Here is a 72089-nt window from a genome sequence, read left to right on the forward strand (position 1 = left end):
GCGGTGACTCGTTGATGCGATCGGGTTTCTGGACATGGAGGAGGAGGCGTCACGGGAGAGAGATGACGCGGACGAGGATGAGGATACGGGAACTCAATTTGCACTCCATCAACCCTGCATTACGCTAACACGCTTCGTTTTCATTTTCTGTCAGTGGAATAGAAATCACGAAAATTAGCAACGGTGCATGGGCACCTTGGTGCCCATTTCCAAAAGTCAATTTTCTATTACGCAATTTCTTTTTTGTAAAAGCGCGCGCGCTCACACACAGACACGCACATGTATTATGTATCTACAAAATTTCATATCATTTTACTTTCACACGTGGCGTATAGAAAAAAGACAAACATGCATTTTCAAATGGACTTTTTTTTGTTATTGGACGGTAATTTTGTTTTTTTGCACATCTTACAAATTACATTTTTTCAAAACAAAATTTCGTGGATTGGTAATGAATACATACGAGTTTTCACAGAATTATTTTTTATTTTTTTAAACTTTGAAATATTCGTTTTGATTTTTTCACCAAAAAAAAAAAGACGGGCACAAAGGTACCCGAGCACCAAAACTTCACAATCTAGAAACCATATCTTCTTGTCCCACACTATTGTGGCATGTAGGTAGCAATGAAGCCCTTGATAAAACTATACTCATGCTCCATGGCCACAACTATCCCCTAAAAATACACAACTAGAAACCCAGGCTACCTGTTCCGAATAGATTGGAACCTCATAATAGATGTAACAATTCGTTTAAAAGATGTGGAGGTGGGAGACTGGATGTTAAGAGAAACAAAGTTATTGTGGATCACATATTTACTTATGTATAATTATTCGAGCATAGCATATCAAATTGAGTACACGGGAATAATAAACAAGAACAGAAAAAATTCCTTGAAACCGAAAGTTACATCAATAATTCCCGCAAAACAATACACCTCCGAATTACATTTCAGGCTTGTTTGGAAAGAGTTCCTTATTTGAGATTTGTTTGTTCAATTCTTGTCGAGATGTTTTGGTATTTAGCAACACAAGCAGACCTTATAGCATTGGAACGATTGAGCTGTCCATGAAATGGGTTTAAGCAACACTCGATTCTCCTATAGTCCTTTAACAAAAGATAGGCCATAAATTGGCGCCAGGACTATATCTCGCCCGTAGAGATTCCTATTAGGAATCGCCTACAGCTGGACTAGTATCCGGCCGGCCCATTTAGTTGCGTTGTTTCGTTTGGTCGATGGATTCGGTCGCTTTGGTGTGGTTTCTTTGTTTCTTTTCCTTACCCTTTTTTTCTTTGTTTTTTCACAGTTTTTTCTTTTCTTTCCTTCTTGTTTTGTGCCTTTCTTTTCTTGTTTTTTTCAATGTTTTTATCGACTTTTATTTCTCTTCTTTTATACTATGGTTTTATTTCTTTCTTTCTTGCTTTTATTCGGGGGCTTTCTGGTTTCTTCGCTTTTCTCTTTCTTTCTTTTGTCGGCTTTCTATGGGCCGTTTTATTTAATAAATGTCTATTTTTTTCATACATGTCTGTACGTCATTTTTTATATTTAAAACATTGGTTCATACCCATTTAACATCGCCCAAATAGATGTTTAATATTTTTCTACAAACACATGTAATGAATATCTTTTCAAATATGTGTTTTTTTCAAATACATGTTGAAACATTTTTCAAATGATAAAAAAACTTTTTGTACAATACAATTTTTTTACATTGTATGAATATTCTTTGGAAATGACACAAACACAGTTTTGGAACTTGTGAAGATTTGTTTCACAAACTTGTTTTTACATTGTATGAACATTTTCAATAACATGTATATTTCTTTGAAATATGCAACAGTTTTAAATTGTCACAAACATTTTTTATACTGATGATTAACATTTTTTGTCTATATGATTAATGTTTTCTAAGTTTTACATTCACATTTATACACTTTTGGTATACAATAGAAATATATTTCTATACACATTTAATATTTCTTAAATACAAAATTTACGTTTTTCAAAATTTTATGTAAAGTTTCTTTCTAATATACATATTTTAATTATTCTGAAATGCAAAAAAATGATGTCAATAATTATTTTTGAGAAAACACACATGACATCATCATAACATGAGCCCGATGCGGCAGCTGGTTCTAGGCGAGTTCTTCCTAGGCGTCGCAGCGGGTGGCATATACCGCTCACTGCGGTTCCTGGGATTTACTTTTTTTTAGGTGAGTCTGGGATTTACTAGTCTGCGAGTGTAGCGCTCACAGCGGTTTCTGGGCCATGTCCAGCGCTCGCTCGCCTAGTTTTTTTCTAGCTACCATGTTGTTTAACTGTTTTTTAAAAGTCAAAAATGGTTATAGTATATTTTAGAAAGTTCATGAATCCGGATTAAATTCTTAATTTCTAAAAATATTCACGTAAAGGAAAAAAATATCGGTTTGTTAAAGAGTATATTTGTGAATTTGAGAGAAGTCATGATATTTTTTAAATATTCGTAAATTGTAAATGTTCATGAAAAGCAAAATAATTTTGATTTGAAAAGTGGATGAATTTGAAAAAATGTTTGCGATTTTTAATAAAATTATGAATTGTAAAATAGAAAATAAGTAAAAATAAAAATGAGAACGAAAAAGGAAAGAAAAAGGGAAAAAAATCTAGGGAAAGCCAAAAATAGAAAAAACTGGTTGGAAGTTTCACAAAATCAGTTGGTTGTTTCATTTGGAGAAATAACTGTAACTTCATTCATACCCAAAACTATTATAGATACATTTGCTTTGGATCTAAGATCAAATAAATTGGAAAGCAACTCACACAACTAAGAATTAAAATGAAATTTCTTGGAGATATCTTCTTCGTGGTATTAATATTTGTCTCTAATATTTTAGTAAGAGACTGCAATTGGACAGGAATATCGCCACTGCTGCTCAGCCACATGCACGGATTTGATTATCAATAAAGGTTTTTGAAAGCCTCTTGAGTTGGCCATACAATAAAAATGAGAAGCTATGAGCGATGAACGTGCTTGGGCCGAAGATGATCGTCTAAAAAACGCTGTACGACCAGATGAGCCGGCCCTGTAGGAACGAAAATGCGCGGCGTGTACCAGTAAGCTAGTATTTGGCGCTTTAAGTGCCACATAGGCTTTTCCGCTATTATGGGCTGTTAATGGGCAAATTCTTCTACGAAGCTGCGTCGTTGGGCTAACCCTCAACTAGCCCTAGAAGCAGGACTTTTTCGGCCATCTTCCCGTGCTGCGCACTGCTCGACCGCCGCCGCCGTCTGCACCCAAAGCAATACGCCGCCGCGCCGCCTCCCTCCCAGCCACCATCTCTTTTCGACGCCGCGGAAGAGAAGGCCGTCCGAGAACAAGCCAAGCACCAACAACCCTTTCCCCTTCCGATGGGCGAGCGGCTCGCCGGCGCCGAGAAAGAGGTAACAAACAGAAGAGTCGGCGAGCGAGAACCTGCCGGAGAGGTCTGTCTCTTATTCCGCGTACCTTCGTACTTTCCAGGTGCTCGTGGAGATTGTGAGGTTCACCCAGAAGAACGGCCTGAAGGGGGCCGAGGGGGGATGGAAGGATTTCCTGGCTCTGAACGACAAGAAGTTCGGCGCCTCCGTCAGCGACCCCAAGAAGCGGACCAAGGACGTGCTGCTCGCGTTCCTCGTAACCTTCTCCAAAGATTTTCAGAAGGTAATACTTTGATTCAGAAGGTAAATGTTGCTCTGTTTTATGCATCCGGACCATGGCACTGACAGTTTTAGAGCCTCTGCTTTTGGTTCCAGTACTTTCGCAAATTGGTGAGGCGTCACGCTGAACGGAGAGCTATCGAGCAGTATATGAATGAGTTTTCCGGCAAGATTTCTCCGGAGCAGGTAATGTTCGCCTTCCTGAAGGGTTAATGTGAGCAATTGGGTTGCTGTATTCATGTACTAGTTTTCAAGCATATCAAACATTGTTTGGTGAACCAGTGTATTGATGTATATATTGTGCAAATGCAGAAGCTTGTTCAGTTGACGACAGAGCACCTTGACTACAGGAAAAACTACTACTTCCCATCTTATCAAGAGGTAGGTACAAGCTAACAAACGATGATCCAACATTTTGTGTTTCTTGCACGTTTTTCTGTCGAAATTAGGTTTTAGGCCAGAATAACTTTCATGATTGTTTTGCTTGGATCACATTTTCACATTGGTACTTGTACATCGCGTAGGATTCTTTATACAAAATCCAAAACATATTTATCCCTTGTCTAAGTTGCAAAGCTCAAGACCAATTTACAGTCTCATCTCCTTATTGTACTTTAGTAATTTTAGTGATGTAGTATTAGTATCTTGGACTCTTCATGTACTTGTCTGATAATTAAGGAATATTTCAGCTTCTCCACTACCAAAAATTATTGGCACTATTTATTTGCAGGGGTGGAAAGTAATGCGGATAGGAAAAGTTTCTAGTAGTATGAACTCTGGAGCCATGTTGGCAATTGACTGTGAGATGGTCCTTTGCCACGATGGTACAGAAGCTGTCGTCCGAGTATGTGTTGTAGACAACAAACTGGAGGTAACATATTATTTTGCTAAATAAAGTGTATTTAGATTTGTTTATCCAGTCCCGCTAACATTCATTTTTTCTCAGGTGAAGTTGGATACACTTGTAAATCCCCTGAAAGCTGTTGCAGACTACAGGACACACATCACTGGTGTATCTAAGAAGGATTTAGAAGGAGTCACATGCTCATTAGTTGATATTCAGGTATGTTGTCTGTACAATTATCTTGCATTTTTTTTTATTTCCTTCGTGTGAGTTATATTTGTGTCTCTTTCTTCTGTAGAAATCATTGAAGAAAATCTTGGCCAAAGGAAAGATTTTGGTTGGCCATAGCTTATATAGAGATCTATATGGTAAGGTGTGATTGGATCATGTCTGATCTTCTTGAAGTAGTTATATTCAGTGCTTGTATTGTGTTTGTTAGACATGTTTTTTTCTTCGATAACATTTAACTCAAGGTCCTATTGTTCCTCTCTCTGATTTCAGCTCTGAAGTTTGATTACAGTCGAGTCATTGATACGGCATACATCTTTAAGTATGCGAATTTACCTACCACTTCATCAGCTTCTTTGAACAGCCTTTGCAAGGTATGGTCAGAGGGCACCATATAGCAGTGTTTTCGCTTCTGCTAAATGAGCAACATTTTGCACGCAAGACAAATATAATGACATAAAAGGACTGACTCCTTTGGGATCTCATGCCCCCCTAAACTATCTAGAGTAATGTTTGATTTCAGGATTGCGAGATACTTCCATTCTTTTTTTGGTTTAATTTTTTCTCCCTATTGGTGCCGCAAGCCAGTCCTCTTAGATCTTCAGATAGAAAACCCATGGTATGTATCTATGAATGCTAAATTGTTTACTTATGTTTTGTGCCTGTAGTCTGTTTGTGGGTATTCCGTTCGGGAAGACGGAGAACCACATAACTGCTTGAAGGATGCAGAAGCTGCGATGAATCTAGTTACCGCAAAGCTCAAGCATGGATTTAATGATCCCATCGAAATTGCGGAGAATAGTGTAAGAGTTGAAAGGAAGTTCTTAGTCCTTCCCGTTGTTATTCAAGTTGCTACCTGACTTATGAGTTTTTATTTCTTAGGTACCTGAACCTGACCAGATGAAGTTGCTTGCTCATAGAATTCCAGTCTACCTTCCTTGTCAAGAGTTGCTTAAAATTTTCTCTGGGAATCCCAGCATCGATGAGAAGGTTTTCTCAGAGCTTTTGTTGCTTGTTCGACAAACTTGTATGCATAAATTAGTGATTTATTCCCTTTCCTTTTCAACAGATTGATTCAAGGATTCGAGGCGAGTTTTACTCTACGTGTATTTCTTTTAATGACATAGATGAGGCAGATAAAGCCTTTGATGAATTAGATGGCCAAGAGACTAAGGTGCGTGTGACTTCATAGTTTGGTTCCTTACCGTAGTTTGCTTATTCAACTGAATTTCTGGATTGCACCAGTCTGAATTACTGAAACATGCAGCGGCACACGATTAACCTTTGTACTTTATACTTTTGCTGAAACATTCAGGACTCCAGTGGGCGACTCCAAAAACCGGTACTCCTGAAGCGTGACAATGGAGATGTCGCGGGCTTCTTTGTCCGGAAGATGGTATATGGTTCCCGACTCAGCAATTCTGAAGTTTTGAAGAAGAGGCCACAGCCTATTGAGAACACGGAGCAAAGGAAAGAAGATGTCAATGGGGATAAGCGAAAAAGGCAAAGAACTAGCAAGAAGCATGCGAAGAAAGCAAAGGCACCGGTTATCGAGTGAAGAGCTTCAGGGGAGGGCTGATGCTGAGCTCATCTTGTTACAAATGGATGCTGATCAATTGTATGAGGTGTTGTCAGTGAAGGATTTTGAGATCAGACACGCTGGAAGCACTGGATGTCGAGAGGAACAGTTTTTTCATGACTCAGCAAGCATTTTTGGTGATCTCTAACCTCTAGGTCTTGCCCATCTAGGCGGTTGATAGTTAACCAAGGATCATGAAATGTTGTTCGCATGGAAGGGTTTGCTAACTGACTTAAACTTGAGCATACTTTCAGCTGAATTGATATTGCTGTTTACTGGTAGCATGTGGAGATCCACTAAATTGGAGGTTGGTAACATTTAAAAAAACACTAGCAGGCTATCAGAACTTGGAGGTTGGTGGATTAACTCCTAGGTAATATTGTGGTTGTGTTCAAGGTTCATTAGCAGAATTTTGCATAAGTAGTAAGATTTTCATTATATCGCAAGTGTTCGGTGTTTAGAATATCCTATAAATGAGATTCTTTTTCTTCTCACTGCTCATGAAATGTGGTAAACAACAACCTTTTTTTAAAACAAAACTAGCTAAAACTCGCATTTCTAGAGAAGTTAAATGTTGGTGCATAGCTATAGAGGATTATTTTGTTGCATGTTTTTTTGCAGGTAATGTTGCATGTTGTTTAATGCTTGTGGCATGATACAAAAATATCTCAAAAGATCGAACATACCACTGCCAACTCAAACCTCTATAAGAATATTAACAAAATGAGATAGTGTCTTTCTACGTTTATCCAAGAGAGCAGAAACGAATGCATTGCACATTTCATCTCTGCATTATCTCTCTTAGGTTGAAAACACATCTCTCCCCCGCCACCTTTTTCATAAGAGGTAATATCACCGGGAGTCATAAAACTTGCGCTCAATGTTCAGTTTGGTGCTAAAACTTTAAAAATACGGATTTATGGTCACATAACTTGTCCCCGCGTGCATATACGGTGCTTCCTCTCGTATCCAGCCACATGGCCTGTCCACATGGCGTGCCAGCCCGGTGGAGGCCCACTTGTCAGTGGTTGGGAATGCACAAGGCACTAGGTGACCATAGCACGCTGGATTTTTTACAGAGAACTCCCTCACAATTTATTTAATGCACACAAAGCCCTCAAATATAATGAAAAAAGATGGCACACATGGGGTTCAAACACGGGACCTGTCAATAAAATAGTCCGCCATACATCATTCCATCAGTGCCGATTGACGTTCAACATGATCAACTAAAATTCGTTTATAATCACAAACAGAAGCCCAATGCGAATTGAGTGACAAAAAAGGGTGGCCCAACAGATTCGATCTCTCAACCTCAAGCGTGGACACACTGCAACTAAACGCTACACTAAGTACCAACCAGTGCCTGTAAAGAGAGAAGCCCGATTTTATATATTGTCCACGACCACTACTCGTATTCAGGTTCTTTTTCTCTCAGACCGAATTTTCGATAACCGATCAGTCCCCAGTAAATTTGGCGGTCCCCGGAAAAAATGTTGTCGCCCAAAATTTTGAATTTAAACGACAAAAACTATGTCAAATATAATAACTTTTGTGTGCATACAATATCATAATGACATAGTTAGCTTAGTGGCAGGGGCCGCGATTCTATTCCTTGTATTGTGAAATATATTTTTCTTTATTCATGCTCATTTATAAAAATGGTCTCGAAATGTAACAATGAATTGAACATGCAAACTTCTATATAAGAGAGGAGTTGAGCTGACCACTGTAACATGCGTCACTTTTTTTTTGCTAAATTAAATACATTTAGATGATAAAAAGATTTGAATTCAAAATTCATTTCAAAATTTTGGTAGATAAAAACTGGAATTGCCAAGATATTTTGAAACCCGGATTTTTCCAACCCTCTCGAAAAAAATGGAATAAAAAATTCTCGCTCATGACAAAGTTTTGTACGGTATGGATTAAACATTATACATTTTGAAACAGTTTTCTTAATTGCTTTTTGGTGAAAAAAGGCGAGATTTTCCGGTATCCAGTTTTTACTAGCCGAACCTGGGAAAAACGGAATCTAGGAAGAACTGCGTCTAATATAAAATCAGGTTTACCTCTTTACAGTAAGGAATATGTAGTTGGTGTAGTGGTTTGCTTGTGCATGGATGTACCCGAGGTGTATGGAGTTCAAATCCCTGCGTGTGTACTTATTTTCATTTTTCACACCACCTCATGCTGACAAGTGGGACACACAAAGAGGATTATGCTCAATTAAATTAATTAAATACAGAGCAAGGGTGCTTCTGCAAAGAAAAAAAATGTAGCGAGCTGTTTCGGTCACTAACAATGGGCCGTAGCCGCGCTGGGGTGCCACGTAAGTGCGGGATACGTCTGAATATGACCAAAGTGACCGTATTTGCACAAGAACGCAAGTTGGATGACCATAAATTCGTATTTTTAAAGTTTTAGCATCAAAGTGAACATCGAACACAAGTTCTATGACTCCCAATGATATTACCTCTTTTCATAACAACGTGTTTGGCTACAATGGGGAAATGAATTGGAGTTAACATGTGGGAGTTTGTTAGGGAATTAGGCCTAGGAAGTTGATTTTTAGTCCCAATTCCAAGTTTGGTGTGCGGTGGGAACTACTCCCTCTGTCCCATAATGTAAGACGCTTTTTGATACTACACTAGTGTAAAAAAAAACGTCTTACATTATGGGACGAAGGGAGTAGTAAAGAGAATTTGAGAGTACCCTAAAAAACAGAGAATTTGAGAGGAAGTAGTATTCCTATTTATCTAATGTCCCTTATCAAGTTTCCTAAATAGGCCGTGAATGCTATTTCCTCTCAAATGGCTCACTTATTGTGGCGTACCTGGGAGATGTTTATATAAATATCATTTGGCCCATTGGGGCCTTGTGGCCAGGATTTTTTTTGGTGGCCTAGGTGTTCCTAATTTGAGAGATTTTAACCTTTGCTGGCTTCATGGGGGAAGAGACAATAGCTTACAAATTTGCCAAATCTGCCCACATAACATAGCCACTGATGTCCATGTATTATCCCTAGCAATTACTTCCTCACTTTCGTCCTTGCACTTCAACTTCAAAACCTCCCTCACTTTTCTCCCAAAAATTCTTAAGAGTGTGTATGCTATTTGCCAACATAGTTGATATGTCAAAGTTTGAAGCGTTTTGGATCAAAGCGGAGGGATTTATGGACGCGGTGCAGTTGGCTTTGAACTCAACATCGGAGGCTTAGAATGACTATCTCACACTTCACAACAAGCTGCGAGCCACAGCGGTTAGTCTCCAAAGATGGAGTGCTCGTTGGATTGGGAATGTGAAACTACAAATCTCCATCGCGTTGGAGGTGATAAAACAACTAGATATTGCTATGGATTCTAGGGAACTCTCGGCCACGGAGAGGGACTTGAGGAGATGTTTGAAAAAGAAACTTCTAGGGATGTGTTCTCTCGAGAGAACCATTTCGAGGCAGCGATTGCGCCTGTTGTAGCTGCGCGAGGGAGACGAAAACACGAGGCTCTTCCATCAGCAAGCGAGTCATACACAGAGGAAGAACGCCCTTAGATCGGTGAAACATAATGGCAACATCTATTCTGGTCAGGATGAGGTGGCGTCCGCGGTTGATGCTTACTACGGTGTGGCCTTTGGCATCATGGAGTCACGGAGTTACGCCCTCAATCTTGAGGAGCTTGACCTACCGCAGTTAGACCTATCGCAGCTTGAGGAGCCCTTCACCATGGAGGAAGTGGAAAGCGTGATCAAAGCTATGCCTTCGGATAAGGCACCAGGACCGGATGGGTTTATGGGCTGGTTCTATGCCACTTGCTGGAACATCATAAAACAGGATTTCATGAATGCTATGAACTGCTTCTACAAGGGTGATGTGAGGGAAATGGCCGTAATGTGTTGTAATATGTTCATAATTCGCTTACAGTGGGTTGCGGGAGTGATAGAAACCTAAGCCCGAGTAAGTGGGTTGTTTCGTATGGGATTAAAGGGGACTTTACACTTCATGCTATGGTTGGTTTTACTTAATGATCTTTAATACTCGCAGATATTGGCTAGAGTTTCAACCATAAGTACACGTAATCCAACAACGAAAAGTATGTTACCTTAAGCCACCCCCTCATATAAAACTATAATAATGATTATCAATCTAGTTATCAATTACTTAGGGACAAACCTTTTTCTCATTGTTCTCCAAAAGCTCTACTAAAGCAATTAGCTTTTTTCTTGTAAAACTATCTTTTTATTGATGTATTGTACTCCCTCTGTCCCATAATGTAAGACGTTTAGTGTCAAAAAACATCTTACCTTATGAGACGGAGGGAGTAGTTTCACTTTTAGTTCTAGGAAAAGCAAACATTGGTGTGTGCAGAGTTATATCGGTGGTCGATAGAACTTCGGAAAATATTAATTCTACCTTTATCTCATTATGAGGCTATGAATTATGTAATTGATTACAGTTTGACAAAAGAAGGCTATTCATTAATCAATGTGGATCATAGTCAAGTTTGCACATGGCGGATCTGTTGTGATGCCCTGTCTTACCTAAGGGTAGCGGGGTCTGCTTCCGAGGGAAGCAAATGTCTGATTTAGCATCCATAATTAATCAAGAACACCATGGCGCATGTGTTCCTCATCGCCTCTCGATGAAGAGAGGAAGGCATGTGGCCAAATATTTAATAAGGTTTCGCGCATCCGTGGACGCACAGGCGAGGTTTTCACCCCTCCTTTTTAAAACAATTTCTTTTGAAAAATACTGCAAGATGATGTACAATCTTGGCTTAATAAGATCATGCACGTCATGCACTGATAATGTTTACCTAATGTAGGATGAGGGAAGCATATCCGTAGTTTGAATTGTTTACTGGCGGTACGGCACCGTACGTTGCGTCACACTGCGGTGGGGTCGCTGTGGTCGGTGTACGAAAATAACGGTCAAATCCTCTCGTACCTTTTCATGACTGTATAATGGTTCATTATCTTGGCTGTAAGCCCACAGAATTAGCGTATTAGGTGGGTAAGTAGACAGACTATATGGAGCATATAATGGTGGCTTGCGTAAGCTTCTTGTTTCAAAGAGAGGGGGTGGCGACGGACGACGGATAAGCCACATGAGAGAAAAATCAGACACGACTGATAATGAGCAAAGTCAAATATGAGGACGGGCGATCAGCCGCACTAATCCGCTTCAGTTTTGTGGCCAAAGTTAACTGCAGCTGCCAGTCAATTTGGTTCACTGACTACAAGTGGCAGTCAATTTGGTTCACTCAGTGCATAAAGAGCATAGTTTTAAATAGCGGATTATGTCAAATAGAGCCGGCCCCTTAAACCAGCATAATTTTACTGTATAATTGTACATAAATAATATTTAGCAGACACCCTGCTCAAACAGTTATAGCGAAATTATAGCCAGCTATTAAAAGCTTTTTTTTGAGGGAGCCAATAGACAATTATTCATGTGTTATTTGGTCGCAATGTTTCCTAGGCTCATCTCATTTGTCTTTTAAGTTTGTCATTGGAAAGGAGCAGCGAGAAACCCTTCGTTCGCCCCGCGCCTCTCCCGCAAGAGGTCGGACGAACCCTAGCCGACACCCACCCAGTCCCCCTCCCTCGGCCCATCCACCTCGTCGTCACTAGGAGGCACCGTCGGGAAAAGCCTGGTCAACGTCGGCGGTGGCAGGGATCTCTCTTTCTCCTCTCATGGAGGATCGCGGCACGGGGCGCAGACGCCCAACGAGGACTTTGTGCATGGTGCAGCGCATGGCGGTGGCGACCGACATGCAGTGGTGTGGCGGGCCAGGGGTGCAGCGCCTACGTGGCGGCGAGGCAGACACGCAACGGGGACGGGAGATGATATGGTCATAACTAATAGGTATGCTAATTATTGCATCGGCAGAGATCTTGTTGGGATGAAAGAAAGAAAAGAAAAGGACGTGGCGCATGCAAATTCTGGAAGAGACTTGCTAGATGCAAATCAGCATGAGGACGTGGCCTCACATGCGGTATGGAAAAATAATACTCCTCATTTATGTGCTAATGCAGCATGGAGATCAGTCAAGCATTCTTTTTGTTTCAAAGGAATGCACGCACATATTTTTTGGGATGAAAGGAAGGAGAATTGGTTTGAACGGAAGGAGATCAAGATGTTATCTATCTTTCTATTTTTACCAAGGAAAGAGAAGGATCAGTCTTACACGTGTTCTGTATGGGATCTGTTGTGTTTAAAGGCTGTTGGGTGGGGTCCACCTACACGCATATTACACGAGAAAGAGACGCCACGACCAAAATAAGGAGTCTAGTTTGTTATCTGGTTGGCGAATATTTAATTAGTTAATTCTTTGTTAGTTAGGATAAAAGTAAGAGTCCACATGAGTTTAGCTTTGTTTCTAGGCCGGCTACTACTATAAAGCCAAGTTATGCGTCCCATGTAATGCAGGTTATATTTTGATATGAAATAGACAGATGTGTTTTCAGGGGTAGACACCCGTATCAAGTTTTTGAGGTAGCTTTAGAAAACCTCTTTGTTGCGATTTCTGTGTGGAAATTGTTTTGCGCGTGAGGTGCTGTCGTCCAGATTGTTTCTCTCGTGCTGAGCCGCAAGGTTCAAACCCTCTACTTCGTGTACATCACGTGCGCGGGCGAGAGATTACTGCTACTGAAGGTGGAGTACCGTGAAAGATCGGGCCGCAATAACAGATCGGATCTCGCCATCGAGGTTCGGTGAATATCAGTTGGTATTCAGAGCAAAGGTTGTTCACGGTACAATATTTTTCTTCGAGTTCTATTGAATTTTTTATCATGAGGAAAGATTGTAGCTCGCAAATGATGATGTCGGTGGAAAAGGATCCATTGCGTGCCTTGCCGTGGTACCAATGCTTTATGCGCGTGCATGTCGGGCCGGCGAGTTGTGCAACTTTGATGAATTGTTATTCGAGTATGAATTTAGTAAGTAAGACTATGGTTGATGCTTTGAACCTGTTGTTGATTGAACATCCAGAACCTTACGAGCTTTGGTGGAAGGACAGGTTTGTCAATATCATGCATCGAATCGAGGTACGGTTTACTCTATGCGGATATGGTGATCGGGTCATGTGTGATGTGCTTCCTGTGCACATGCATACATGTTCGATACTGCTAGGAAAACCATGGACAGATAAAAGGCAGTTGACATATCATTCGGTTGGTGAATTTTCTTTTGTTCATGGCGGACAGTACGTACCACTTGAGTCGTACACATCAGAGAACTATATGGCTGATCGTCGAAAGCGAGATATTGCTCAAGCTGCATCAGAAGTGAACACAAAGAAGGTTGAAGCCGCTGAAATTTTTATGGACATTGTTCCGTCTGTAAATAAAAGTACTACAGAAGAGAACGAACCGAAACCGAGGACGGTTTTGCTTCAAGGGGGAGAGGATGATATGGTCATAACTAATAGGTGAGAGGTGTAGCGACGGGTGGCTCAGGCGGCTCTCTTTATTTGGTAGCTGTGATGCCCCGATTCGGACCTAGGGATCGGGTCTCGTCGCGCTTGTCCTGGAGACCTCGTGATGGCATGGGGGAGCTGCAGAGCGAAAGCTCCGCGCTTTGTCGCCGACAACGGTGACGCCCCAATCCGGATCTGGGGATCTGGTCTCATCGCGCTTGTCCTGGAAACCCTGTGGTTGCATGGGGGAGTGGCGGAGCAAATGCTTCGCACTTTACGCCGATGACAACGACGCTCGTAGACGATGCTCTCTTCCCACTGATGTTGTCGTGGTGCTCCTTTCCGTGCCAAGGCTTCGAGCGAAGACCCTTGTCCGTCCTGGACTTGGCAGCGGTGACGCTTATAGCCGTTCTCTGTCCTGAGGGTGTTGTCATGGAGGTTAGGTGTTATCGGACGTAGCGTGACGTTGTACACCGTCTTCCTTTGTACTCTTTCGGTAATGTCGCTTGAGTTCTGCGTTATCATGCGATTGGTGTTGTACGAGAGCTACGTGACCATTTTGTATCTGTCTAGACGTGTACTTTTTTCAATTGTTGCTTTATATAAAACGGGGCAAAAGCCAATTTTAAGAGAGTCCATAAAGTCATTCTATACGACCGAAACAACTTAATTATATATAGCCTGTACTTGTAGGCACGGAGACATTCACACATGCATATACAGGTGAGCTAATGACAACTCATACAATTTGACCAAACATTGATCCCAGTTTGCAAATGTCAATTTTCTTAAAAAGCAAAGTACTACCTTCGTCCATGATTATTTGTCACAGAAATAGATAAAAATAGATGCATGTAGAATTAAAATACATCTGCATATATTCATTTCTCTAACAAATATTTTCGGACAAAGGGACTAGAAACATCCATTTTTCAACAAATATTTTCGGACGGAGGAACTTGTGTATATAATTGTTGATACAATCCCTTTTTTTAATCATTTTTTGGGTTGTGCAAACCAAAAGGAAAGTAAAGAGGAAAGGTTTCACAACACTCTGCTTGGGAAACAGGTCAATTACTCGGGGCGTTCTGTCATTGTTATGGGTCATTCGCTTTCATTACATCAACGTGAATTACATTTAAAGATAGCAATAAAGCTTTTTCAGCTATTTGTTATTCGTGTTTTTTTCTTTGCGGGTGGAAGGGATATTTATTTCATCAGTCAGGACCTAGGTCCTTCTTACACAGTTCAGAGACTGTAATTCGTGATTTAATCACAAAACGCGTCGCTTCTAATGTCAGGATTGCTAAGTGGCAAGTTCACGGGTGAGACAGATAGTACTGCATGTGTGGTTACAGGTGGTAACAGAGAGCTTCCCGCTGTATGCGGTTGCTTTCCTGAGGTTTCTTTACATTCGCTACGCAACGGTACGTACTGTACTGTCTAAAGCTCACATGTTAGGACAGGACACAGCTCTTCCTTCTGAAGAACGCCGGCAGCTAGAAGGCGAGGAAGAAGCGCTTGTTCCTGCTCCTGCGGCCTATGGAGTCGGCGGCGACGAGGTTCTTGGCGATGAGCTTCTGCGCCTGCCGGCTCTTGATCTCCACCCTCATGCTCTCCGTCTTCCCCATCTGCTCGTACGCCGCCGCCGCCGCCGCCTTCTTCCCCGCCCCCTTCTTCCCGCCGCCGGCCCTCATCTTGGACCTCAGCCCGTCCACCAGCCTCCCCAGCTGCCCCATCATCACCATCGACGGATCCTCCTTCGCACAGGTATGATTCCCTACAAGAAAAACGAAAAATAAACAAGTTGCCAGTTGCTGAACTAGCTGAATTCTACCGGCAACGGCGGGACAAGCTGGTACTAGACATGGATAACAGAAACAAGATGGTACCTATCTGAGCAGGAAGAGGCAGCAGATCAAATCAAAGTAGCTGGCGCAAAGGGATATAGAACTGGAGAGGAGAACATAGGTGGGCACCCGTGGTGGTTACATATATAGAACCATGCAACGGGAAAGCCGGCGAGGCGACGTAGTCACAGAAAACGACCTGAAATGGCTCTAGCTCTTGATTGGAGGGAAAAGACGGGCAGACAGACACAAACACACACCGGCCGTTGAGTTGACGAGATGAATAATGACCACTGATCAATGGGAAATGAAACCGGCGCGAGGAATAATATCCTGGATTGCGTAGGGAATATGGATGGTGCAGCTAGCCGCTTCACCAGCCCTACAAAGCGCTATAACCACGTCGTACCGTCGCAACCACGCACTGTGCCGGCCGGTGTGAGGCGTATGCAGCGTTCAGACTTGGGAGAGATCAGCCGATGAACGGCAGCTCGATGGCTTCTTTGGTATCCAGGCAAATCTGCGAGGATCGGTTGATCTCTCTCTGCACGAGACAGTGACGCGCGGCCATTATTTTCTCTTCGGTTTGAAAATGGGAGGGGTTGATTGGATGGGAGCGAGGATGCCGTGTGGCGGGTCAAAACAGGAGGATGCAGACGCCTGTGACTGTGGATGATGTTGGCCGTCCTTGGACAAGTGTGCTCGGGCCCTTGTATGTGGCGCCTACTCGCAAGGGTATGGTACGTGCGCGCCATTTGTCAACTTCCTGCTGTTTCTTTCTCCGATCTGAAGTTTGATTACAATCGACAATCGAGTCGTTGATACGTGTACATTTTAAGTATGCAAAAAAAAAAAATTACCTACGTCTGCATCAGCTTCTATGAACAAATTTCAGTGGGAGAAGACGTTCCCGTCGACGACGAGACGCCTACAGTGACTTCGTAAATCTTAAGATGATATGCCGGCTCAGTCTCTCGGAGGTGCTCATAGGGATAGGGTGTGCGTGTGTGCGTTCATGGGGTAAGTGTATGCGTGTGTATATGAGCGCTTGTGTCTGTACTGATGCTAAAAAAACAAATTTTGCCTTCCGCCCCGCCTCTACTCTTTCCCTAATACATGTATGTGGAGCATATACACATTTCCAACTTTTACAGAAATGATTGTAGCATTTTTTTTAGGGAAGGCCATTATGGCTTGCTTTATTAATTGTTTAGAGGCAGTACATCGTCCACAAGTACCTGGACTAGGTAGCTCGGTGGCTCCTCAGTCCATCTAACAGAAGTCTTATTACAATAAGAAAATTGAGCAAGCACATGCGCTGCTTTATTAAGCGTACGAGAACAATGCTTAAAGATGACCTTCCCGATCGAAGTAGATACATCCAGGCATTCCGCAAAGATTGCAGCTGCCGCATCCCCCCATATGGGTTGTCCGTCACAATAATTTATCACCACTTGTGAGTCTGATTCTGCTTCCACCCGAGGGAATCCCAAAGAGTTAGCAAATGTGAGCCCGTCCCTCATTGCCATAGCTTCAGCCATCGTTGCATCAGCAGCATAGTCTAAGTAGATGCAATGTGCAACAAGGAAGTTACCTTTCCCGTCCCTAATCACAGCCGCGGTTGCCCCTCTTCCTTCATCTGGATAGAAGGCCGCATCAACATTTAGTTTCACATACCCAATATCTGGCTTCATCCACCCCAGTTGCTTGGTCCCTGATCTAGGTAGAGAAGCTTCATAAAAATTATTTGCAATTGCCAACACCGAAGTATGCCATCACGTCGTATCCACCACAAGTATCAGCATGCCACCAAAAGGACTTGCTTTACCGATAGGTTCGTTTTGATCGCAAGCATCATCTCTGGCTGAAGGAGTAAGTGCTCCAGGACTACCGATCCCGATCGATCGATCCGCAAAGCATCCTGAATAATGCTAGTCATACCGAGTCGCTCCCAGAGTTCTCTTGCATTGACACATTCAAACAAGAGATGGCAGATATCTTCTGCTGCTTGATGGCAAACAGGACAAGCTCCATTCCCTCCCACATGCCTGTTAACGAGAATCGACTTTAAAGGGATTATTCCATGTAATGCCCTCCATCCAAAAATCTGAATTTTACGAGGAACTTTTTGCTTCCATAGCATTCTCCATGCTGCCGGTGCTGCAGACCCTCCTGGACGACCCGAGTACATTTAGGCCTTGTTTCTATTAAAGCCAAATTACCGAGTACATTTAGGCCTTGTTTGGATACGCTGGTTTAGCCGAACTGGTTTTCAGTAAACCCGTCTAAGAGTCTAACAAACTAAAACCATGTTCGGGCCTTCCAACAAAGAGGGACGACGAGCCGCCAGGAAGTGCTCGTCGTGGCAGCAGGCAAATGGCTGCAACGAATCAGAGATCCGGAAGCTGCCGTCCGGCCAAATTTTGGGAAAATGGCCACCAGCTTTGGAAGGCCACGAGCCCACGGGAGAGAAAAGAAAACCATTTTTTCCTTGGTCAACCGGTCTCCAAACAAGGAAGTAGATAAACCGGTTTCACGCTTTCCTAAGCCGAACAAAGTTTTCCTTAAACTGATTGTGTGGAGAAAAAGTAGTAATACCGATTTAGCAAAAAAATCAGCTTAACATTTGTTTTTCCTAAAACCCGATGCTAATACTCTTGTCAGAACCCGAGCGAGGTAGGAGAGAGAGGTTTTGTGCAACACTAATTACATTGATACAACGAGTTACACGTATATATAGATACAACGCTCAACTAACTCACACAAGGATTAGCCGTAAGGATAGGTCAGCACTAACACCACTAACAACACTTCCTATACAAGCATAGCTAACAAATCTCAATCCAAACAATCACTTAACTTTGGCGGGTTTCCTAATTAGAAGGCATACAAGACTGGACGACTATCAGGGTTGAACGTGGCCCTGTGGAGAGTTAAAAATGGGAAATACTTTATATCACACGTCTGATCCACACAATTCGTCAGACCGATCCATTGCCGTTGATGATTATTTGATCGCATGGCCAGAGATCCCTCAAAATCTCCTTCCAAAAACCGTTTTTCACGCACCATAATGCCACGACTCCCCTAATCTCGCTAATTCCCCCTCTCCACAAAAAAAATCCCCTAATCTCGCTAGCCCAATGGAATCAGGTGTTCCATTTAAAAAAAAAGCAGTTCTTGCAACGAACTCTCATTCTGCTCGTCGTGGATGCGCCCACTCGCCGTACTCTCCTACACCCCGCCGGCCGGCCTCACTTTCGTTTTGCTCCCCGTCATTGCGGCTGCTGCCTATCTCCCGTGCGCTTCGTTCCGCCCCAATCGCGGAACCTCCCAGATCCACTGTGCCCCTCTGCGCCCCCCACCCCCTTGCCCCCACTCCTGATCCAAAGCACGGCATGGCTTCTCTACTCTATCTCTATGATGCGACATCCATCTCCAAGGAAGCAGCACTCTCTTGCCGCGGTTCCCACGGTGGGGTCGATGGGAAGTCCGTCTATGTTCTTAGCCCCGCACGATCCGCGTATCACATCCTCAACTGGCTAGGCGACCATGCATCTACATTCTGATCTGTTTCAAAACTGAAACCCTTGTAATGAAATTATATGATCTAGTAATTTCCTAATTCAATTGTGCTACTGATTGATTGTATTTTGTTCTAATTGATTTAGATCTATATTATATGTCATGTCTCAGGTTTAGTGTGAGAAAACTAGATGCATTATAATGCAATTTATTTGCACATCACATAATTATGCATCCAAATGTTGGTGGCAATAATTGATGTTCACTAATCTGAGAAACATACGCTTCCACATGGTATTAGTTATGTTGTGGTAGCAATAAATCGATGCTTCTAATATACATGCTTCTATTCTCATAATAAAAATAACATCGATTATTCCTAATCATCATATATTTGTTTCTTCAGTCTACACATTTTTGCTTCAACTGACTCATGCTTCTACTTTTATTAGCATGGCATTTTTAGTTGTCGAAAGCATTGATGCACCTAAATCTTGTTGGCAAGAACGAATTTTGGATTTCAACTTTGAATGCTTCTATGACGACTCATATACGCTGTGAAAGCATCAATTCCATTCGACTAGAAAATTGCTTCTACTCATCAACCAAAAATCAGCTCATTTTGTTTGTCGACAGGCATATTTTGAATGGTCTATGCTTCATAAGAAGATTAGTTATGTCGAGTTTGTATTGTTTGTTAACTTTTCTCATCAATTACCAAGCATAACTTCAACCATTACCAAGAATGCTTCATTCTTCCTCACATTTTTATTTCCAACGGGTCGTGCTTCTATTGCTTCATACATATATAAGCTTTTATTGTAAAGCCGTTTTGCTGCATATTGTGATATAAGTACATTCTTCCTTTACCTGGCATGTTTTAGGTTATTTATCTTTCTATATATGGTTAATTAATTTGTGTTGCTAGCACTACCAATGTAACTATGCTTCACTTTTATTTCACATGTGCACCAATAGTTGTGAAATTTTGCATCACCATTGTTATTGTGTGTTCCTTATTGTCCATACATTTTCCATGAACCATGTGCGCTTCAACCACTGCGAGCATACCGTCCTCTGGTAAACTTTCAATGTACTAATATTCTTCTTATCATGATAAATTTTCCATTGCAAGTGTGTGTCTCCTTGTTTCTTAATAGTTTTCAACATGCAGACATTGTGCTACAGGTGACTGCAACCATGCTTTGTTTCTGCAATATGCCAACAAGGCCACATTGACGTAGAGTGTGATGTGAATAAGAGGAAATCGTCATCCGCCGATGTTTGCTATGTTGGCAACATGGATCTTGCATTGTGTGGAATGCTTACCATTCAGCAGGCATTGTAATGTCGGCTGGGTGAAAGTGAAAATAGTATATGTAGTAATGTTTCTTTTTTTATTAAACAAGAGATTTGTAGTTTTTTTATTCATACTGAGTGGATTTGTTCCAATTCTTCTTATTTCTTGTTGGGCTTCCACACCTGCTTTTTTGCTATTAAGATGTTCCATCTCGCTACAAAGTGATGCTTCTAAAGCACTAACGAATGTATTCATCGAACAAAAAGTTTCCTGCCATGCAAACAGTTTGTTCACATCACACTAGAAAATGATGCTTATGTGTATCAAGAAGAATTCTTCCGTGGTACAAAATCATGTTGCCATAAGTGAAAAAACTGAACAGAAAGTTTTCGGCCATGTGAACAGTTTTGTGCATCAAGAAGACTGCTTCCGTGGTACAAAAATCATGTTGCCATAAGTGAAGAAACACATATTTAAAAAGAACTTAATTAATTGCTAAATTTAATCATACACAAAAAAGGAATTTGAAGACATTCCAGGAAGCAATTTTAGGATTTGAAGCAGTTTTAGGAAGCAAATTATTTGAAGCAGTTTCAGAAAGCACAAGGATATGATGAAGTAGTTTTAGGAAGCAAATTGTGGTTGTGAGGTTACGATTAGGAGGCAGCTAGATTTACGGGAGCAATTAACAGGAAATAAGAATTTAATAAGGAAACTAATCAGACGGCTATGAGGGATTCTAATCCTACGGCTTCGGACTAGTCTGATAGGAAGGGGGGATTTAATTATTTGCCACCACTTTCTTTGCTCTTTGATAATTTGCCATCCCTTACTTTGTAATTGATCTAGTGACACTCTTTTGTTTGGACTTTAATCTTTTGCCACTTTTCAACACAAAAACAAACTTTGTAAATAATAGACAGCATAAGTGAACAAAATAGAGGACTATTATGCCCTTGTACCTGTTTGACCCAAACATAAGGATGAACTCGTGCTCCACTGATCCTCTCTACTGCTCCTCACCGGCCCTTGCCTTGCTGCTCCTCGCTGGCTCTTGCCGCTCCTCGTCGGCCTTGCTGCCCTGCTGCTGCCGCCACCTCCTGCACCTTATACCCCGCCATCACTGACCCAGCTACTACGGTCTCTCCTTCCCCTGCTGCCGTGCTGCTCCTTTTCAAATTTTGGTCAAAAATTTCTCAAACTAGTTGAAATGAATTGAACCGTTGATCCGAATTGGATGAAACTTACCCAGATTAGTCACGCATATATGAACAATTTTCTGTGATTTTTTGAAATTATTCTGACAACTTTCAAATTTCGGTCAAACTAGTTAAACTGCAATAGAAATGCGTGGAACCGTTGATCCAAATTCGATGAAACTTTCTCAGATTAGGCGCACTTATATGTTTGTTTTTATGGAAATTTTTCAATTTTTTCTGGGTACTTTGAAAAAAAGTCAAAATTTTGACAACAATCTGGCTCAATTTGGACATCATTTTGACTGTTTTTTGGCTTTTCAACAATTTTGTGCACATAATATCGAAATTCAAACAGATATTTCCAGATGCATATATTCATATACCATGACACAATATGAAGAGAACATAGCAAAATAAAGCATTTAACATGTCCATACATCATATCTCGCCGCCTAGGCCCTGCACAAGCAACCGCAGCTCGACCTCCCCTGTGTGCTGGCGGAGCTCGCCGCGCGACATGCTAGAGAGGTGCGCCGGTGACTTCGTGTCCTTAACACCAGTGAACATGCAGTAGCGAGGGCGGTAATGAACAACATCAGCAGTGGAGTCATGGCGGCATCGACCCGAGGCCCTTTTGGTGGCCGTGAGGAGATGGACGCGTGCGCAGGTGCTGAAAATGGAGAATGCAAGTAACCTATAAGTTATGTTTGATGTAATTATTTACTTGTTCTTGGATTCAAATTTGGAAATTACGTTAAGAATAGGATGCCACGTTTAGTTTCACGGCTTGGGTCAACTGAGCAACAATACAAGAAAGGAATACCACAAATTTCAGTCTACCCGTTCCGCTGCACTTGTTGTAGGAGCCATCATCATGATAGTTATTTGTTTCCCTATCTAACACAAATTGTTTATCACCAAGATAGTTTAGATATTTCTATAGAACAAGATGAGACATATATAAGCTTCATGCATCTAATTCTTGACTTCCAGAAAAGAAAACCAAACATCTAACGTGGTGACTAGTTAAATGCATGTTAACCACCATACTGAACTAGTACTGTAGCATCTAGATTTTAAGAGATTCAGAAAATTCGCTAGTACATTTTTCCTTAATCTAATGTGGTTCCAATGGCATGTGGGATAACATGACATCATGCTAACTGAACTATGCAGAATAGAATTTACATACCCTCAATTTTCCCTAGTATACTTTGACTAACTGTAAGTTGTCTCTGATGTGCAGGTTAACACAAGTAATGACAGATCAATGCGCAGGGAATCGGCGGCGCACTTGCAAGCAATCGGCAAGCAAAATCAGCCCCACAATGCACAGGTAGAAGAGCCGGTGGATCTTGGGGAGGAGGGGGCTTGAAGAACTCGTGAGCAAAATCAGCCCCATAATGCCAAAAACCCGTCACCCATCTCCGGTTCAGCCATTATTACCTAGTTCATCTTAAATCTGTGGTCTACCATCAACAATCAATCGAACCACAATAAGATCTCTAGCAGCAAGCAACACTAAAATAGCAGTAAAAAGCAATAGTAGCAAGCAACACTAAAATAGCAGTAAAAAAGCAACAACAGCAAGCATCACCACGCAGCAGGGCAGCGGTGCACAAGCAACAACAACTTGGGCAGCAGCAACGGTTCAGAATTGGGAGCAGCAGCAAAAGCAACGCTAGCGGCCGGCGGCGACCGGCAGGCGGCGGCCGAGACTGAGCCCGACGCGCCTAACCCTAGGGACGGGACAGAGGGGGCGGGAGAGAGGGCCTCACCTTCCTAGCCGGGATCCAGCCGCCGTTGAGGACCACCAGGTCCGCCGTCGTTGAGGCCCCCCGCGCAAGTCGTCGTCGTCGCCGTCCCCTTGTTCTTGTGGGCGAGAGGAAAGGGAACAAGGGCGAGCGAACCATAACGATATCTCCAGTTCGTTCGTGGTCAATCCTCGGAGAGGGGTATTTTCGACTTTTCTTGTGGGACCCAGTCGACAGAGGGCAAAATAACAAAGTTTCATGTAACTGGTGTCATTAGATCAATTACAAGGTAAGGGATGACAAATTATCAAAGAGCAAAAAAAGTGGTGGCAAATAATCAAATTCCCCGATAGGAAGCTAGGGGTCAGTAGTCTGAACCCTAGCGGCTCGCACCTATTTATATTGAACTTTTATACTTCATCGTAACTCATAAGGTCCAAGCGTTCTATTGATATACATCATTTGATAACCTTCAATGCTATTTTTAGGTATAATAAGAAAAAAACAACGTGAACATGCTCATGTATATTTGGCACATATTTCTTATACCGTTCCAATATTTATCTTTAGCAATATATTATCACAAAAAAGTATTTCTCATTGATTTTGGAATTTTAAGAAACCCTTGTTGTTACAACAAATTTCATTCTAAATCAGAACAAAACCATAGCACAAGATGCGTCTGTATGTCCTGGTCGTTAGATACCTCAAAACTTGGTAGAATGTTTCAAATTTATGCATATTGCTAACAAAATTACCAAGCTTTGGTGTGAATAAATAGATACTTTTAGATTGCATGAGATGTCAACTACTAGTCTGTTTTTTAATCCCATGTTCTTCTTTTGCTTGGTCTGTGTGGTTGAGGGGGGGGGGGTACGCACTCTATAACTTTGCATCAAAATAATACAGTTCGTAGTACACACTCTTACATATAATTAAAGATGTTGCTGTTGTGCTATAGAACATATTGTTGTGCTATATTTTTTGCACCAACTTAGATGGACTAATCCTACGAAAACTAACTCAACCTAGTAAGATTAGTGAATTCATTAACCAATGTAAAAATGACATATTCCACAAAATAAATTATTTTTTGAGCAAAACGATCTGACTCCATGGATTAAGCAAGCAAAGTGCATGTATGTAATAAACTAGCACAAAAATGAACAACTAAGATTCATGACAAAACTAAGAGTTACATAAATGTCAGTTGAAGCATTTATCTTGAACTTCAACTTTTGCCTCTCGAGCTTCTACCATGATGCTGGTGAGTGTACTACAGAAATCCAAATTTGCACAAAATTGATAATGTCAATGATTTTTTAAAGCAACATGAGCAACCCACCCCAATAGATGAAAACCTAGTACTGTTGAACATGCCATGGCCGAGGGCACATGCCATAGTTTCCTGACTAAAGCAATTTTGAAGTTTCAAAGAAGAGGCGATAACCTACTGAGAATAGGGAGTGAAAGAAAGAAGATGTGAATGGGGATCAGAGAAAAGGCAAAGAATTAGCATGAAGCATGTGAAGAAAGCAAATGCACCAGCTTCAAGTAAAGAATTTCAGGGTGGCTGATGTTTTTTCCATCCTGCTACAAATGGATGCCAAGTGATTGTATGAAGTGTTTTTGGTGAAGGACTTTGAGACCAAATGTGCCAGAAACACCAGATATGTCGTCATGCTGAAAGGAGCATTTTTTTCATGAGTCAAAGACATTTTTGTTGATATCTAACCTCTAGGTCTTACCCATCTAGGTGTATTATAGCTAAACAAGGATCATGAATTTCTTTTTGGGTGGAGGCATTTGCTACTAACTTAGACTTGAGTGTACTTTCATCTGAAAGTGGTAACGGTTAGGAAGTCTACATCATTAAAATTTCATTAACCTATGTGAAATTGCTATTTTTTAGTATCATTGCCCTGAGGGTCGTACTATTGTTGGATATGGCTTTTAGCGATATGTCATCATGCTATATGCAATGCTCCAGTTACTTAATATTGGAGGTGTATATGAGGATTTCAACCCCCTTTGGTGTAGTGTTAGCCGTCAGATTTGGCGTGTGTCGATCTAGTGGATTGTGGATATTCTGCTTACATAAAATAATCCCAACCTATATCCTATTTTATGATTATTTTTTATAGAACAATCACATATGCCAATGCTTATATTTATGTGTCACCGCTTTCATGAGAGGTGCTACTAGTGAATCTATGAACCCCGATCCAATTTCCTTCATAAGAAGCCTCCAAATAAATATCATTAACTGCACTTTATTTTCAGTTATTACCTATTATGAAAATAAAATAAGTACCTAGTACCACATTATCTATTATCTAATATATGCACATAATATATGTAATGTGCAGATGTTATATACGCAATACATCCATACATTTATAGACCGAGACCCTCTCTTCATCTACAGCTAATAGTCCACTGTTTGATCAAGATTCTCTCTGCATCATCCAAGTATTAAGTATAAAATGGATAATCACCTTAAGTAGGATGACATACGGTTGATTGCATAATTTCATTAAAGGCATTATGCAACCATTTACCCTTAGTGGAAATCATAAAATGCAAGCCTTTTCCATTTACTGTCACCCTGGTAGATTACCTGGATTAAACCGTGAAGGAAATATGCCCTAGAGGCAATAATAAAGTTATTATTTATTTCCTCATATCATGATAAATGTTTATTATTCATGCTAGAATTGTATTAACCGGAAACATGATACATGTGTGAATACATAGAGAAACAGATTGTCACTAGTATGCCTCTACTTGACTAGATCGTTGATCAAAGATGGTTATGTTTCCTAACCATAGACATGAGTTGTCATTTGATAAACGGGATCACATTATTAGGAGAATTATGTGATTGACTTGACCCATTTCGTCAGCTTAGCACTTGATCGTTTTAGTTTACTGCTATTGCTTTCTTCATGACTTATACATGTTCCTATGACTATGAGATTATGTAACTCCCGATTACCGGAAGAACACTTTGTGTGCTACCAAACGTCACAACGTAACTGGGTGATTATAAAGGTGCTCTACAGGTGTCTCCGATGGTACTTGTTGAGTTGACATAGATCAAGATTAGGATTTGTCACTCTGATTGTCGGAGAGGTATCTCTGGGCCCACTCGGTAATGCACATCACTATAAGCCTTGCAAGCATTGTAACTAATGAGTTAGTTGCGGAATGATGCATTACAGAACGAGTAAAGAGACTTTCCAGTAACGAGATTGAACTAGGTATTAAGATACCGACGATCGAATCTCGGGCAAGTAACATACCGATGACAAAGGAAACAACGTATGTTGTTATGCGGTTTGACCGATAAAGATCTTCATAGAATATGTGGGAGCCAATATGAACATCCAGGTTCCGCTATTGGTTATTGACCGGAGACGTGTCTCGGTCATGTCTACATAGTTCTCGAACCCGTAGGGTCCACACGCTTAAAGTTTAGCGACGACCGGTATTATGAGCTTTTGTGTTTTGATGTACCGAAGGTAGTTCGGAGTCTCGGATATGATCACGGACATGACGAGGAGTCTCGAAATGGTCGAGACGTAAAGATCGATATATTGGACGACTATATTCGGACACTGGAAGTGTTCCGGGTGATTTCGGAGAAAACCGGAGTGCCTGAGGGTTAGCGGACCCTCCCCCAGAGAATAATGGGCCTTATGGGCCTTAGTGGAGAGAGAGTGTGCTGGCCTAGGGCAGGCCATGCGCCCCTCCGCCTCTGGTCCGAATTGGACTAGGAGAGGGGGGCGGCGCCCCCCTTTCCTTCTCCCTCCCCCCTTCCTTTCCCCCTCCTAGTAGGAGTAGGAAAGAGGGGAGTCCTACTCCTACTAGGAGGAGGACTCCTCCTCCTGGCGCTCCATAGAGGGCCGGCCGGCCTCCCCCCTTGCTCCTTTATATACGAGGGCAGGGGGACACCTCTAGACACAAGTTCACAATTGATCCCTTAGCCGTGTGCGGTGCCCCCCTCCACCATAATCCACCTCGATCATATCGTAGCGGTGCTTAGGCAAAGCCCTACGTCGGTAGCAACATCATCACCGTCAACATGCCGTCGTGCTGACGGAAGTCTCCCGTGAAGCTCTGCTGGATCGGAGTTCGTGGGACGTCATCGAGTTGAACGTGTGCTGAACTCGGAGGTGTCGTGCGTTCGATACTTGGATCGGTCGGATCGTGAAGACGTTCGACTACATCAATCGCGTTCTCATAACGCTTCCGCTTACGGTCTACGAGGGTACGTGGACGATACTCTTCCCTCTCGTTGCTATGCATCACCATGATCTTGCGTGTGCGTAGGATTTTTTTTGAAATTACTATGTTTCCCAACAGTGGCATCCGAGCCTGGTTTATGCGTAGATGTTATATGCACGAGTAGAACACAAGTGAGTTGTGGGCGATACAAGTCATACTGCTTACCAGCATGTCATACTTTGGTTCGGCGGTATTGTTGGATGAAGTGGCCCAGACTGACATTACACGTACACTTACGCGAGACTGGTTCTACCGACGTGCTTTGCACACAGGTGGCTGGTGGGTGTCAGTTTCTCCAACTTTAGTTGAACCGAGTGTGGCTACGCCCGGTCCTTGAGAAGGTTAAAACGGCACTAACTTGACAAACTATCATTGTGGTTTTGATGCGTAGGTAAGAACGGTTCTTGCTCAGCCCATAGCAGCCACGTAAAACTTGCAACAACAAAGTAGAGGACGTCTAACTTGTTTTGCAGGGCATGTTGTGATGTGATATGGTCAAGACATGATGCTATATTTTGTTGTATGAGATGATCATGTTTTGTAACCGAGTCATCGGCAACTGGCAGGAGCCATATGGTTGTCGCTTTATTGTATGCAATGCAATCACCCTGTAATTGCTTTACTTTATCACTAAGCAGTAGCGATAGTCAAAGAAGCAATAGTTGGCGAGACGACAACGATGCTAGGATGGAGATCAAGGTGTCGCGTCGGTGACAATGGTGGTCATGACGGTGCTTTGGAGATGGAGATCACAAGCACAAGATGATGATGGCCATATCATATCACTTATATTGATTGCATGTGATGTTTATCTTTTATGCATCTTATTTTGCTTAGATCGACGGTAGCATTATAAGATGATCTCTCACTAAATTTCAAGGCACAAGTGTTCTCCCTGAGTATGCACCGTTGCGAAAGTTCGTCGTGTCGAGACACCACGTGATGATCGGGTGTGATAAGCTCTACATTCACATACAACGGGTGCAATCCAGTTTTGCACTTGCAGAATACCCGGGTTAAACTTGACGAGCCTAGCATATGCAGATATGGCCTTGGAACACTGGAGACCGAAAGGTCGAGCGTGAATCATATAGAAGATATGATCAACATATTGATGTTCACCATTGAAAACTACTCCATCTCACGTGATGATCGGACATGGTTTAGTTGATATGGATCACGTGATCACTTAGATGATTAGAGGGATGTCTATCTAAGTGGGAGTTCTTTAATAATTTGATTAACTAAACCTTAATTTATCATGAACTTAGTACCTGATAGTATTTTGCAAGTCTATGTTGTTGTAGATAGATGGCCCTGTGCTGTTGTTCCATTGAATTTTAATGTGTTCCTTGAGAAAGCAAAGTTGAAAGATGATGGTAGCAATTACACGGACTGGTTCCGTAACTTGAGGATTATCCTCATTGCTGCACAGAAGAATTACTTCCTGGAAGCACCGCTAAGTGCCAAACCTGCTGCAGGAGCAACACCAGATGTTATGAACGTCTGGCAGAGCAAAGCTGACGACTACTCGATAGTTCAGTGTGCCATGCTTTACGGCTTAGAACCGGGACTTCAACGACATTTTGAACATCATGGAGAATATGAGATGTTCCAGGAGTTGAAGTTGATATTCCAAGCAAATAGCCGGATTGAGAGATATGAAGTCTCCAATAAGTTCGACAGCTGCAAGATGGAGGAGAATAGTTATGTCAGTGAACATATACTCAGAATGTCTGGGTACCATAACCACTTGACTCAAATGGGAGTTAATCTTCCTGTTGATAGTGTCATTGACAGAGTTCTTCAATCACTACCACCAAGCTACAAGAGCTTCGTGATGAACTATAACATGCAAGGGATGAATAAAACAATTCCCGAGATCTTTGCAATGCTAAAGGCTGCGGAGGTAGAAATCAAGAAGGAGCATGAAGTGTTGATGGTTAACAAGACCACCAGTTTCAACAAAAAGGATAAAGGGAAGAAGAAAGGGAACTTCAAGAAGAACGACAAACAAGTTGTTGCTCAAGAGAAAACCCCAAGTCTGGACCTAAGCCTGAAACTGAGTGCTTCTACTGCAAACAGACTGGTCACTAGAAGCGGAATTGCCCCAAGTATTTGGCGGATGAGAAGGATGGCAAGGTGAACAAAGGTATATGTGATATACATGTTATTGATGTGTACCTTACTAATTCTCGCAGTAGTGCCTGGGTATTTGATACTAGTTCTGTTGCTAATATTTGCAACTTGAAACAGGGACTACAGATTAAGCAAAGATTGGCAAAGGACGAGGTGACGATGCGCGTGGGAAATGATTCCAAAGTCGATGTCATCGCAGTTGGCATGCTATCTCTACATCTACCTTCGGGATTAGTATTAGACCTGAATAATTGTTATTTGGTGCCAGCGTTAAGCATGAATATTATATCTGGATCTTGTTTGATGCGAGACGGTTATTCATTTAAATCAGAGAATAATGGTTGTTCTATTTATATGAGTAATATCTTTTATGGTCATGCACCCTTAAAGAGTGGTCTATTCTTTTTGAACCTCGATAGTGGAGATACACATATTCATAGTATTGAAGCTAAAAGATGCAGAGTTGATAATGATAGTGCAACTTATTTGTGGCACTGTTGTTTAGGTCATATTGGTATAAAGCGCATGAAGAAACTCCATTCTGATGGACTTTTGGAATCACTTGATTATGAATCACTTGGTACTTGTGAACCATGCCTCATGGGCAAGATGACTAAAACGCCGTTCTCCGGAACTATGGAGCAAGCAACAGATTTGTTGGAAATCATACATACTGATGTATGTGGTTCGATGGATATTGAAGCTCGCGGCGGGTATCGTTATTTTCTCACCTTCACAGATGATTTGAGCAGATATGGGTATATCTACTTGATGAAACATAAGTCTGAAACATTTGAAAAGTTCAAAGAATTTCAAAGTGAAGTGGAAAATCATCGTAACAAGAAAATAAAGTTTCTACAATCTGATCGTGGAGGAGAATATTTGAGTTACGAGTTTGGTCTTCATTTGAAAAAATGCGGAACTATTTCGCAACTCACGCCACCCGGAACACCACAGCGTAATGGTGTGTCTGAACATCGTAATCGTACTTTACTAGATATGGTGTGATCTATGATGTCTCTTACTGATTTACCGCTATCGTTTTGGGGTTATGCTTTAGGGACGGCTGCATTCACGTTAAATAGGGCACCATCTAAATCCATTGAGACGACTCCTTATAAACTGTGGTTTGGGGCTACGATGCTTATGTGAAAAATCTTCAACCTAATAAGCTCGAACCCAAATCGGAGAAATGTGTATTCATAGGATACCCAAAAGAGACAGTTGGGTACACCTTCTATCACAGATCCGAAGGCAAGACTTTTGTTGCTAAGAATTGATCCTTTCTAGAGAAGGAGTTTCTCTCAAAAGAAGTGAGTGGGAGGAAAGTAGAACTTGATGAGGTAACTGCACCTGCTCCCTTATTGGAAAGTAGTTCATCACAGAAACCAGTTTCTGTGACACCTACACCAATTAGCAAGGAAGCTAATGATGATGATCATGAAACTTCAGATCAAGTTACTACTGAACCTCGTAGGTCAACCAGAGCAAGATCCGCACCAGAGTGGTACGGTAATCCCGTTCTGGAAGTCATGTTACTAGACCATGACGAACCTATGAACTATGAGGAAACGATGATGAGCCCAGATTCCGCAAAATGGCTTGAGGCCATGAAATCTGAGATGGGATCCATGTATGAGAACAAAGTGTGGACTTTGGTTGACTTGCCCGATGATCGGCAAGCCATCGAGAATAAATGGATCTTCAAGAAGAAGACAGCCGCTGATGGTAATGTTACTGTCTACAAAGCTCGACTTGTTGCGAAAGGTTTTTGACAAGTTCAAGGAGTTGACTACGATGAGACCTTCTCACCCATAGCGATGGTTAAGTCCGTCTGAATCATGTTAGCTATTGCCGCATTTTATGATTATGAAATCTGGCAAATGGATGTAAAGACTGCATTCCTGAATGGATTTTTGGAAGAAGAGTTGTATATGATGCAACCTGAAGGTTTTATCGATCCAAAGGGTGCTAACAAAGTGTGCAAGCTCCAGCGATCCATTTATGGACTGGTGCAAGCCTTTCGGAGTTGGAATAAACGTTTTGATAGTGTGTTCAAAGCATATGGTTTTATACATACTTTTGGAGAAGCCTGTATTTACAAGAAAGTGAGTGGGAGCTGTGTAGCATTTCTAATATTATATGTGGATGACATATTGTTAATTGGAAAATTTCTAGATAGCATAAAAGGATACTTGAATAAGAGTTTTTCAATGAAAGACCTCGGTGAAGCTTGCTACCTCTTGAGCACTATGTTGGTTTTTCCCCGAAGAGGAAGGGATGGTGCAGCAGAGTAGCGTAAGTATTCCCCTCAGTTTTTGAGAACCAAGGTATCAATCCAGTAGGAGGCTACGTGCGAGTCCCTCGTACCTGCACAAAACAAATAAATCCTCGCAACCAACGCTATAAGGGGTTGTCAATCCCTACACGGCCACTTACGAGAGTGAATCTGATAGATATGATAAGATAATATTTTTGGTATTTTTATGATAAATATGCAAAGTAAAATAAAAGCAAAGTAAATAGTAAAGTATTGGAAGATTAATATGATGAAGATAGACCCGAGGGCCATAGGTTTCACTAGTGGCTTCTCTCAAGAGCATAAGTATTCTACGGTGGGTAAACGAATTACTGTTGAGCAATTGACAGAATTGAGCATAGTTATGAGAATATCTAGGCATGATCATGTATATAGGAATCACGTCCAAGACAAGTAGACCGACTCCTGCCTGCATCTACTACTACTACTCCACTCATCGACCGCTATCCAGCATGCATCTAGAGTATTAAGTTAATGAAAACAGAGTAACGCCTTAAGCAAGATGACATGATGTAGAGGGATAAACTCATGCAATATGATGAAAACCCCATCTTGTTATCCTCGATGGCAACAATACAATACGTGCCTTGCTGCCCCTACTGTCACTGGGAAAGGACACCGCAAGATTGAACCCAAAGCTAAGCACTTCTCCCATTGCAAAGAAAGATCAATCTAGTAGGCCAAACCAAACTGATAATTCGAAGAGACTTGCAAAGATAACCAATCATGCATAAAAGAATTCAGAGAAGATTCAAATATTGTTCATAGATAGACTTGATCATAAACCCACAATTCATCAGTCTCAACAAACACACCGCAAAAAGAAGATTACATCGAATAGTTCTCCACAAGAGAGGGGGAGAACATTGTATTGAGATCCAAAAAGAGAGAAGAAGCCATCTAGCTAATAACTATGGACCCGTAGGTCTGAGGTAAACTAGTCACACTTCATCGGAGCGGCTATGGTGATGATGTAGAAGCCCTCCGTGATCGATGCCCCCTCCGGCGGAGCTCCGGAATAGGCCCCAAGTTGGGATCTCGTGGATACAGAAAGTTGCGGCGGTGGAATTAGGGTTTGGGCTCCGTATCTGATTGTTTGGGGGTACGTAGGTATATATAGGAGGAAGGAATACGTCAGTGGAGCAATAGGGGGCCCATGAGGGTGGAGGGCGCGCCTGGGGGCGGTAGGCGCGCCCCCTACCTCGTGGCCTCCTCTTTTGTTTCTTGACGTAGGGTCCAAGTCCTCTGGATCATGTTCGATGAGAAAATCACGTTCCCAAAGGTTTCATTCCATTTGGACTCCGTTTGATATTCCTTTTCTTCGAAACCTAAAATAGGCAAAAAAATAACAATTCTGGGTTGGGCCTCCGGTTAATAGGTTAGTCCCAAAAATAATATAAAAGTGGATAATAAAGCCCAATAATGTCCAAAATAGTAGATAATATAGCATGGAGCAATAAAAATTATAGATACGTTGGAGACGTATCAAAGCTGCTTACATATTGGGCATCAAGATCTATAGAGATAGATCAAGACGCTTAATTGGACTTTCACAAAGCACATACCTTGACAAAGTTTTGAAGAAGTTCAAAAATCAAAATGGATCAGGCAAAGAAAGGATTCTTGCCTTTGTTACAAGGTGTGAAGTTGAGTAAGACTCAATGCCTGACCAATGCAGAAGATAGAGAGAAAATGAAAGATGTTCCCTATGCTTCAGCCATAGGCTCTATCATGTATGCAATGCTGTGTACCAGACCTAATGTGTGCCTTGCTATTAGTTTAGCAGGGAGATACCAAAGTAATCCAGGAGTGGATCACTGGACAGCAGTCAAGAACATCCTGAAATACCTGAAAATGACTAAGGATATGTTTCTCATTTATGGAGGTGACAAACAGCTCTTCGTAAATGGTTACGTTGATGCAAACTTTGACACTGATCCGGATGATTCTAAATCGCAAACCGGATACGTGTTTATATTGAACGGTGGAGCTGTCAGTTGGAGCAGTTCTAAACAAAGCGTTGTGGCGGGATCTACGTGTGAAGCGGAGTACGTTGCTGCTTCGAAAGCAGCAAATGAAGGAATCTGGATGAAGGAGTTCATATCCGATCTAGGTGTCATACCTAGTGCATCGGGTCCAATGAAAATCTTTTGTGACAATACTGCTGCAATTCCCTTGGCAAAGAATCCAGATTTCACAAGAAAACCAAGCACATCAAGAGGCGCTTCAATTCCATCTGCGATCAAGTCCAGGTGGGAGACATAGAGATTTGCAAGATACATATGGATCTGAATGTTGCAGACCCATTGACTAAGCCTCTCTCACGAGCAAAACATGATCAGCACCAAGACTCCATGGATGTTAGAATCATTACTGTGTAATCTAGATTATTGACTCTAGTGCAAGTGGGAGACTGAAGCAAATATGCCCTAGAGGCAATAAAAATTTATTATTTATTTCCTCATATCATGATAAATGTTTATTATTCATGCTAGAATTGTATTAACCAGAAACATGGTACATGTGTGAATACATAGACAAACAGATTGTCACTAGTATGCCTCTACTTGACTAGATCATTGATCAAACATGGTTATGTTTCCTAACCATAGATATGAGTTGTCATTTGATAAATGGGATCACATCATTAGGAGAATGATGTGATTGACTTGACCCATTTCGTCAGCTTAGCACTTGATCGTTTTAGTTTACTGCTATTGCTTTCTTCATGACTTATACATGTTCCTATGACTATGAGATTATGTAACTCCCGATTACCGGAGGAACACTTTGTGTGCTACCAAACGTCACAACGTAACTGGGTGATTATAAAGGTACCCTACAGGTGTCTCCGATGGTACTAGTTGAGTTGACATAGATCAAGATTAGGATTTGTCACTCCGATTGTCGGAGAGGTATCTCTGGGCCCACTCGGCAATGCACATCACTATAAGCCTTGCAAGCATTGTAGCTAATGAGTTAGTTGCGGAATGATGCATTACAGAACGAGTAAAGAGACTTGCCGGTAACGAGATTGAACTAGGTATTAAGATACCGACGATCGAATCTCGGGCAAGTAACATACCGATGACAAAGGGAACAACGTATGCTGTTATGCGGTTTGACCGATAAAGATCTTTGTAGAATATGTGGGAGCCAATATGAACATCCAGGTTCCGCTATTGGTTATTGACCGGAGACGTGTCTCGGTCATGTCTATATAGTTCTCGAACCCGTAGGGTCCGCACGCTTAAAGTTCGGTGACGATCGGTATTATGAGTTTTTGGGTTTTGATGTACCGAAGGTAGTTTGGAGTCCCGGATATGATCACGGACATGACGAGGAGTCTCGAAATGGTCGAGATGTAAAGATCGATATATTGGATGACTATATTCGGACACTGAAAGTGTTCCGGGTGATTTCGGAGAAAACCGGAGTGCCGGAGGGTTACCGGAACCCCCCCCCCCCGGAGAAATAATGGCCCTTATAGGCCTTAGTGGAGAGAGAGGGGGCTGGCCTAGGGCAGGCCGCGCGCTCCTCCCCCTCTGGTCCGAATTGGACTAGGAGAGGGGGGCGGCGCCCCCTTTTCCTTCTCCCTCTCCCCCTTCCTTTCCCCTCCTAGTAGGAGTAGGAAAGAGGGGAGTCCTACTCCTACTAGGAGGAGGACTCCTCCTCCTGGCGCGCCATAGAAGGTCGGCCGGTCTCCCCCCCTTGCTCCTGTATATACGGGGGGCAGGGGGCACCTCTAGACACAAGTTGATCATTGATCCCTTAGCCGTGTGCGGTGCCCCCCTCCACCATAATCCACCTTGATCATATCGTAGCGGTGCTTAGGCAAAGCCCTGCGTTGGTAGCAACATCATCACCGTCAACAAGTCGTTGTGCTGACGGAACTCTCCCGTGAAGCTCTGCTGGATCGCAGTTCGTGGGACGTCATCGAGCTAAACGTGTGCTGAACTCGGAGGTGCCGTGCGTTCGGTACTTGGATCGGTCGGATCGTGAAGATGTTTGACTACATCAACCACGTTCTCATAACACATCCGCTTACGGTCTACGAGGGTACGTGGATGATACTCTTCCCTCTCATTGCTATGCATCACCATGATCTTGCGTGTGTGTAGGATTTTTTTTGAAATTACTATGTTTCCCAACAAACCAAACTAATGCACATCGCTCCCTATACTGATTATCCATCTAAGTTGGCCAAGAGAAGACAAATAATCAGAGAGAATATGCATCTATAAACCAAACATAGAGCATCAACACAATCTGAACATATAGAAATAATTCATCACATGATACACATTACCACTGGGTTTTATATCAGATGGGCGGCAATCATGATAAGCAGCCATGAACCCTTAGTTCACAGGGGACATATTACATCTTGGCTACCGCCATGAACCCTTAGTTCACGGGGTGGACTACAGACAACTAATCTTGGAGCAGAGAGGATCGAGTTGATAAAGATGGTGATGAATTCTCCTTTCAACAGAGTATGACATTAGTTATGAAAAACAAAGATCTCCTTGGAACGCAAAGTGGCGGTGGCGAAAAAATGCTCGATAAATATGATGGATTTCGGGGGTGTCGGTGTCAAAACCGGCGGATCTTGGATAGGGGGTCCCGAACTGTGCGTCTAAGGCGAATGGTAACAGGAGGGAGGGGACACGATGTTTTACCCAGGTTCGGGCCCTCTTGATGGAGGTAAAACCCTACGTCCTGCTTGATTATTCTTGATAATATGTGTAGTATAAGAGTTGATCTACCATAAGATCGGAGAGGCTAAACCCTAGAAGCTAGCCTATGGTATGATTGTATGTTGTCCTACGGACTAAAACCCTCCGGTTTACATAGACATTGGAGGGGGCTAGGGTTACACAAAGTCGGTTACAAAGGAGGAGATATACATATCCGTATTGCCTAGCTTGCCTTCCACGCCAAGTAGAGTCCCATCCGGACACGGGACGAAGTCTTCAATCTTGTATCTTCATAGTCCAACAGTCCGGCCAAAGGATATAGTCCGGCTGTCCGGAGACCCCCTAATCCAGGACTACCTCAGTAGCCCCTGAACCAGGCTTCAATGACGATGAGTCCGGCGCGCAGTGTTGTCTTCGGCATTGCAAGGCAGGTTCCTCCTCCGAATACACCATAGAAGAGTTTGAATACAAGGATAGTGTCCGACCCTGCAAAATAAGTTCCACATACCACCGTAGAGAGAATAATATTTCCACAAATCCAATCTGCTGACACGTTATGACATCATGCCATGGCCCGGTAATTATTCGAACCGTTTTTCCTTAACCAGCCCCGCACATAACGCGAGGCGGTTTCTTGACACGTCTTGTCAAAGCAGAGATCGTGTTCCCCTTATTACTGGATTCTCATCAATACGGACGTGGGTAACCCAACCGCGCCATCAATTACGGCGCCTGGGGTATAAGCGAGTTTTACCAGGCTAGTGGGGGCGCATAGTTTAGTCCACCCTTATAAAGGGATAAGATCTCACCTTTTTCTACCCACGCCTTCTTCCTCCTTGCTCATCCATTCTCGCGCACTCGAGCTCCAGCGCCCAAGTCCGCATCTTCCTCCTCAACTCTCTCCAAAACATGTTCGGAGCGGGAGGCAAGTGGATGGCCTCCTCCGTCATGGAGGGGCACATCAAAAAGTTACGCGGAGCCGGATACTTAGCTGTGGATATCGCGCACCGGCTGTCAGCCACGGGGCAGGTCATCCCTACCCCAGAACCTCACGAGAGGGTGGTCTTCCTCCCCCACTTCGTCCGTGGACTGGGGTTTCCCCTCCATCCGTTTGTCCGCGGCCTCATGTTCTATTATGAGTTGGACTTTCATGATCTGGCCTCGAACTTCATCCTCAACATCTCGGCGTTCATCGTCGTGTGTGAGGCTTTCCTCCGCATTCGGCCCCACTTCGGCCTGTGGCTGAAGACCTTCAATATTAGGCCGAAGGTGGTGGGCGGCCAACAAGCAGAATGCGGCAGAGCCATGGTGGGAAAAATGCCCAACGTTGTATGGCTCGAGGGCTCCTTCATGGATACCATAAAGGGGTGGCAATCGGGGTGATTCTACATCACCGAGCCGCGCGACACCAACTGGGTGGCGGCCCCCGAGTTTCGATCTGGAATCCCCACGCAGCTCACTTCCTGGAAGGAGAAGGGCCTGTCCTGGGGTTCATCGGTGGAGCTGGACGGACTCCAGAAGTGTATCCGGAACATGACAAGCAAGAAACTTAAGCTTGTCAACATAGTCTAGGTCATGCTCTTCCGCCGGATCCTCCCGTGTCAACAACAGGATTTCAACTTGTGGGAGTTTGACCCAGCCCGGCACCAGACTCTAAGCGAGCTCTTCGACACGACGCACAAAGACGTCTGGAGGGTGCTAGTCAAGGGCGCCGAGGTACCTCCTTCTCTTATCGAGGACCATGGGCTAAGCGCAAAGCGCCCTGCGCATTCGGTAAGTTCTGTACATAGGGTATTTACTTCCCATAGCTTAAACATGTGCGGGATCTGAGCTCCCATGCCTTTGACAGGACTGGGTGGAGACATCGGAGCAGATTAACTGTCCGGCCCCTCTGCCCGAAGATACTGCGGACGCTCTCCTGACGGAGATGCTGACTCTAGCTCCTTATGAGGTGCCGGATAAGACCAAGAAGAAGGGCAAGGGAACCCGGAAGAGTTCCCGACGCCAGGTGACATCGGACTCATCGTCCGATAACTCCGCGATGCACTCCTCCCATGAAGGCGAGGAGGAAGATGAAGATGCTCCCCCTCCACCCGGGGAAGACAAGAAAAGGAAGGCCGTCCCAACCGGGGAGGCCGAAGGGTCCAAGAAGGGAAGGACTCTTCTTCCGAACTGGTCCACCACCACCGCCAAATGAGAAGACGAGTGGCTGCTCAGGGCCAAGCCCCTGGCGAAGTCGTGAGTATTCGGATACCAGAGTAACTCATAGTATACTTTTGTCGCACTTCTTCTCCTAACGCCGAATATGATTATGCAGACCGCCCCAAGCCCGTATCGACGTATCCTTGTCGGACGACTCCTAGGATTCACCGGATATGGATAGCGATCCACTTCCGACCGCCTCCTCCCCTTGTCCTACGGACAATGCCGAGGTATTGTCTCAAGGGGCACCAAGCCGGGGGGAGACAGTCCCGGAGGCGCCTCAAGGCGACCTTCCGGACTCCAGGAGCAAAGGGAGCAAGGCTCCCGGGGGCTCCAAGTTCGGCTCTCCGCCGAACACCGCGCTGGAACCTCCCGTGGTTCCGGACTCGGGCAGGCGGCCCCCTTCCAAAAGGGGTAAGACACCCGTGCCGGTGACCTCTGTCCGTCCAGAGGCACCGGACGACCTGCTGGGAGCGCTTCACAACGCTTCCATCGACGAAGAGCACCGCACTATTATGAGTGCGGTGATCAAGAAGGTTCAGTCCGCCAAGAGCGGGCTGACTGAAGCCTGTGCCAGCCTTCTAACAGGCTTTGAGGTAAGTATTTAAAATATAGGAAAAATATTACCGCATAGACAGTAGCCCCTGATGCTCCGTTTGGTGTTCACAAAGAAAAGCCGAATAGAGGATCAAATAATATCTGCAGGAGTCTAATATAAGTATGTCTATATGCGTATGCAGGCTTCGCTGCTGACCTCTGCCGCACTGACTGCGGAGGTCGCCGCACTGAAGCAGGACCTCGAGGGGTCCGAGAAAGAGCTCAGCCTTACTAAGAGGCAGCTCGAGGAGAACAAAGGTAAGTAGTACCTTGTCTATAGATATATGTATCGATAAAAAAGATGCGATTGCAAAATGACAGGATCATCATGAATTTGCCAGGGGCCACGACCGAAGTGGCGACCCTGAAGCAAGCGTTGTCCGAGGCCGAAAACAAAGCGGCCCAGGAGCGCACCGAGCGGGAAAAGCAAGAGGCACGGGTGGGCGAGGTGAAGCAAGAGCTCCAAGCTCTCGTGACGAAGCACCAGGCGTTGGAGCTTGACTCAAAGACGCGGGAGTCTGAGCTTGCCGAGGCCCTTGAGAGCGCAAAGAATGCCAAGGCTGAAGCCCACAAGGCCCTCCAGGAGATTGAGGCGATGAGGAAGATAGCGGCAGGTAAGGCATTCAATATGCAAAGCAAGTATGTGAAAGTAAATTACTTGTTACTTACCTGAATCCGGAGCTCTCCAGGAGCATTCGCAGATTTGCCCCGCAGCATGTCGAATGCCGCAAAGTTTTACCAGGCCGAGGAGGGAATCTCGACGGAGAAGTTGTTCTGGTCTCAGTATACTGGGACCGAACACCCGATGCCTATGAGCGACCAGCTGAAGCAACTGGTCGAGCTACACAAGGCGGCCGAACAGGCCATGAAGGGCTTTATAGTCAGGACGTGGCCTGGTGAAGCCCTTCCCAACAGCTACTTCGGCCTGGTGAGGCGGCTTGTGGATGCCTGCACATGGCTGGAAGTCATCAAGCGGTCCGTCTGCATCGAAGGTGCACGCCGGGCTTTTGCTCGTGCAAAGGTGCACTGGGCCAAGATGGACACCGAGAAGCTGGTGAAGGAGGGGCCGCCGCAGGGCAAGGAGCATCGCCACCCCGAGATGTACTATGAGGGTGTCCTGAAGGGTGCCCGTCTTGTAGCGGACGAGTGTGCGAAATATGTAATATTTGAATGAACTTGCTCGTGTGATCCTGTGGTATGAAAACTTGTTCATATGCGCTATGCAATGCTTGTTTGAATTTAAAATATTACCTTCTGTTCGGCTGTTTATCAAATCTGAGAGATGGCTAGTCGTCGGCTTCTGCCCCCATGCCACAAGTGCTGGGGTGTTCGGGATAAACCTGGGCACTCTTGTTCCCATTTTGGGTCCTTCGAGGGAGGTGCTCAGCGCAACGAATAAGGCAATCAGACTATAATGCTTTATCACTCTCACTTAGCCATAGAATTCTATAATTTTAAATTTTGGCGAAGCCCCTAGTATTCGGAAGGCCAATTTGGGGCGCTATACACGCCTTAAGCCGGACAAAGCCGACTCCTTGCTCGAAGCGGCATAAGTCTTTAGGGACTCGAAACCTCTCGAACAGCGACCGGTCTTTCGCCTTATCATGACAGTCAGTTTTAGCTTTCTCTACTGAGGTGCTTAGCCCAGCAGAACCGGGGCACAATCGCAGTAGTTCTCCCAGTGCTACCTTAGCCGATATAGCGGAACGTAAGGTACCAAAACATGGGAGCCGTGCAAACCCAACTATTGACGCAAGACATGATTCGGAGTTGATGCATATAATGCTATAAGTTCGGGGTGCCGCACTGTGGAAAGTGTTCGGACTTCTCACGCCGTAATATGGAGTATGATTAAGCCCCTAGCGTACTGGCCGTACCAGAGTGTACGGGTGCCGGATGTCATGAATGAACATATACATATATATAAAAAGAAAGAATAGAGAATGCAATAATAGTTTAGTGCTATGCATTGTTTATTTAAAAAGGTGCACTAAAGCACAATGATACAAGTAGTGCGATAAGCAAAAAGTAGGACTATTTGACATGTCCCCTCCAAGGGCAAGCTGAGGAATAGTATTAAAGCAAGTATTTCACTCGTTATCGTAATCCACCTGGGAGTTCCATGGTGCGACGTAGCTTTCTACCCCCTTGGTTGCTGCATCATGTGTTCGACCATCATACTGCCGGACAGGGTTTCCAGAGATTGAAGTCCTGAAAGAGAGAAAAATAACAAAGCGGGAAGCCCCTAGTGCGGTTAAGCCGCGTCTTGGGGCGTGCCGTAGTCGTGCCCCCCTCCCCACCTATGCCCATGGTATTTTCAATGCGTAGTTATGTACGCCTGGCATGGATTTCGCCGTTTGGCTGATACTGGTGTGGGGGCCGCATTGCTATGCGAGCTCGGAACTTGCCAGGCGGTCTTGTTGCTGATTACTCCGGGCGCGCTTGAAGGTGTTCGGGTCTTCAATCGCCGAACTGGTGGAGTGCCTTAAGAGGCTGCTTTGCGCTTCTGCTGCGAGGGCCGCAGTGTGCTCCTCCGTACGGAGAGAGCGCTCTGTGTTTCCATTAACTGTGATGACCCCCCGAGGTCCTGGCATCTTGAGCTTAAGGTATGCATAATGTGGTACCACATTGAATCTCGCAAATGCGGTTCGCCTGAGCAGTGCATGATAGCCACTGCGGAACGAGACTATATCGAAGATTAACTCCTCACTTCGAAAGTTATCCAGGGATCCGAAGACCACTTCCAGTGTGACTGAGCCTGTGCAATGGGCCTCTACACCTGGTATGACGCCTTTGAAGGTCGTTTTTGTGGGTTTGATCCTTGAGGGGTCTATACCCATTTTGCGCACTGTGTCCTGATAAAGCAGGTTTAGGCTACTGCCGCCATCCATAAGGACTCGAGTGAGGTGAAATCTGTCAATGATTGGATCTAGGACCAGTGCGGCGAATCCGCCATGACGGATACTAGTGGGGTGGTCCCGGCGATCGAAGGTGATCGGGCAAGAGGACCATGGGTTGAACTTTGGGGCGACTGGCTCCAACGCATATATGTCCCTTAGCGCACGCTTCCGCTCCCTCTTGGGGATGTGGGTTGCGTATATCATGTTCACCGTCCGCACTTGTGGGGGAACCTCTTCTGTCCTTCGATGTTCGGCCGTTGGGGCTCCTCCTCGTCATTGCTATGTGACCCCTTATCTTTTTTTCGGCATTTAACTTGCCGGCCTGCTTGAACACCCAACAATCCCTGTTGGTCTGGTTGGCTGGCTTGTCGGGGGTGCCGTGTATTTGACACGAGCGGTCGAGTATACGGTCCAAACTGGACGGGCCCGGAGTGCCTCTTTTGAATGGCTTTTTCCGCTGACCGGGTTTAGAGCCTTTGAATCCGGTATTGACTGTCGTATCCTCGTTATTGTCGCTGTTAATGCGGCGCTTGTGTTTTTTACGACGTGACCTTCCATTGCCATCCTTGGTATCCGAAGTACCAGGGTTCTTTGATATGTTATTGCTGCGAGCCAGCCAGCTGTCTTCTCCCGCACAAAAGCGGGTCATGAGTGTCGTGAGGGCTGCCATAGATTTCGGCTTTTCCTGGCCAAGGTGTCGGGCGAGCCACTCGTCGCGGATGTTGTGCTTAAAAGCTGCTAGGGCCTCTGCATCCGGATAGTCGACGATTTGATTTTTCTTTGTTAGGAACCGTGTCCAGAATTGCCTGGCCGATTCCTTTGGCTGCTGAATTATGTGGCTCAAGTCATCGGCATCTGGTGGTCGCACATAAGTTCCCTGGAAGTTGTCAAGGAATGCGTCTTCCAGATCCTCCCAACAGCCAATGGACTCTGCTGCAAGCTGTTGAGCCAATGCCGAGCTGGTCCTTTGAGCTTGAGTGGGAGGTATTTGATGGCGTGTAGATCATCACCGCGGGCCGTGTGGATGTGCAGGAGGAAATCCTCGATCCATACCGCGGGATATGTCGTGCCGTCGTATGATTCTATATTTACGGGTTTGAAACCCTCTGGGATTTGACGATCCATTACTTCGTCTGTGAAGCATAGGGGGTGTGCGGCGCCTCTGTACTAGGCTATATCGCGACACAGCTCAAATGAGTCTTGCCCGCTGTGTTCGGCCCGGCCGAACTTACTTTTACTGTATCCGGCGTGACGATTATCGTCTCGCATAGTGGCGCGCCCTCGTGATCCGTAGATTGATCTTGCATGTTTTGCTTTGTCCTCTAATACGTCTCACAGGTCTGGCGTATTTCCCCATGCCTTGACATTATTATTTGAGTGGCGTCGGAGTGCGGGCTGAGCTTTTGGCTGAAATGCCTCTCTGTCACGGCCACATGGTGGCCGGTCAGCCGCATCATCTGCCGGAGATGTAGGCTTGAGTGCTTCCTCCTCCAGTCGGGGTAGCAACCTACGCTTTGGGTAACTCTTGGATGGGCGTTCGAGTTTATGTTCCTCGACCGCAAGGACTTCAGTCCATCTGTCAGATAGCAAATCTTGATCAGCTTGAAGCTGCTGTTACTTTTTCTTAAGGCTATTTGCCGTGGCTATAAGCCGGCGCTTGAAGCGCTCTTGTTCGACGGGATCCTCAGGCACAACGAATTCATCATCATCGAGGCTTGCCTCGTCTTCGGAGGGAGGCATGTAATTATCATCCTCCTCCTCTCCATCTGCCGCTCTCTCGGGAGGGCTGGCTTCTCCATCCTCCTGCCCTAAATCTTGCTGGAGGTGATTGTTGTCATCTTCGGCACTGTCCGGAGTGGTATTATCTCCTATGCCGGTGTCACCGCTTTTGCTTTGGCGAGACTTAGAGCGGCGCCGCTGACGTCGGCGCTTGGGTTGCTTCTTGGAGGGGTCATCCTCCGCTGTCTCGTCGCCATTGCCTTCTTTGGGTGTGTCCATCATGTATATATATCATATGATGAGGTGGCAGTTCAGTGCCCTGTGGGTAGTGGTTCCTCTTTGTCTCCCGCATCGTTGTCCATACCGTCGATGTCTTCGGAGTCGAAGTCGAGCATGTCGGTTAAGTCGTCGACAGTGGCTACTAAGTGGGTGGTGGGTGGGCGGCGAATTTCTTCGTCATCCGCATCCCAATCCTGCCGGACATAGTTCGGCCAGGACTCTCCTGACAAGGAGAGAGACCTTAATGAGTTCAGTATGTCACCGAAGGGCGAGTGCTGAAAAATATACGCGGAGGTAAACTCCATGACCACCGCCCAGTCGGATTTGATAGGCACGGGTGCAGGCGGTTCGGAGTCCGCGGGCGGGGAAGAATCCCATAGTTCGGCGTCACGGCTCCCGTGGAGGGTAAGGTCGATACTCGGCTCGATCGCCGATGAGAGTGCGGCCTCCGTGATGGGGTCTATCCGCCCGCCCATGGAAGGCGCAGCTGGCTCCGAATTGAGGGTCGGAGCGGTTGCCGGCGCGATCTCCTGGACACTGTCCGATAGCAGAGCTAAAGCATGCTCATCGTGGCCGTGTGGCGCACTAGGCAGGGGCTCGAATCCGTCGAAGATCAAGTCCCCGCGGATATCGGCCGTATAGTTTAAGTTTCCAAACCTGACATGATGGCCAGGGGCGTAACTCTCGATCTGCTCCAGATGGCCAAGCGAGTTGGCCCGCAGTGCGAAGCCGCCGAACACAAAGATCTGTCCGGGGAGAAAAGTCTCACCCTGGACAGCATCGCCATCGACGATCGAAGGAGCCATCAAGCCTAACGGCGATGACACAGAGGAACTCTCAATGAAAGCACCAATGTCGGTGTCAAAACCGGCGGATCTCGGGTAGGGGGTCCCGAACTGTGCGTCTAAGGCGGATGGTAACAGGAGGCAGGGGACACGATGTTTTACCCAGGTTCGGGCCCTCTTGATGGAGGTAAAACCCTACGTCCTGCTTGATTATTCTTGATAATATGTGTAGTACAAGAGTTGATCTACAACGAGATCGGAGAGGCTAAACCCTAGAAGCTAGCCTATGGTATGATTGTCCTACAGACTAAAACCCTCCGGTTTATATAGACACCGGAGGGGGCTAGGGTTACACAAAGTCGGTTACAAAGGAGGAGATATACATATCTGTATTGCCTAGCTTGCCTTCCACGCCAAGTAGAGTCCCATCCGGACACGGGACGAAGTCTTCAATCTTGTATCTTCATAGTCCAACAGTTCGGACAAAGGATATAGTCCGGCTGTCCGGAGACCCCCTAATCCAGGACTCCCTGAGGGGGTATATATAGGCATCCAACAAAATTAGGGAATATGACGGTCCTAGTGGGCCAAGGCAGCCTAAAATTGTAGGCGCCTGGAGCTGGCACTCGCACCCGGGGCACCCTAGGTGGCCTGACTCCGGCACAGTACCACCTGTGAATATTATTGAACTCTATTTTCTTCCAAATTTTTTGAGCTGCATAGGTATTTTATTTCCTAGAAAAGTCAAAGATAACATAAAAGAGAAACTAGCTCTCGACACCAAATTAATAGGTTAGTCCCAAAAAACTTCAAAATTTTGCAAAAATGAAGGATAGTAGGCATGAAACATTAAAATTTATGGACATGTTTCTCACGAAAAGACACCCAAAGTCTCACCCTGTACAGTGGAAAGATAATTGGCAAAACGACCAGTAAAAAATACATTCAAACCATACTAGCCTTCTTTTTTCTCCAACTGTATGCCACCTGCCAGAGATTGAAAATTGCATTGAACCAACAGTAAAAGAAAGGGACACCTACAAATGTCCTCGCCATACCTGGCTTTAAAGACCGCAATAACCACTCGCCGCTTGGAATGAGATCTAGAAATCGCTGGAGAACATCGGTTGGAGCATTACCCGAGATAGTACATGCTTGTGATTCATAACCACCGGTCCGTAGAGTTGGAGAAACAATACTATGCCGTAGAACAACCACATAAGAAGATATCGAAGTCGCTGCACCAATAGCCAGCCAATTTCTCTCCTTGATAGACATGCCAACTGCCAATATCCGAAGGGAGGCAACAGATCTGGCGAACAAACTCTCACAAACCCTTGGCTGGCATCAGACCGGATGCCATCGAGGTAGGAAGGAATGAAAAGATTGTATTCCAAAACGCCATCATCACCACCACCTTGCCAATACCATCAGGGAACACAAAACTTAAGGAAAACAAAAACAAAATGAATAGCCCCCCACTACTCTTGTCACCTATGAGGCCACCGGAAGGGCAGCATAGAGGAGACCAGTGGCGGCGTCTAGGGGGGGGGGGGGTCGTCTAAATTATAAATACGTTGGAGATGTATCAAACCTACATTATCAGAATTTCTTCAAGCTGTTTGAAACTATAGACACGTGGGATTAATGGGTACACCCATATAGCCCACTTAAAGCCCACTTGTCCCATTTAACTTATTATGTCAATAGCACTGCGTAGGAGCATCCGGAGAACCGCGGGGGTGTCATTATGTGTCCCATCTTGCGGTGTGGATGTCACACTTGCTTACAACGTTCTTGCACATGGGCCAGGCCTAGCATTAGAACAATACGCCCGTGTGTCCCTGATAGCGGCGTAGGAATGCAACGCACAATTTTTGTTCCTTTTGTTTTTCTTTTTCTTTTTCTCTACTCTATTGTCGAAATCTCTACTCTATTGCGTAAAATAGCTGAAATTTTCATCATGTTTAAAAAAATCATCAAGTATATAAATGATTACCAAAATAGCATTAAAACTTTCTTAAAATTATATGAATATTAAATTGCTTAATACAAGATGATTATTTTTCTAATACATGATTGAACAGTTTAAAATACATGATGAATTTTTGAATACATAATGAATACTTTATAAAAATATGATGAACATTTTAAATGCCTGATGAACATTTTTCAAAACTCAGCAAGAACATTTTTAAAACTTGCATGATGAAAAAATAATAATACATGCTGAATTGCTTTTCGATACCATGATGAACAATCTTTAAAAAATGAGAAACATTTTTAAGAATATGATAAATATTAACGCTTCTTCCCTCTCACTACCTGTCCGACCAAGTCATGGGCCGAATGCATGATGCACGAGTGGGCTCCTTACTTCTTCTGTGCGTGGGATGGACCTCCGATCGGAGTTATGGGCCAAGTGACACGCAGGTAAGCTCATATGGTCTGTTTCGACTGGCTTCAGGGAGTGGTAGAGGAGGTTCACTCGGGAAGTGGTTCAGCTTATGGTTGAATTATTCAGGAGATCAAGATGACGTTATCCTCTTGTATTTCTTGTAACATAATTCATGAATTTAGGAGCTTTAATGTAGAGGCTCACAATCTAGCGAAGCATGCTTCAAAGTTAGGGCCGGGCCGCCATGTTTGGTTAGGCCAGCTGGTCGACATTCCCTTTGTCCCTGTAAACATTGTGACAGATTAAATAAAGGCTTCGCGAGATTGTCTCAAACAAGAAAAAGGTCTGTTTCGACCTTCTCCCGTTTTTTGACATGGACCTTCTCATGTCGATGAGGCGTGATATTCAGTGCAGCAACCAGGCACCATATGAATAGCTCTCCTCCCGTTCACTATATCAAGAAAACTAGGGCGCGTGTACGTCTACCCTGACCACTCATGCTACAATCCAAACTCAGTCAATACGAGTAGTTAGTTACTCACAAAAGGTGTTAACATGTTTTCATTGTTTTTGTGCCGTCTAAAATGCGTATCTGACTTTTGAAAAATGTTATGTTTTAAAAATAGTTCATGTATTTTAAAATATTTTTGTAATATTAGTAAAAAATGTTGACGTATTAAAACAATGTTCGTATAATTTAAAAATGTTCATCCTTTTTATATGTTCATGTAATTTTAAAGAGTGTTCCTGTGCTAAAACATATAATCATAATTTTAAAAATATTCATGCTCTTTATAGAAGTGCATGTGATTTAAAAAAGTTTTATGTGTTTTAAAAAACATTGTTGATGCATAAAACAAATACACAATTTAAAAGTGACTGGGCTTATGAGGATAGGTGTGTGGATTGGGTGTAGGTTGTATCTCAGGAAGGACAATCGGCACGTCCAACTCGGGGATATTAATTTTAAAAGTATTAAACATTCGCTTGTGATGGCACTGCGATGATCGATATCATCCTTGAGATTGACCATGTTCTGACATATTGCGCTTAGGTGGACATCGCGGCCATCGTTGGTGAGGACAGGACGTACGGAGGGTAAGCACAACACAAGTGAGGCAAATGTGTTTAAATATATAACGTGGACTTGTAAAAGGGTGGAATCGTTCTTATTGCGCTTGGAGCATTTAATTTTTCTCTATCGTTGCAAGGCACAAACATGTTTGCTAGTGAAAATAAAAGAAATATAAAACAAAAATAGGAAAGAACCAGAAGTTAAAGGAAAATGAATATAAAAAGTTGAAATAGGATAAACAACCCATTGAACAAAGAAAACTAACCGGTCCAGGGAGTCCCATTCACTTATTAAGGAACTGGCTATAAAAAATGAATTAATCCTTTATCGTTTTTTTCTTTTTAAATACCCCTCAAAAAAAGGTAGACAGCGAAGTGCGGCACAAGCAGCAACCACAGGGAAGAACAGGAGTTATTTTGATGTTTTTCAGATCAAGTACTACTACTACCAGTAGTTATGTACACGAAAACTTTATCCAATCTGCTGGGCAGCCCTCGAGTCATAATACGTTTCTACGGTACACTACACTCTACAGGTTCAGAAACTTCCGCAGGGCACAGAGCCTAACGTCATCCCGGCACATGGGGCACGTCGTCTTCTTGGAGAACCACGTGGAAATGCACCGGCGGTGGAACGCGTGCGGGCAACCCGGCAGCTGCACGGCGGGCTCTCCCTCCAGGCCATCCAGGCAGATCGCGCAGTCGTCCGTCGTCCCGGCGCCGTCCAGGTCCAGCTCCCTCTCTTTGCACGCCATCAGCAGGGCCTCCTCGCCGTGTATGATCCGCCGGTGCACCTTCATCGCGAAGCAGAAAGTGAAGCCGCCGTCCTTGGCGTCGTCGCCGCGCGCCACGCGGACGATCTGCGGGACGATGTCCGCGGGGACGACGGCGTCCCACTCGTCCTCGTCGAGGTGGAGCTCCCGGAGCTGACGCAGCTCCGCCAGCATCCCGCGGAGGGCCCCCTGGCAGGCGCCGTCGCTCTGTAGCACGGACAGGTCGCCGACGGGGAGCGTTACGGCGGAGTCGCTGTCGGCCTTGGTGTACTTCTGCAGCACCACCTTCGGGCGCCGGCCGCTCCTGCGGAACTCCAGGGACCGCGTCACGCTGCACGTCACGCGCAGGGCGAACCGGGGGCTGCCGCTGTCGGAGGCTGCCGGCGCGGGCTCCTCGGAGAAGCATATCGTGGTCGCGTCGAGCCGGCGGTCGACTACTGCGCCGTCCGCGACGTGCTTCGGCATCGCCATTGCTGCCATCCTAGGATCCGAACGTGCAGATGATTGCGGGTCTGGTGTTGGTCAATCGGCGTGCGGTGCGCTATATGTAGGCCGGCTGGGCGGCGCGTGCGCGCCCTCCGGTCGGAAACGGCTTCCCAATTCGAATTCCGGTGGAACGCGATGCCGACTCGGCGACTCGTGCCTCCTGGACCGGACGGACCGGAACGAAATAGATTCTTTTTTTAGACACAGACCGAAATAGATAGGGTAGTCCCCTAAAACAAAAAGATGTTTTTTTTGGATTTTTATTGCTTGATCCTTCTCTCCTTGTGCTGATGCAGCAGTTTTTTATACTTTGTTTCTGGTCGTTGGTTGTTGCTCTTTCGAATTCTGTACGTCGGTTTTTTTTATAAACTTTCAATCTATTCATCTTCAATCATGTTAGTACAACAAACACTAGAAATAATAAAAATTATATCCAGATTCGTAAACCACCTAGCGGTGACTACAAGCACTGAAACGAGCCGAAGGTGTGCCGCTGTCATCGCCCCTCTCTCGCCGGAGCCGGACAAACCTTGTTGTAGTAGACAATCGGGAAGTCGTCGTGCTAAGGCCCCATAGAACCAACGCAGCAGAACAGGAACCGCCGCCGATGAAGAGTGTAGATAAGAAGGATCCAACCTGAAAACACATGAACAAAGTCGAGCGACGAACAGATCCGAGCAAATCCATCGGAGACACACCTCTACAGGCCCACCGACGAAGCTAGACGCATCACCGGAATAAGGGTTAGGCGGGGAGACCTTTATTCCATTTTCAGTGAGCCGCCGTCGTCTCGCCTTCTGGAGTAGTACACAAACCCTAACAAATCTCGAAGAAAGATCTAAAAACGGAGCCCTCCCACCGGTAAGGGCCGGGATCCACTCCGCCCTCATGGCCCTAAGGCCACGGGAAACAAGAGAACCAACGCCGGTGCCGGCCGAGGCAGAGGAACCCTAGCTTTTTGGGTAGGTGGCGGCTGGCTAGCAATGCCCTTTGCTCACTGTCGTGGAGTTGTCACGGCAGATGTCCTAGAGCAAGGACCTAGTCGTAGGGCCATCGCACTAGGAAGGTTAAAGGGGTTAATCGGCACAAAGGACACGAGAGAGTTTTTATACTAGTTTGGCCCCTTACGATGAAGGTAAAAGCCTACGTCTAGTTGGGATTGGTATTGCTGAGGTTTCGATCTCCAAGAGGGTTAACTCGCCGGCTTGGTTATCGACTTGGTTGTTTCTTGCCCTAAACCGCCACCGGGTCGTCCCCTTATATACACGGGTTGACGCCTGGTGGCCTACAGAGTCTCGGCCGGCTCATAACCGTGTCCGGCTCGGTGACTTCCCTTACATGCCTTTCCTTACAAGTCTTTCCTTACATACGGGGGTTTACAATATCGGGCCTTAAGCCGGCCCCGGGCCTTTGGGCCTTCTATATGTTTCATAAACTATCATCTTGAATGTATATTGGGCTTCTTATATAACCCGCCATTAGGGCTGACCCGGCCCCTCCTGGGCGGGTCATATTGGTAGTATTATCCCCAACATTAGGCCCCAGGTTGACTTTGAACTTTGTTCTCTGTCAATCTTCAATACTTAGGTAGAATTCATCCTCTTGTCTGAAAACTTCTGTAACCCGCCATGACGTCATCTTCCAACGGATCTTTCATTTTTTTAATGCCTTCCGAGAATCGAGGCGTTCGTTTATTTGGATAATCATTATTCGGGTCTCCTTGATTTACACGCCCGCCTGTTCGCTTACTCCCTTATAAATAGGTATCACTTAGGTCTTTCATTTTCCTCCTTCGGTCGTCTTCCTCCTCCCACTGCTTCGCTGCCGCTCGAGCTCTGCCGCCGCCGCCGCAGATCTCCTCGTCTCCACCTCAGGCCGCTGCATCGACCTGACTTGTCTAGAAAAATGCGACGAACCTCCGCAGCGAATCCACACCCGTAAGTCTCGCATCCTCAATCTTTTTAGATCTGCATTAGGGCTTTGCGAGTTCGTCGGTGTTCTTCATCGTTCTTCATGAACTTTCCTGGTAGTTTTTCCTCCGCAGCCTCTAGGGATCCAAAAAGGAAATATAACTCACGCGGTAGTTGTTTGGCATCCATTTTGATAGTCGTAGATCCCTTTTTCTCTGTATAGATGCTTCGTTATCGCTGATGAACTCATCTGTACTAGATATTTAGGTTTGGAATATTTTTCTTTTCAGAACAGCCATTTGATCCAAAATAATCATGACAGCTTGCTAAAACATGTTTATGCCAACACTTAGCTGAATCTTCTTTCTGAAAAAATCTGTAGTCATGGCGGCTTACCGCGCCGGCTTTCTTTTCTCTATATGTCATTAGCCCTTAGTTAAACCGCCATTACTTGTTTTATAACTGACCGTAGACTGAACCGGCATGTTGTTATCTATTTTTCAGTTCTTTGCACATCATGCCGTCAAAGACACCCACCGTCTGTAACTGGGTCCCTTCATCCGTAACTGAGGAACGGTTAAAAGAGTTCTTCATCATTGGGTTTCTGCCTTCAAAGAGTGTCATGTCTTATCGTGCTCCTGACCCGGAGGAAGAACGCCCCAATCCAAAAGACGGAGAAGTGATTGTCTTCACTGACCACATGAACCATGGCTTCTCACCGCCCGATTCAAAATTCTTCAGAGAGGTCCTTCATTTTTTTTCAAGCTCCATCCTCAGGACCTTGGACCCAATTCCATTTCCAACATTTGTAACTTCCAAGTACTCTGTGAGGTGTATCTTCAGCAAGAGCCCACCATAGAGCTGTTTAGGGAGTACTTTTATCTGAACCGGCAGAACGAATGCACCAACGGTCCTAGCTTAGAACTTGGAGGCATCTCAATTCAGCGTCGTCAGGGTGCTGTCTTCCCTCTCACCGTCTTACCAAGTCACCCAAAGGACTGGAACCAAACTTGGTTTTATTGTCAGGATATTTCTCCAGCAAACGAGAAGCCTCTGCCGGGTTACCGCCCCGGTCGTCTTGACTCCAAGTTCACCCTTCCGGATAAGCTCACCGTTGCTGAACGCAAGAGGCTACTTCCCTCCATCAGAAGAATCAACGCTTTGTTGGGCAATGGTTTAACCGGAGTAGATTGACCCGCTGCTGGATCTCATGGCAAGTTATTCCATTAGGTCGTCGATCCAAACTGATGTATGAATATGACGAAAGCCCGGACAACTCTCTTCGTCACAGCCCAGTTGAACTCACCAAAGAAGACATTGTTTCAATGTCAACCCTTTTGGTAAATGGGAAATATGAAGATTGCAGTATTGTTGGGTTAAATCCCTTCTGCAAGCTTAACCCGGTGCCAGAAGTAAGTACATTCTGATCTCTTTTTCTTTGTGTTTTGCCCAGCTATTATTATTTTAACACTGATCTTTCTTCTTGTCTTGGCAGGCCAATTCTGACTTTTGGAAGGTGAAATATGACCATGAAGCTGCCAAGAAGGCGAAAGCCGCCGCCATGAACACCAAGAAGACGACCCGGAAATCGAAGAAGAGGAAGAAGAAAACCACTATTGAAGATTTAATGAAGCTTGATGACACGTCTGACTCGAAGGTAGCCCTTGATTCCCTTGGCCAATTTTTTAACAATCTTATTCACACTGATCCTTACCAGGATGACACTGGGGCCAGTCAGGCCGGGGAAGCAGAGGTAACTATCATTTCCTCCGACTCAGAGCCCTTACCAAGACACAAAGTTCGACGAGTGATCCGTAAAGTAAGGTTTTCTAACCCCTTAGCTCACTTGGATCCCAACTTTCATTTGAAAAAGCAGCAACATGAAAGCTGCCGTGAAGCTGAGATTGAAGATGAACCGGCTGTCGACCTTCAACAGACCCCTTGGAAATGCCCGAACGAGGTTTACTTTTACTGTCCTTAACTTGTTTTAATGAATCCTGCTCATTGTATTCCTTTTAACTCCTTTCTTTTACCTTTTCAGGAGGTGTCTCGTTCTTCGGGTGACTCATCACAAACACAATTTCCGGCTTTCAAGACTGCTCCTGGGTAATCAGAAATCCTCTTTTCTTCCGGGTTGATCAATTGTATCTTGATGCTGACTGTCGTGTAATATTTTTTTTCTTTAGCAGCCAGGCTAAATCCAAGAAGGCGAAGGTAACAAAACCGGCGGAAGACCCGCCAGTACTAGCATCTGGAACGGCTAGGCCGCCTTCTCCATTAACTGCCGCCCCAGAAGACCCGCCTATTATCAATGAAGCAAATCCTTCGGAGCCGTCCCTTGACAAAGCCACTATGAATCCTTCCACAGTTGGACCGTCAAGCTCAACTGACCCGCTGTCTCCACATGTTCAAGATGTTCAAATTACTGGGAGCCGCTTTGTTGAGCCGGGGAACCCAACGGTGTTTGTTGGGGATATTACTACTGGGCGTAAACCGGCCTATCTGGGCCGGATTAACTTCATCAGTAGTTAAGTATGTTAAAGCCCATGAAGGTAGATGAGGGCTTAAAGCCCATGATCGGTTTAAGGCATGTAGCCGTAAACCAGCGTCGGTATGTAAACTTGTATTGTAAGTTAGGAATAAGTAGAGACCAAACCAAACACGTATATGAGCCGGTGTTGGGACTCTGTAAACCGACGGGCGTCACCCATGTATATAAGGGGACGACCCGGCGGCGGTTCAAGGACGACAGACAACCACTCGAGACTTAGGCGAAGCTTGTTTTGCTCCCTAGTCATCGAAACCCCATCAATTCCATCACAACTAGACGTAGGCTTTTACCTTCATCGAAGGGGCCGAACTAGTATAAACTCTCTTGCGTCCCTGTGTCCGCTTTAACCCCTTCAAGCTAACCCATTGCAATGGCTCCACGACTAAGACCTTTCACGAGGACATCTGCCGTGACAAAACCACGACAGTGTTGGCTCGATGCACAGCTAAGCAAGAAGCATTGGAGAGGCAGAAGGTTCGCTTTGATGTTGCCAACTACGACCGTCTTAATGCCAGTGATATCTTATCCGGCTATCTCAGTCATGTACACTCCAGTCGTGAGTCTGAGATCGAGATGGTTAAGCAACTTCAGTTGAAATATGAGGCAGGCTGGGGCCCCGAGGCCGGCTCAGTTGAGTACGGGTACCGGGTCCCCTTTGGTGGCATACACGTTTTCATCGGCAAGATCGGTGAACCGGGCCCTGAGCCGGACATCTGCACCGACCTCGTCGAAACGGCTCAGCGTGCGTGAACCGCCCGGGTTAAACCGGCCGTGAGGCGTGCCTTCGTGGGAGTCATCCATGGAGGAAGTTATGAGGATGGATCGGAATCTCGCGGCGAGACCGTCGTTTATTCCGGCGACGAGTCATCAACCAGAGAAACTGAATCTCTATATCAGCTGCAAGATGGCCGGATTGGGGGCTGTTCCGATGGCGACAGTATTCCGGACCCCTCTGATCTACCCAACCGAGTTGGAATATTCATGGCCGGCACACAAGCAGCGCTTCATTCTTCGATCGTTGTGCCAATAACCTCCGGTTCAGTAGCAGTGACAGCTGCCGTGGTAGGAAGCTCTGTACGCCCGCCGGCTCAAGTTCTATCAGATCTATTTGATGCATTGGTTGTGCTTATGGCAGAAGCTAACCCGGCGGATCAGGACGTCCACAGCGCAGAGATTGCAAAGGTAAAGGAACAGATCACCCAGGCCAAGGCGGACCTGGCAGCTGAGAATGCCAGGATGACCACAGAGCGGGCCGCTTTAGACGCACAAGCCTACAGGCTCATGTTGGACCAAAACGCGTCGCATGAAGTCATGAAGAGGAAGTACCAATCCCGTTTGCCTTAGGTTTTCGAGGCCAGAGACCTTTTCAACACCCCAGGAGCAGGAACCAGTAATCCGCTGGAGGGAAACCGGGCGGAAGCTCCTGGGACCGGCGCGCCGGTTCAGCCCCGTCTGATGGATCTGCCTCGTCAAAACACTGTTATACCTCAGGCTGTTTCAACACATCCGGGTCACTACTCCAACCCAATGGACAATCTCGTTGCCGCTGCTGCACGGCTGGAGGCCATTCCAATTGAAGGTGACTCACCGCAGGCGGTAGAGACGCGACGGGTCAAGGAGCTTCTTAGGACAGCTTTGGTCCAACAGGAAGCATACTCGTACAGCCGCAACCGGATCCACTCGACCCCTCGTCAAGACGGAGCTATAGCAGGCGTATGGATGAACCGGCAGTGTCAAGTAATGAATGACGTGGAGCACCCCGCGGCAACAACCCGGCGGGTGGTGCTGATAACGCTCAGGAAGTGGTGGACCGGGCCCGAGCGCGCAGGGAGGCCGAGTTAGCCGCACAGTATCAGGCTCAGCAGCTTACGCCGGTTCGTCCAACTATCTCGGTCGAACCCGGTGTTACTTCTAGTTCTTTGGGGGTGCCTTGCCTTGTCCTCGCTTTACGCAATGTGCGCCTGCCCAAGGATTTCAAGGGCCCGCGCAAGGTACCAAATTACACGGCGGATCAACCCCCAGAGATGTGGGTGGAGAGCTATGAGATGGCCATGGAGATGCTTGATGTGGATGATGCGGCATGTGCGAAGTACTTCACCATGATGCTTGAAGGAACGGCCCGCACTTGGTTAAAAAGCTTACCGGCCAATTCTATTAGTTCATGGGCCCAATTACGAGCCCGGTTTATCAGTAACTTCAAGGATACATGTAAGCAGCCTATGTCGATAGTGGACTTAGCTGCCTGTGTCCAGGAGGAAGGAGAATCGACGACTCATTGGGTGCACCGGGTCTCGCAGGTTCTACATTCATCAGACCGCATCAACGCGGACACCGCAGTTATAACCCTAGAAGGCAATTGCCGGTTTGGGCCCCTAAAGCTGAAGTTAGGACGGATGAAGCGCCATTGCACGGACATGGGGACCCTCATGGCTGCCTTGGTAAAGTATGCTGATTCTGATAGTACCAAGGATCCCGAGTCTGATGATGACAAGACAGGGAAGGAAAAGAAGAACAGCAACTCCAAAGGTCAGCAGCATCACTCGGCAGGTAACGGTAGCGGAGGCAAGCGTAAAGCGGATGGCAACATGGACTTCGTGGCTAATACCAACGCGCAGGACAAGGGTCAGCGACGCAAGGGTAAACCGCCGAATCGCGCTGGAGCGCCTAACCCTAACCCGGACCGCTTAAATTATCTATTGAACCAGCTCTGTCCAAAGCATGGGACAAAGGAGGTGCCAGCAAACCACCTTTGGAAGGATTGCTTCATTATGCAGGAGTTCTAGAATTCTAATGCTTTCCGGTATGATCACAACTCTGGCGGTGGCTCAAGATACGGGACGGGTTACGGTGGAGGAAATTCCGGTTCGGGGTTTAATGGTAATTCAGGCGGACATAACAATCAAAATAATCAGAACAACCAGGATGGTTACAACCAGCAGCAGGAACAGTCGGGTTACCAGAGCAACCCAAAACAGTTGAATAGTGGGCAGTACCATGTCTTCACCACTAGCTTGGACAAGCGAGACCGGAAAGTTCAGAGGCGGGCAGTCAACTCTGTTGAACCGACTGTGCCCCGTTATCTGCGCTGGTCTGAATAGCTAATCACATGGAGCAGAGAGGATCACCCTCCCCAGGTTGATAATCCGGGTCAGTTGGCTCTGGTGGTGGCGCCTCAGGTGGGAGGTTATAAGTTCACCAAGGTGCTCATGGATGGAGGGAGCAGCATTAATATCTTGTACTATGAGACCTTCCGTCGTATGGGACTAACAGATAAAAATCTCAAACCGTCCAATACGATGTTCCACGGTGTGGTACCTGGCAAGTCAGCATATCCTGTTGGTAAGATAACTCTGGAAGTGGCCTTTGGAGATGATCATGATTCCAGGTCGGAAACATTGAAGTTTGAAGTGGTGAAAATCCAAAGTCCATATCACGCCCTGTTTGGGCGACCGGCCTACGCCAAGTTTATGGCACAGCTCTGTTATGTGTATTTGCAGCTCAAGATGCCGGGTCACAAGGGGACAATAACGGTTCACGGAAGCCGTAAAATCACTTTGGAGTGCGAGGAAGGAGATGCGGCCTACGCAGAGTCGGTTTGTGCCACCGAGGAGCTGAAGTATTATAAGGACAATGTTGATCCGGCGGACATGACTCCATTAAAGAAGCCAACTACGAAGCATGATCCGGCCCTGAAGTTCAAATCGGCAGCTGAAACTAAGCTTGTTGACTTCGTGCCTGGCGATTCGTCCAAGCAGTTCAACATCAGTGCCAACTTGGATCTGAAATAGGAAAGCACGCTCATCGAGTTCATCTGTGAGAATCGGGACATTTTTGCCTGGAAGCCCTCTGACATGCCAGGTGTACCGAGGCAACTCGCTGAGCACACCCTTAATGTGGATCCTAAATACAAACCGGTGAAACAGTTCCTCCACTGGTTTAACGAAGAAAGACGCAAAGCGATTGGAGAAGAGGTAGCCAGGCTCTTAGCAGCTGGCTTTATTATTGAAGTTTTCCACCCTGAGTGGCTTGCCAATCCGGTACTGGTCCTTAAGAAAAATGGCACCTGGCGCATGTGTGTGGATTACACAGATCTTAATAAGGCTTGTCCAGCAGATCCTTTTTCCCTCCCCCGTATTGATCAAATTATTGATGCTACGGCGGGTTGTGAGTGTTTGAGTTTTTTGGATGCATATTTTGGCTATCATCAGATCAAAATGGCAGTTAAGGACCAGGAGAAGATGGCATTCATAACTCCCTTTGGAGCCTTCTGCTATGTGTCTATGCCCTTTGGGCTCAAGAGTGCCCAGGCAACTTATCAACGGTGTGTACAAAATTGTCTTCACAAGCAGATTGGCCGTAATGTACATGCTTACGTGGATGATATCGTGGTTAAGTCAAGGGAGAAGGAGACTCTGGTTGACGACTTGAAGGAAACCTTTGATAACCTAAGGACGTACAAGATGATGCTTAATCTTGCCAAGTGTGTCTTTGGCGTACCGGCTGGCAAGTTATTGGGTTTTCTGGTGTCCAACAGAGGAATCGAGGCTAATCCGGAGAAGATCACAACCATCACCTCCCTAGCTAAACCGAAGTGTATCAATGATGTTCAACGCCTGGCAGGCCGGATTGCCGCGTTAAGCCGGTTTATCAGCCGCCTTGGTGAGAAGGCAATCCCTTTGTATCAGATGTTGAAGAAGACGGATCAATTCGTCTGGAGTTCTGCTGCTGATGAAGCATTTGAGGACTTAAAGCGGCAATTGGCCAATCCGCCTGTGCTCGCCGCTCCCATTGACAAGGAGCCGTTACTGCTATATGTTGCTGCTAATGCTCGTGCGGTCAGTGTGGCTATTGTGGTGGAGCGAAAAGAGGCAGGCAAGGAGCATCCGGTTCAACGTCCAGTTTATTATATCAGCGAGGTACTCATTGAGTCCAAGCAAAGGTATCCGCATTGGCAGAAGCTGGTATATGGAGTTTTTATGGCAAGCCGGAAGCTTAAGCAATACTTCCAAGGGCACCCCATTACGGTGGTCAGTTCTGCTCCCTTGGGGGATATCATCCAGAACCGGGAAGCGACTGGCCGGATTGCCAAGTGGGCTATAGAGCTTGGGCCGCATGAGTTGAAGTATGTGCCTCGGACGGCAGTTAAGTCTCAAGCACTTGTTGATTTCATCAATGATTGGATGGAACTGCAAGCACCTGAAGAAAAGCTGGATCACACATATTGGACCATCCATTTTGATGGATCCAGGCAATTGGAAGGCTCGGGGGCTGGAGTCGTATTAACTTCCCCACGAGGTGATAAGTTTTGTTACGTTCTCCGCTTAATGTTCCCTTGTACTAACAATGCAGCTGAGTATGAAGCCTTGCTCCATGGTCTCCGGATGGCTAAGGAGATGAATCTAAGTCGAGTTAAGTGCTTCGATGACTCGGACCTCGTGGCTCAACAAGTGTCTAGCACTTGGGATTCCAAGGACCCACTCATGGCAGCATATCGTCGTGAGGTGGATATTGTTGCAGGTCACTTTAAAGGCTATCAGGTGGACCACGTGGACCGACGGAAGAATGAAGCGGTGGACGCTTTAAGCCGGCTGGGCTCTCAGCGCAAACCGGTCCCGCCCAATGTTTTTCTGGATGTGCTGCACAACCCGTCGGTCAAGCTCCCTGGTGAAGCGGATTTGGCTATTCCTGATCCGGAGGCTTAATTGGTGGCAGCTCTTCATGTCATTCCGGATTGGACGCTTCCTTACCTGGCGTACATGAACCGGGGCGAGTTACCAGAGGATGAGACTCTGGCCCGACAGCTAATCTGGTGGTCCAAGTCCATGACTATTGTCAATGGCGAGTTGCATCATTGCAGTGTATCAGGGGCGTTTCAACGCTGCGTGTCTCCTGAAGAAGGCTGTGAAATTTTGCGTGAGATCCACGAAGGAGATTGTGGTCACCATGTCGGTTCAAAATCTTTGGTGGCTAAAGCGTTTCGCCATGGCTTCTATTGGTTAATTGCTCATGCTGATGCGGAGGATCTGGTCAGACGATGTGACGGTTGCCAAAAGTTTTCAAGACGTGCTCATGTGCCAGCTCAAGAATTGAGAATGATTCCAATTACTTGGCCGTTTGCGACTTGGGGGCTGGATATGGTTGGGCCTTTCAAAAGGTCCAAAGATAAGAAGACCGACCTCCTGGTGGCGGTTGACAAGTTTACAAAGTGGGTGGAGGCAGAACCTGTTACCAAGTGTGATGTGGCCACGGCTATTCAGTTCATCAAAAAAGTGATTTTCCGGTTTGGCTTTCCACACAGTATCATCACAGATAATGGTACCAATTTGTCCAAGGGTGCCATGAAGGAGTTCTGCGAACGGGAGCACATCCGGCTTGACGTTTCATCAGTGGCACACCCACAGTCCAATGGTCAAGCAGAAAGGGCTAATCAAGAGATCTTGAGAGGCATCAAGCCCCGGCTTATGGTTCCTTTCCAGAGAACACCGGGTTGTTGGGTAGAAGAGTTACCATCTGTGTTATGGAGCATCAATACTACACCCAACAGATCAACAGGATACACGCCGTTCTATATGGTCTACGGAGCGGAGGCAGTTCTCCCAAGTGATATCCGTCATGACTCACCTCGTGTGGCGGCTTATGTTGAAGCGGACAACGAGACAGCATGGCAAGACGCTTTGAACCTGTTGGATGAAGAACGTGACATAGCAGCCGCCCGCTTGGCGATTTACCAACAGGATCTTCGTCGTTATCACAGTCGCCGAGTCAGAACCAGAACCTTTCAGGAAGGAGATTTGGTGCTTCGGCTCATCCAAGATCAGACTGATATGCATAAGCTATCCCCACCTTGGGAGGGACCTTTCGTGGTCAGCAAGAATCTGCATAACGGGTCATACTATCTGATCGACATTCGAGAGCATAAAGACTCACGTACATCAGAGGAGGAGACCAACAGGCCGTGGAACATAGCTCATCTTCGGCCTTACTATACCTGAGCCATTGGCTCTACTTATGTACATATTACGACGATGTATATATTATGATTAAATATAATAAACCGGAACCTCAGCTAAAGCGGGGTATCTGTTCTTTTACATCATGTGTGGTTACACGGAGTTGTTCTAAAGCGGCGTTCAGTTTACCCCTTGAGTCAGCTTTTCAAAGCATCATGTAATATCACTTGGGGCTTGGTCGTATCCGAACCAATGCAACACCTTTTGATAGGCGAAAGCCACCAGATCACTTGGGGACATGGTCAAGTCTGAACCAGTCATGCCTCTTGATCGGCCTAAGGCCACAGAATCACTTGGGGGCTTGGTCGAACCCGAACCATTGGCATGCCTCTTGATCGGCATAAATGCCACGGTTTCATTTGGGGACCTGGCTGACTTGAACCATAGCTACACCTATTGGGAGCTTGGTCGTGTCCGACCATGGTAATGCCATCTGATCGGCTCAAATAAGCCTCTTTTTGCAAACGGTTTTATCATTGCCTTTGCTTCACATTTTTATTTGATAGATATGTCTTTCTTTTTGTTGCGTTTTTAAACTGACAAAGTTTTAAACCGGTTCAAACTGTCAATTGACGGAACACGGTCCATTTTTAATCCGGAGACTATTTGCCTGGTTTGATTTTTTTATTAACATCTTATTACGGAGTAACACGGTGTTTTATTATAACCTGGCACGGTTTACATGGGAAACCGGCATTATATATATACAGGAGCTGCTATATCCTCCAACAGTGTGGGTTTATAAACCTCCGCTTCAAGATTGGCCAAGCCAACTTCATGCCCAATGATGGCAGAAAATACTTTGGAAAATTCATCACCCAAAGGAAGAACAAGTTGCAGTAATTATGCACAAAGGCATATCAAAATCAAGAGTATCGGCTAGCCTATTACAAGGCAACACGATGCCCAAAATAAGATCATTGTTTTTTCGCAAAGGAGAAGCAGTTTAAACCGGCTTCCGGTTCAAGCTTGGTCACCAGCCTGGCCTGATGGTTGTGGGTCATCCCGTGCCGCTTCAACTTCAGCTTCCCTACCCAGTGGCTGGAAATCAACAGTTGTCCAGTCGATTCCCATTAAGGCTTGAAAGATAGCTTCATCATGGATCAGCAACGACGGTTCAATATCAGAGCGTAAGTATGCTTACGGATTGGAGGGATCAAATTCTCCGCTTCAGGAATTGGTGCAGCCACTCGTTTGTTCTGGTTGTCATATTGGGCTTGATAATGAGACAAGTCTGCCTCTTCCACCAATTGGCAAACTAGAGGGCCCACCTCCCGGTTTATCGCTCTCAGGTCCTCCTCATTGAATTCTGAGCCGTCTTCCTTCAAGTGGGGGTAGCCTTGAGCCGCTTCAACAGGATCAAAATCCGGCACCCATGCTTTTGCCCGGATTAAGGCATTGATAGCACCGGTTCGAGAAGCAGATTTTTTCAGCTCTTCAACCCGGGCAGGAAGCATAGACAGTCTTTTCAGGGTGTCTTGAATCAAGGTGGGCGCCGGGCTATTGTGGGACGTAGTTGAGATGATCCGCTGCACGCCAGTATACAATTGCTCTGTCAATGTGTAGGCAGCCTTCAATTTCTTCCGCACATCTGACCCCAAGTGACCAATGTGTGTCCCTACAACATTACAAAGGATTCACAAACCGGACACATCATAAGAAGGCCAAGTTACTACAGAAGTCAAGAAAGCTTACCAAAGATGGCGGCAGTCATGGCATGCACTTGACGCTTTACGCTAGTCAGTTCATCTACCACCGGTTTAAGTGCGGCTTCGGCATTTTCAACTTGCTTAGTCAAAGCGGCCTTCTCAGTAGCCCAGCCCGCCCGCTCTTTCTTGAAGTCTTCCTTAAGCTATTCCATGACGCTTAAGGCGCTGGTCAACATCTCTTTTGCTTTTGAGGTTTCAGTCTGTTGGGACTTCAGATTTTCTTGGAGATCGGCGACTTGGTTTTCTTTTGTTTTCAGCTCAGCCTGCATATAGACAGTTATATGATTCAGCAAGCAGTGCAAGAATTGAAGTACCAACCACATAACAAGTTATGCACTTGGCACTTGGGGGCTAATGCCTATTTGATCTTCATCTTTAACTTGATTATAAAGTCCCAAGATAAATACAAGTATTCAACTTGGCACTTGGGGGCTAATGGCTATTTCCTCGAATAAATTTTGATGCTGCAATCTCAATTACTTAAAGTCCCGGTTTAACTACACTAAGTTGAACCGGCCCTTGGGGGCTACATCAGTGAATTCCGAAGCATTGGGATCTATATTAGCAAGTCCCGGTTTGAATGAAGATTCTAAACCGGCCCTTGGGGGCTAGGAGAGTTGACAGATTAAAGTACATACGCAGATAAGCATATGGAAGTTACCTCATATTTCTCTTTCATTATATTAACCAAACCAGCTTCATAGTCACGGCTGGTGTATAGCCGGTTCAGATAGCCGGAATGGAGATCTTGGGCGTTCAGAGCGGCATAAGTTGTTAGATCGGCATTCCATTTTCCCTTGCCAATGGCAGCAAATTCTTCCTTGGTAATATGTCTGGATAAAGCAACGGGATTGCCTGGCTCTGTGCGACCAATGCCAGTAATGACAACCTCATCATCCTTGGCATCGCCGGTTTGCACTGGGGCCGTTGGTTTATTAGTAGGCTTTGATGGACTGGTGGATTTCTCAATCCGGATGGGGCTTGTGGGCTGGTTGACAGGGCCTGAGGTGTCAATAGGCCTTTCTTCAGCGATAAAATCGTCATCCTGCTGTGGGGGATCATTGGGTATATCTTCATGAATAGCCGCTTCAAGATCTGGTGTTTTACCCGGTTCAGGGACGGCGTCCTCCTCGGCCGCTTTATCTAGGCGAGCCTTCTTGCTCGGCCTAGGCTTGGCCCTGAAAGGAATAACAAAGTCAAATACAGCATATGTTCCAAGGTGATGTACCAGAAATATTATGATAAGTATAGCTTACCCAAGCACCATTTTGAGCGGTGGCAGCTGAGTAGCTGATGACTCGCCAGAGGATGAGTGGGAAGTAACCTGATAATCGGAGTCAGATGGATTAAGAGGTTGACGAAAACAGCCCGCTTTAGGACAAGCACTGACAAGCAAATTAGAGACCTCTGAACGGTGTTTCCGAACCGGACTATTCGGTAAACCGGCGGAAGTAACTACCTGGCCGCTGTGCCAGGTTGTGCGGCGAGCTTCGTGCTGTTGGGTCTTCATAAGAAATTTGGGATCCAAGTAAACAAGAGGATGAGAAAATTTAACCTTCCGGTTTGCCTGATGGATTTTTAGTGACGGCAAAGGGTTTGAATCGGAAGAGAGAGTAATTACCTCTGCAGCATCAGCATGGCTGGCTTCGGCATCATCCTGACAAATATCATCATCAATAAGGCGTATGAAAAATAAGCCAAGTGAGTCAAGCTCTACCTCAAGGTCTGGATTACCCACATCATTATCAGGGGCCGGATCAGAAGAAGCAGTGGTTTTCTTCTTATGAGCAGGCTGTTTCACGACTTTAGTCTTTGGCCGGGTTGGTCTTTCCGGTTTGTCTATTTTTTATGGCTTCTCCTGGGAAAGCTTCTTGCTCCAAAACGGATCATTGCCCTGTTTAAACAAACATTGATATTAAACAATGACCAGATATATCAATAACAGGTTCAGTAAAAAGAAAAATCAAGCTCTTACAGCTGGCGGTTTTTTGGTGGCACAAAAGGGAAGCAGGCCGGTTCAAGCACAGACGTGTTCCGGTTCATTCAGCATTTTATTCACAGCCTCTATGATTTCTTCGTCGATGAGCTGGATGTTAGCATGTCGCAGCGGGTCATCAACACTGCCAGTATACTCGCACATCAAACCGGAGCGCTGACTAAGGGGCAGTATGCTCCACGATATCCAATAGCGAGCGAGATAAACCCCTGTTAAACCATTGGCCATGAAGGCTCTGAGCTTGGACAGTTCAGGAGCGTATTTGCTTCTCTCCTTGACAGTCAACCTTTGCGGAAAGGGGTGTGTATTGCTAAGCCGCTCCGGACGAAAGCCAGGCAAAGGATTTTCATCAGCAGGGGAGGTGTCTTTGCAATAGAACCATGTTTGATTCCACTCTTTGGGGTGGCTGTGCAGTTTGGTGTGAGGGTATGTAACCTCTTTCCTTTTCTGAATCGCCACACCACCCAATTCCGTATTGGGACCGTCAGTAAACTCAGTGCGGCGGTTTAGATGGAAGCAGTCTCTGAACAACTCAACTGTGGGCTCCTCTTGAAAGAACACCTCACAAAGCACTTGGAAGTGACACATGTTTGTAACAGAGTTGGGGCTAGTGTCTTGAGGGCGGAGTTGAAAATTGGCTAAAACATCCCGGTAAAATTTAGAACCGGGCGGCTTAAAGCCCCGGGCTAAGTGATCTACGAAAACGACGACCTCTCCTTCTTGAGGTGTGGGAGGGAATTCTTTGCCAGGGACCCTCCAATGGATGGTGTTTTTGCTGCCTAAAGCGCCGGTCAGGACTAAATTGTTCAGTTGAGTCTCTGTGACGCGAGAAGGAACCCAGTTGCACTCATATACTTGCTTGGCCATGATGAAATCTACAAGATAGGTGATTCTGGTTCAAGAATGCATTGATTAAAGTACACTGGTATGTACAATGTTAAACCGGAGACAACTCTATCTAAACCGGAGTTTTATGAAGCAACAACATCTGGCAGTTCAACAAGGGGACTAATGGTATATACCGGTTTGGCAATTTTTTCTACAAAGTTAAACCGCCTGGTCTAAACATTGAAACAGTCGAGATTGCAGATGAGTAAGTATGCAGAAACAGGTTTCACAAAGATTATACTACAGCGTTGGATCTGGAACATGTTCATAAAAGAGATAAAAAGTCAAGGCCCAAAAGGAGCAGTGCCGAATCAATGAGCCTCCGCTACGGATAAGATCTATGGTCTTAATATGCGAAAGTGAAAACAGGGGGTAAAAACTACTGCTACACAAAAGCAAAGATTCACAGACTCGTCTAAAGATCTAGCATATGAACAAGGAGCAGGCGATGAATACTAGAGAGCATGGAAACCCTAGAACAGATCTATAATGAAAAAGATAGAAGACTTACCGGAGCTGAGGAATACGCGGAAGGTCACCGCGGTGCTCTGGTACGCTCAGGGTGATGCAGCGGCCAAGGTTGGTGCAGTAGTTGACGGCGGCGGCGGAGCTCCGAAGCTGGGCGACGCGAGGAAGACGAAGCAGAAGGGCATGAAGGGGAAAAAAGAAATGACCCTTTGGTCCTATTTATAAAGAAAGGGACATGTGTCAGGCGCGAGAATCAAGGGGCCGCGAATTTGGAAACGGAGTTGTCGCCTCGATTGTCGCAGATCTATTAAACAAGAAGGTATCATGGATAGTTTCTTTATGACAGATGACATCATTCCGGTTTACAGTAATCAGAGAAGATGACATCACGGCAATTCACCAAACTACAAGAAGATGTTGAAGATGAAGTTTTTGCTAAAGGATTGACATGAACCTGTTCAAATCAATCTGGGGCCTAATGTTGGGGATATTACTACTGGGCGTAAACCGGCCTATCTGGGCCGGATTAACTTCATCAGTAGTTAAGTATGTTAAAGCCCATGAAGGTAGATGAGGGCTTAAAGCCCATGATCGGTTTAAGGCCTGTAGCCGTAAACCGGCGTCGGTATGTAAACTTGTATTGTAAGTTAGGAATAAGTAGAGACCAAACTGAACATGTATATGAGCCGGTGTTGGGACTCTGTAAACCGACGGGCGTCACCCATGTATATAAGGGGACGACCCGGTGGCGGTTCAAGGACGACAGACAACCACTCGAGACTTAGGCGAAGCTTGTTTTGCTCCCTAGTCATCGAAACCCCATCAATTCCATCACAACTAGACATAGGCTTTTACCTTCATCGAAGGGGCCGAACTAGTATAAACTCTCTTGCGTCCTTGTGTCCGCTTTAACCCCTTCAAGCTAACCCGTTGCGATGGCTCCACGACTAAGTCCTATCACGAGGACATCTGCCGTGACAAAACCACGACAGTGTTGGCTCGGTGCACAGCTAAGCAAGAAGCATTGGAGAGGAAGAAGGTTCGCTTTGATGTTGCCAACTACGACCGTCTTAATGCCAGTGATATCTTATCTGGCTATCTCAGTCATGTACACTCCAGTCGTGAGTCTGAGATCGAGATGGTTAAGCAACTTCAGTTGAAATATGAGGTACGTTGTTTCCGGTTTACCAATATTCCTTCAACCCCCAAGTCTGTAGATTATGAGAGAAACGAAATAACATGTAGACTTAAAATATAGGCCGAGACCTTTACCTCTGAATATTTGCCTGATATTGATAGAACAAGACTTCACCCATAGTCCCCAAGGACCGGTTTATTTTGATCATTAATGAATCGATACTTCAGAATTTAAAACCATCTGCAAAGTACTTAACATTCCGGTTTATCCTTGATAAACTTGCTAAACTGCGTACATTAGCCCCCAAGTGCCAAGTGTTGTTACTTTGTAAAGGACTTGGGACTTCAAATATGTTGGTAGAGTCATAAAAATTTGATTTGGCATACATTAGCCCCCAAGTGCCAAGTGGTTTATTCGTAAAGTACTTGGGACTTGAATCTTGAATTTGGATACTGGAATTTAAAACCAAGTCTTGACTTATCTGAATGTTTCACAGAATGCATTGTTTGAACTAAACTCTCAACTGACTGACGCAAAGACCCGGCTAGCGAGCCAGGAGTCAGAAATCAAGTCTTCCACCTCCAAACTGCAAATAAGCCTTTCTGAAACGGAGAATTTGAAGACCGGCTTTGCTGCGAAAGAGAAAACTTGGGAAGATGAGAAAACACTTCTGACCCGGCGAGCTGAGACAGCCGAAACATCTCTAAAAGAAATATCAACCGAGCTGAACGGTTTAAAGGGCCGGGTGTCTCAGATGGTCGCTGCTATCTTTGGTAAGCTGCCTTGTTTTGACCTTTCGTGTATTTTATGCCAAACCGGAGTATAATCCGCCAACTGACTCTGTTAAAAATATATGCAGGCCCACGAAGTAAGAATCTAAGCCAAGATCCGTTGATTAAACTGAAAGCAGTATACACTCTGGTTGAACAATTACATATCGGCGCACAACGGGCTCTGGCTGCCATATCTCCTGCTAATCAAGGACCCAACCGGCTCAGCGATGTCCTGAAGAAGCTGTCCATCCTTCCTGCCCGGTTCCAAGAAGTAAAACGCTCATGTGCGCGAGCCAGAGCTTTGACTGCTCTAAGCCGCTCCAAGGCTTGGGTGCCAGACCTAGACCCGGCGGACGTAGCAAGGGGCTATCCTACCGTGAAGGAGGACGGGTCTCCTTTTAGTCAGGATGATTTCATAGCCTGTGTCCGCGAAGTCCGGCCCCAGGCGACTAGTCTTGGAGATGATACCAATGTTGACAAGTACCAGCCGGGTTTTGATAGTGAAAATAAGAAGATGGCCACTCCTTCATACAAAGTAGCAGATCTGATCCCACCTGTGAGAGAAGATACCTTTGCCCCAGAAATTGACCTGGTCGGCCTGATTGACGACGAAGCCGAATTTGTCGCCATGAATAGCTTTGATTGGTCAAAATCCAACTTCCAGCAAACAGAAGGTGGTGAACCGGCGAGGGAGGGACAATGATCATCTTCATAGGCTTATAAAGTCTTGTAATAACTTTAGTTGCTAAAACACCGCATGTTTGCTTATGCCATCATGCATAAAGTACTTCTATGTGAATCTGCTTCCAGATGTCAATGTATCCATCGTTTAATGTTTGTCCCTGCAATGGTTGAACTCTGTTCCTGAGAATACAAGGAAAAGACTGGCAAGGCGGTTTAGAACCAACTAGGCTTAAACACCTAATGTACAACCCATAAATTTACTCAATAAGAAAAATAGAGACAAATGTAAATAAAGGATAAGGTTTAATACTAACTCTTGAGTTAACGCTGCAGGTAAGCGCGTATAAGTAAAAACCATACCTTATCCTTGTTGATCCTTAAATCACCGGTTTAAATAACCCGGGTGATGAATTGATAATTCAATATGTATGAAAAGTTAATACTCCTTGAATACTTAATGATCATCATATCTTAGTAGCTCGTACCTTTGGATCCTTGAACCACCGGCTTGAATAACCCGGGCGGCTGTGTTGTCCAATAATTGAGCCAACGAAGAAAACCAGGCTATCTTATTTGTAATATTGAAACAACAAAAACTCAAAGGCAAGCAACAGATAATAAACATAATTTTAACTCTGTATTCAAAAGGTTGGGGGTTTCTGATTCGAATACGATCAGTAAACCGGACCAAAGGGGTTAAGCTAAGGTCCGAATACGACCATATAGCCCCCAGTGGCTTTGGTGTTGCGCCGATCAAGAGGGTACCGACATCTATGTTCTCTTTGGTTCGAATACGACCTATGTTTGAACAAGAAGCCCCCAAATGACCTTGAGAGGTTTTTAACGACCCTGATTTGAATACGATCCAAGTCGTACTCAAAAGGGGTTAAGCTATGATTCGGATATGATCAAGAAGCCCCCAAGTGAGTTTGGCCTTGAGCCGATCAAGAGGGTTATGACAGCTATGTTCTCTTTGATTCGAATACGACCTATGTTTGAACAGGAAGCCCCCAAGTGACCATGAGATTTGCAGCTAGATTCGGATACGATCATGAGCTGGACCAAAAAGGTTAAACTTGATTCAAATATGATCAGCTCCTTAATAGTCATTTGTAAGAAATAATAAAGATGTATAGTCTGTGAAAAGAAAGGAGACCGATGGTCTTACTTTATTGCTTATCATAGTATATACAACGTGAACGTATGTACATGTTGAGAGCCGGTGGCTCAAGTGTAATATGGCCGAAGTTGAGCAATGTTCCATGGCCGGCGGGTCTCCTCTTCCGACTTACGTGAGTCTGCATGCTCTCGAACGTCAATGAGGTAGTAGGAACCATTGTTTAAATTTTTACTGACCACAAAGGGTCCTTCCCAAGGTGGGGATAACTTGTGTGCATCTGAAAGATCTTGGATGAGCCGGAGCACCAAGTCGCCTTCCTGAAAAGTCCTGGACTTAACCCGGCGGCTGTGATAACGACGCAGGTCCTGTTGATAAATTATTGATGGTGCTGCTGCTAAGTCTCTTTCTTCATCCAACAAGTCAAGCGCATCCTGTCTGGCTTTTTCATTGTTAGCTTCAACATAAGCCGCCACACGGGGCGAGTCATGACGAATGTCACTGGGCAATACTGCTTCTGCTCCATAAACCATGAAGAGGGGTGTGTAACCCGTAGACCTGTTGGGTGTAGTATTGATGCTCCATAACACTGAAGGCAACTCCTCTACCCAACAACCCGGCGTTCGCTGTAAAGGAACCATAAGCCAGGGTTTTAGCCCTTTCAGAATTTCCTGATTGGCTCTCTCATCTTGACCATTGGATTAAGGATGAGCTACAAAAGAAACATCAAGCCGGATGTGCTCTCGCTGAAAAAATTCTTCCATAGCCCCTTGGGATAGATTAGTGCCATTGTCTGTGATAATACTGTGTGGAAAACCGAAATGGAAGATTACTTTTTTCATGAACTGAACCGCCGTGGCTGCATCACACTTACTCACAGGCTCCGCCTCAACTCATTTGGTGAACTTATCAACAGCCCCCAAGAGATGTGTCTTTTTATCCTTAGACCTTTTGAAAGGTCCCACCATGTCAAGCCCCAAGACTGCAAACGGCCAAGTGATTGGAATCATCCGGAGCTCTTGAGCCGGCACATGCGCTCGTCGTGCAAATTTTTGACATCCGTCACATCTACTGACCAGATATTCTACATCAGCGTGAGCCGTCAACCAGTAAAAACCGTGACGAAACGCCTTGGCCACTAAAGATTTTGACCCGGCGTGATGACCACAATCGCCTTCATGGATCTCACGAAGGATTTCTTGACCTTCTTCGGGGGAACCACACCGTTGAAACGCTCCGGAAACACTGCGATGAAATAACTCTCCATCCGGAATAGTCATGGACTTAGATCACCGGGTTATTTGCCGAGCCAGAGTCTCATCCGCTGGCAACTCTCCCTGGGTCATGTAAGCCAAGAATGGCACCGTCCAATCTGGGATGACATGAAGAGCCGCCACCAACTGTGCCTCCGGGTCAGGAACAGCTAAATCTTCTTCTGTGGGCAACTTGACAGAGGGGTTATGCAAAACATCTAAAAAGGTGTTGGGTGGTACCGGCTTACGCTGAGACCTCAGCCGGCTTAAAGCATCAGTTGCTTCGTTCTTTCGACGGTCAATGTGTTCCACCTGATAACCTTTAAAATATCCTGCAACAGCATCGACCTCTCGGCGATAAGCCGCCATGAGAGGGTCTTTGGAATCCCACTTGCCAGATACTTGCTGAGCCACTAGATCAGAGTCACCAAGACATCTGACCCAGCTCAAGCTCATCTCCTTTGCCACTCGAAGACCATGGAGCAATGCTTCATACTCTGCTGCGTTGTTAGTGCATGAAAACATCAACCGTAACACATAACAAAATTTATCACCTC

General features: G+C 45.3%; 3 protein-coding genes across 3 annotated transcripts; 1 reads left to right on the forward strand and 2 right to left on the reverse strand.

The window, feature by feature from the left end:
- Window positions 1-3391: 3391 nt before the first annotated feature.
- LOC123190761 (small RNA degrading nuclease 1) lies at window positions 3392-6824 on the forward strand (the record flags this gene model as incomplete). The annotated part of the gene is given in 12 exon segments (XM_044603471.1): window positions 3392-3424; window positions 3504-3683; window positions 3776-3865; window positions 3992-4060; window positions 4410-4550; window positions 4626-4742; window positions 4822-4891; window positions 5025-5125; window positions 5420-5554; window positions 5634-5741; window positions 5821-5925; window positions 6067-6824. Coding segments are annotated over 12 exon segments (1392 nt in total). The 3' UTR covers window positions 6310-6824.
- An 8172-nt stretch (window positions 6825-14996) lies between these two features.
- On the reverse strand, window positions 14997-15926 carry LOC123186339 (uncharacterized). Its single transcript, XM_044598116.1, has 2 exons — window positions 15638-15926; window positions 14997-15525 (listed from the first exon to the last, which is right to left on the reverse strand). Exon 2 carries the CDS (start codon window positions 15491-15493, stop codon window positions 15245-15247), a length of 249 nt encoding a protein of 82 aa, XP_044454051.1. The 5' UTR covers window positions 15494-15525; window positions 15638-15926; the 3' UTR covers window positions 14997-15244.
- A 33150-nt stretch (window positions 15927-49076) lies between these two features.
- On the reverse strand, window positions 49077-50052 carry LOC123186340 (RING finger protein 215). The gene has a single exon (XM_044598117.1). It carries the CDS (start codon window positions 50027-50029, stop codon window positions 49307-49309), a length of 723 nt encoding a protein of 240 aa, XP_044454052.1. The 5' UTR covers window positions 50030-50052; the 3' UTR covers window positions 49077-49306.
- Window positions 50053-72089: the final 22037 nt, after the last annotated feature.

This window comes from Triticum aestivum, chromosome 2A (genome assembly GCF_018294505.1).
Source record: "Triticum aestivum cultivar Chinese Spring chromosome 2A, IWGSC CS RefSeq v2.1, whole genome shotgun sequence".
In the NCBI taxonomy this organism is placed as follows: domain Eukaryota; kingdom Viridiplantae; phylum Streptophyta; class Magnoliopsida; order Poales; family Poaceae; genus Triticum; species Triticum aestivum.

Bases quoted from the DNA above. Each gene is read 5' to 3' on its own strand.
- LOC123186339 (XM_044598116.1), bottom strand. From the start codon at position 15,493: ATGGTGATGATGGGGCAGCTGGGGAGGCTGGTGGACGGGCTGAGGTCC.
- LOC123186340 (XM_044598117.1), bottom strand. From the start codon at position 50,029: ATGGCAGCAATGGCGATGCCGAAGCACGTCGCGGACGGCGCAGTAGTC.